This window comes from Canis aureus, chromosome 14, assembly GCF_053574225.1.
Source record: "Canis aureus isolate CA01 chromosome 14, VMU_Caureus_v.1.0, whole genome shotgun sequence".
Classification (NCBI taxonomy): Eukaryota; Metazoa; Chordata; class Mammalia; order Carnivora; family Canidae; genus Canis; species Canis aureus.
In genome coordinates this window covers 62,402,969-62,468,643 of record NC_135624.1, presented here as the reverse complement: position 1 = coordinate 62,468,643, position 65,675 = coordinate 62,402,969, and the positions used below count along the sequence as shown (strand labels likewise).

General features: G+C 39.0%; 2 protein-coding genes and 1 pseudogene across 2 annotated transcripts in view; 2 read left to right on the top strand and 1 right to left on the bottom strand.

Moving 5' to 3' along the window:
* The window catches only part of LOC144283732 (UDP-glucuronosyltransferase 2B31-like), a 14,194-nt gene extending 12,609 nt beyond the window's left edge, over positions 1-1,585 (bottom strand). Inside the window, exon 1 of the mRNA XM_077848225.1 lies at positions 685-1,585. Within this exon, the coding sequence (XP_077704351.1) occupies positions 685-1,456 (772 nt within the window). The 5' untranslated portion in view covers positions 1,457-1,585. The remainder of the gene's footprint in view (positions 1-684) is intronic.
* A 16,351-nt stretch (positions 1,586-17,936) lies between these two features.
* Positions 17,937-39,300, top strand: LOC144283730 (UDP-glucuronosyltransferase 2B31-like). Its single transcript, XM_077848223.1, has 6 exons — positions 17,937-18,719; positions 23,992-24,140; positions 31,984-32,115; positions 34,084-34,171; positions 35,021-35,240; positions 38,627-39,300. Exons 1-6 carry the CDS (start codon positions 17,948-17,950, stop codon positions 38,904-38,906), a joined length of 1,641 nt encoding a protein of 546 aa, XP_077704349.1. The 5' UTR covers positions 17,937-17,947; the 3' UTR covers positions 38,907-39,300.
* An 8,973-nt stretch (positions 39,301-48,273) lies between these two features.
* On the top strand, positions 48,274-61,053 carry LOC144282985 (UDP-glucuronosyltransferase 2B31-like; annotated as a pseudogene).
* The last annotated feature ends 4,622 nt before the right edge of the window (positions 61,054-65,675 follow it).

The following is a 65,675-nucleotide window of genomic DNA, read 5'->3' as shown; positions in this document are numbered from 1 at the left end:
GAGAAGAATTTAAAGCAGCGAAACTACTCTAAGTGGTAGATGCATATCATTATAAATTTTTAAAACTCATAAAATGTACCAAGCTGAGAGTAAACTCTTATGTAAACTATGAACTTTGGATGATAATAATGTGTCAGTGTAAGTTCATGACTTGCAACAAATGTACCACTTTGATGGGGGATGTTGATAATGGAGAAACTTACGCCTGTGGGGGGGTGAGGGTTATATAGGAAATCGTGATTCAAAATGCTGTGACTTAAAATTCTTCTAAAAAAGTAAAGCATAGCATAAGTAATATTTTCAGTGTGTATTTCATAAACAAGGAAGGATAAAATACTTTACTGAGAAAAAATTAAAAAGCAAACCACAGAAACCCCTTTAAAAAGCTATTACAAACAAACACATGGAATGGATATGTCATTGGTTCAAGAATTCCTCAGTGCTCTAATGTCAGTTATTGACTCCCTAGAGTGTGACGTACCCATAATGGACAGTGGGATTCTAACTGGCCCTGTCATATAAGTCTTTGCATGTGTTTGTGAGATTGAGAGATCATTTTATACTTTAATGTCATCATTTTACTTCTAAAAGACAAATTTCCTCCCTCTTAGTACTTCTACAAACTCTCCTCCCCAGCACTAGGAGAATTAGGACTTCATGTTACTAATGAAAAGCATGACTTACCTAGTACTTCGCTGTAAAACTGATCCCAACTCTTCTCATTTATTGTTTGGAACCAAAAGTCAAAATAAAGCACATACAGCATATTTTTTACTCTCTCCATGAATGTCATTTGATCAGTTAATTCTGACAGAATAACAGGTACGTAGGATGGAGGGAGAGGAAGTCCTCCACTGTGTTTCTCAAATGCGTAGCCTGCAGAGAAACGGAGACTGTACACTAAAGGTATTTTAAGGAGCTCAGCCAGCAGCTCACCGCAGGGTCCGACAGCGTCTGCAAGAATGACATCGAACTTTGATTCTTGTAGTTTTGTCATGAGTTTCTTGTTCAAAACTACATCTTTACAGAGCTTCTCAGCACATTCATAAAATTCCCAAAAAATTTCTTGCATTACTGAAAAATATGTCCAAAATGAATCTTTTGGCATATCATATATCCAAATGTTGAGCAGTTTTATGAACAAAGCCTCAAAATCACCTCTAGATAAATGTGCAGAATAAATCTCAAATTTAATAGCAGATAATTTGTTCGGATCAACAAGAATGGAAGCTGACGATGTCAGAACAGTCACTTCATGACCCCTCTGGACAAGTTCATCCAGGATTGTCTTTACATTGATCCAGTGGCTGTATTCCGTGGGCCACACCAGCACCTTCCCGCAACTCCCAGAGCTAAAGTAACAGCTCAGCTGTAGCAGCAGAAGCACTGAAATCCATTTCATAGACATCCTGGGGGATGCGCTGCTTCTTCTGAAATCCCTGCCTTCTTCTGCCATTGCTTGCACTTATATCCGAGGAGCATCAATCAGGAAGTTAAACTATAACTCCTACCTTTCAAAGTAAATACATTATATGAACTGTCCGAGCATTTGGATGGCAAGTGGAAAAAGCCAAAGTAGACGACTTTGTTTGTATGCAAATGTGTGTAATGTCTGTTTGATGATTTTAGTCCTATCGTCTAGCTAAGAGTCAAGGTGCAAGTCATGTGTCTTACGTAATATATTTTGGAAGAGTGTCGAGGACGGTGCTGCGAGGTGACTGCAGTCCTCTTGACACAAGAATGAAAGTTATTATACAGGAAAATTATCTTTCTGGTTATGATGACCCGAGAGATGTTTTTGTTTTGTTCATAAAAATTTGGTTGACATGTACTTCCATACCGTACAAGTGCCAGATTTAAAGTGTACGGTTCAGGGGTTCATAGTATATTCACAGAATTGTGCAACCGCTCCGGTGATCAATTTTAGAGCACTTTCATCACCCCAAATGGAAACCTTCACTCTGTAATGGAACTCTTCATTTTCTGCATTTCCCAGCCTTAGTCAGCATTTTGTCTGCTTTTTTTTGTCATATATATTGCCTGTCTTGAGCATTTCGTATAAATGAAGTGTCTTTTGTGACTGGTTATTTTAATTAGCATACTATTTTATTTTAAACATTTTTTTGACTTTATTGAGAGATCCTTGATATAACATTGTGCAGTGGTCAGGTGTACAACATGATGACTTGATTCGCTTTATATATTGTGACGAGATTACACCATTCTCATCCATCACCTCACACACTTATCTTTTTTTCTGGTGAGAACTTTATAAAAATCATTTTTATTACTTTTTTATTGAAGTACAGTTGACACACAATGTTACATTAGTTTCAGGTTACAACACAGTGATTCCACAAGTCTATCCGCTAGGGTGTGCTCACAGGCGTAAATTCCATTTGTCACTACACAATGTCACTACAATTACTGACTATGTTCCCTGCGTTTTAGGTTTTATTCTCCTGACATTTATTGCATTTATTTCATACCTGGAAGCCCGTATCTCCCATTCCCTTTCACTCATTTGGCCTTCCCTCTCCCCCTTTTTTCTAGAAGCTATCATTTCTCTATATTTGTGAGTCTTTCCGCTCTGTTTGTTTATACGTTTTGTTTAGATTCCACATATAAGTGAAATCATATGACATTTGTCTTTCTCCTTCTGACATATTTTACTTAGTGTAACAACCTCTCGGTTTGTCCATGTTATCACCAATGGCAAGATATTATTCTTTGTTTGTGGTGGAATAATATTGCATTGTCTCCATATAGTACGTCATCTTTATCCATTCATCTATTGACGGACACTTGGATTATTTCCATCAGCTGCTCTTTCAAATAATGCTGCAGTAAACATAGGGTGTGTATATCTTTTTGAATTAGTGTTTCGTTTTCTTTGGGCAAATACCCAGTTGTGGAATTACTGGAGCATATGGTATTTCTATTTTAGTTTCTTGAGAAACCTCCGTACTGCTTTCTCTAGTGGCTGCACCACCAACAGTAGACAAGGGTTGCTTTTCCTCTATCTTTGCCAATACTTGTATTTCTTGCCTTTTGATTCTAGCCATTCTGACAGGTATAAGATGAGATCTCCTTGTGGTTTTGATGTGTATTACCCTGATGATTAGGGACGTTGAGCATATTTTCATGTATCTGTAGGCCATCTATCGGTCATCATTATCTTCTCCTCCTCCTCCCCCTCCTCCTTCTCCTTCTCTTCTTCTTCTTCTTCTTCTTCTTCTTCTTCAGAAGGCTCCATGTTCAAAGTGGTGGTTGAACTCTTGACCCTGAGATCAAGAGTCATATACTTTACCAATTGAGCCAGGCAAGTGCCCCTTCATTGCTGGTCTTCTTTGGGAAAAGTCTATTCAGGTTGTCTGCCCATATTTTAATTGGATTATTTCACTTTTTTGGTGTTGGATTGTATATGTTCTTCATATATTTTGGATATTAATCCCCTACTGGGTATGCCATTTGGGAACATCTTCTCCTCTTCTGTAAGTTGCCTTTTGGTTTTGTTGATGGTTTCCTACATTGTGCAAAAACTTACTTTGGTGTAGTTCCAGTGGTTTATTTTAGTTTTGGTTTCCCTTGCCTGAGGAGGGATATCTAGAAAATTGTTGCTGCAAACAATGTCAAGGAGATTGCTGCCTATGTTTTCTTCTAGCTTTTTGATTTCATGCCTCACATTTGGTCTTTAATCCATTTTGAGCTTATTTTTGCTTATTGTGAAAGAAAGTGGTTCATTTTTATTCTTTGATGTGTAGTGGTCCAGCTTTTAAGCACCATTAATTGAAGGGGCTGTCTGTCCCCCATCATATATTCCTACCTCTTTTGTCCTAGATTAATTGGCCATAGAAGTGTGGGTTTTATGTCTGAGCTCTTTCTTCTGTTCCACTTCTCAGTATGTGTTTTTGTGTCAGCACCGCACTGTTTTGATTACCATAGCTTTGTAGTGTATCTTAAAATGTAAGATTGTGATGCCTCCAGCTTTGTTCTTCCTTCCTGAGATTGTTTGGGCATTGGGGATGTATTTTGATTCTATACAGGTTTTAGTATTATTTGTTTTGATAATGTGAAAAATGCTGTTGGTATTTTGATAGAGATTGCTTTTTTTTTTTTTATTGGCAAATTGAAAATGCAGTCACCTTTCATGTTCTTGGCTTGAAATATTTAGAATTACATCTTGTCCCATTCGTTGAACTGAAATTTACTGAACATTTTCAATGTTTAACACTGTTGTGGCCTTGTTTTTAGGAATATGGAGGGGAATGCAACAAAATTACCCCTTAGGGAACTTGAAAAGGAAATCAAAAGGGCAATACAGACTGAAAGAAAATATTTGCAAAAGATTCATTTGAAAAAGAACTTGCATCTGAAATAAAGAAATTCTTATAACTGAAAAGTAAGAGAATCCCATAAAAATACATATTCCATCAAAGAAAAGTTAAAGATGATGAATACATAAAAAACGCTGAAAATCATTATTAGGGATGTGCAAGTTAAAAAGCACAGTAAGATATCACAGTTGGGTATTGGGTAGTATGGGCATTTTAACAATTTACTCCTAGTTTGTGAGAATAGACTATTTTTCCATCTGATTGTGTCATTTTAAATGACATTCATCAATGTTTCATAGTTTTTTTTTTTTAAGATTTTATTTATTTATTCATGAGAGACCCAGAGAGAGAGAGTCAGAGACCCAGGCAGAGAGAGAAGCAGGCTCCATGCAGGGAGCCTGATGTGGGATTCGATCCGAGGACTACAGGATCAAGCACCGAGCCAAAGGCAGGTCCCAAACCACTGAGCAACCCAGGGATCCCTGTTTCATAGTTTTAAGTAGATATTTCAGCTCTTTGAGTTTATCCAAGGTTTTTTTGTTTTTGTTTTTGTTTTTTCTGGGAAACTCTTTTATCTCTCTTTCCATTCTGAATGATATCCTTTCCAGGTAAAGTATTTTGGATTGTAGCCTTCTTCCTTTTAGCACTGTGAATATGCCATGTGTTCCATGAGAGGGAAGTATATGCAAAATGACTTCCAAAGGCTAGAAGTACTGTAAGACAGAATAAAACGACTGACAAGTCTAGCTTGAAGACAAATGGTTTACTAAAGGGGACTTAGGGACAGAAGCATTTCTTGGGTGGCTCCAAGTAGATCTTTGTAAACTCACCTCCTGTTAGACCTACATTTATAGCTCTAGTGGCTGAGGAGTATATGCTGATAGACCACTGAAGAGGAGATGTTAGAGTTATAGTCATATCGCTAAGAAGATCAAGGACATTATGCCACAACGGTTTACTTTAGGGTTGGTGAAACCCAAACTGTGACCAGCTAATATAGTTTACCTATTAAAATTCAGCTTGCTCAGCAAACAAGTTTTAAGATCTTACTTCGCTATGTCCAGCAATCCAAAGTTATGTCATAACCTTTCCCAGTCCCAACCACTTCCATGTGGTATAAATTTTGAGTTCTGCAACCCAAGTACCAACTTAGGATGATCTTCCCTTGACTTCCTTCATCTCAAATCATAGTAAAACTCTGTCAAGGTGTGTTCTCCCTCTTATTATGTCAAATAAACCTAGCTTTGCTTGATCAACTTTTATTTTTTCGAATGATGTTGGAAGAGTTAGCAGTTGACTTGTGTATTCAAAAGGTCTGCCCTCCTCACAGAAACCCTTGAATAAAGTGAAAGAGAATGTGAAACTAGGCTTCTTGCATTTGTGTGTCACTCTGTGTCCAACATAGTTATTATTGAATTGACTCATATTTCCTCTTGGCGATTTTTCATGAAGTCTCTTTTGATATGTAGGCTTTCCAGATTGTGAAGGCTACATATGACAATACATCCTAATTATGAGATTACATATAATCACTTTGGGAAAAGAAGGAAAGTGCTCTTGTTAAATCATATATATGCACACAAGGAAAAGCCCTCAAATTATTAACTACAACCTTTTCTGGTTTTTAAATTCCCACTGTCCGCAGGCTCCCTAAATTGAAACTTTGTCTCAGATTCATCTATTGATCTCTTTTTCAGGTGTTATTATATGAATTGACCGAACAAGACCTAGATTTACAAACAAAATTCACCATTCCTAAGTGTTGTTTTTCAACGATTTTATTTATTCATGAGAGACACAGAGATTGAAGCAGAGCTATAGGCAGAGGGAGAAGCAGGCTTCCTGCGGGGAGCCTGATGCGAGACTCCATCCCAGGACCCCGGGATCACGACCTGAGCCAAAGGCAGGCACTGAGTCACCCGTGTGCCTTTTCTTAATGTTTTATATTATTTTTATTTTTGTCTCATGCTCTTGCAATATCTGGCATGGTATATTAATCTTACCTCACATCAAGGAAATAACTTTTCACAACTTTGTGTACTTTGTTTCTTCCTATTTTTACTCAGAGTTCTAAAGAAATTGCAACGATGTGTATTAACATTATTTTTATACAAAATGTTTAAATCATGGATAGAAATTTGATTCTATTTCTGGTCCTGGCCCAGATATTTTGAGGAAACTAAGGCCATGAATATAATGAATGTGACAAATTTTGCTTATAAACTCTTTATGTTGAGTGGATTTTACTCCTTGAGAGTGTGATTTAATGGATATGACATCCGATTAGTCTATATATAAACTAACTGGAGTCCATGACATAAAGTTATTGAAAACTTTGGTTTGCATTTCTAACTCTGTGGCTTGTTGTGTAAGTTAATATTGAACTGGATATTTCCTCCTTGATATCTTACTTATTGTATTTGTTCTCAAGCCTCACTACTGATAAGAGGCATGTTAATTGAATGAAATAAAATTACCTAATTTATCCACCATTGAATGATTTTTAATGCACTGGAACAAATAATTCCTGAGAGAGGCTTATTTCCATGAATCGTATTATCAGACTACAATGATCTGTGCTGTTTTGTGCTGTGAAATTCTTATCTCATATGTATATGTCAGGAAGGATGCTTCTGGTTTAGATTACTGGTGAGACCTCTTAAAGCTTCAAATAGATTTAAACATTTTTATCTTATATTTTGGTTTTGAAACATTGATTCTCTTATTCAAAGGGGCACTGATAAAAGGTGAAACCATAATAGCTAATATTTATTAAGCACTATGTTCTTGACACTAGGTAAAGGCCTTACATATTTAGTGAATTCTTATTATCACAGTACTCATGTTTTATAACAGAACATGTTAGCAAACACTGACTCATTCCTCCCAGGGGAAATACAGGGTTAGGGTCCTACCAGCTTCTCCTCACATTTTCATGAGTCGATACACACATAGCCCTTTTTTGTATGCTTATCTGTTTCAAGACACCTTATTTAATATGTATTATCGATTTATTGTCATTAAACTCATAGCCAATAAATAGTGCTATAACTAATGGAACTGAGTAAGCTTAGATAACAATTATGTTTTCTCCCTGAGGCACATCTCTTTGCTTCTTCTTAGGAACTCTACAAAGTACTCTGCAATGTCGTCAGGGGCCATTCTAAACAGTGAAATCACATAGAAAAAGCACAAAAATTTTTAAAAAAGTGTCATAAAATATAATGGGAAAGGGACACTTCTTTACTGTACAAGATGCAACAACAAGGTAATACTTTGCCTCAACTGAGAGAGACTGGGAGAGACTGTTTTATAGTGTCTATATCCACATTATCTTGAATTTCTTCCATAGTTTTCCCAACTGTTATGCGGCCTAGAATTTTCAGTGATAATGAGATATGAATCATTACTCTATGAGGGAATGGTGTGAAGAAATTTTATACATTGGCCCATGTCTTTTTTCATAAGATGTATGGATTGCAAGATGGAAAACTTCCAGAGAATCACGTTTTACCTTAGGCAAGGTTTTGGCAGGTTTACATTAGGGTTCTCCAATGAATTCAAAATTAGGTAAGAGAGGGTGAGGAAATTCAAAATCCCAATATTTATATCAACCACATATCAGCTTTCCCCACTGATTCACATAATGTAGTAGATTCCTGAGAAAGGATGTAGAGAAATGAAAATACATAAGTTTGTGAATTTTTATTTATTTATTCTTAGGAGATTGTAGTAATAAAATTTCAGGTCTCTGTAGGGTAAGATAATCAAAGTATGCCAGTGTTTTAAAGTTTAAGCAAACATTTCAACAATAACAAAAATGAAAAGAAAATCATGTACGTGAGAGAGTTACATAGCTAATAAAACATTCTCAAAAAAAAAAAAAACACTCTCACCTCTGCCCCTTTCTAGATTCAGATATTCAATAATTTCTCTTCTCATGCATTACAAATTGAAGGTAACTGGTACATTCTATTTCTAAGTCAGTATTTCTCTGGTGTTTATGTTTATGATTCATGCTAAATTCTAAATGACTATCATGTTTTCCATCTCCTCAGCATTAGGTTTGTATCTCTTATATTTGTGGTGTGTTTACTTCCTCCTATAGCATTTTAAGCATGTTTTATTTTCTGTTCTACCTGTTGATCCCTATGATTTGGGGAAGACAGCGTTTCACATGGGACATGGGCTTAGGTCAGAACTCATTGTCCTGCTCCCTGAAAATGAAGAAATGCCCTACCCCAAGGTCGATGTCAGTAGTTGAATAAGATATTGTTTTCTAAAGCTTATACTTCTCTTCCACATTAAATATAGATCTGCTGCATGGAGAATTTGCATTGATCACTCTTGTCTCAATCTGGTCTCCAGTTGTACTCAGCCAGCTACCACAGCACAGACAGGTTACTTGTGGGAAGGTGACTATCCTTTAGGGGTATAGTGAAAGGCAAGCAGAGAAACCTCATGGTTCAAAAGTCCTCCCTACTGATGCAAACCTCACCATGAATCAGCAACCTTTCCCTTTTATAGTGCTCAGACTCATCCTTCCTTGTATATTATATACAAGAAATATTATTACAGGACCAAATTCCTGGACTTTCTGCAATCAGTAAAGTGCATGGTAAGTGAGATGCACTAAATAAAATAGTGTCTTTCACCTTCATATCCATGTCATTTATTTTTTCTGACCAAGGAAACTTGAAGTTCTGACATGTGTTAAATATTATGGTTTAATGTAAAGGGAAGGCTGCTTGATAACTGCCTGGAAAGAATAGAAGCCTGAGAACTGTCCCATGATTCAGCTCATCAAGTGTTTCCTGGATCTAAATTTGTGTCATTGGAAAAATAATAAAATGAAAAACTGCGGATAAATATTACTAAGCATGAGGGAATGGGTAGTAAGGGAGATTCAATCACGAAATGCTGCACATCTCCTTTTGGTATATTTGTAATTTGACCAAGGGACTGATCTGCTTTGTCAGTTTCTACCCCTAGAATAAATAAGCAATGCTGATTATGCATGGATGCATGGTGGGTGCCTATTCAAGAAAGGCAAACCATTTCTGGAAAGCCAGACAATAAAACTGACTTTGTTGTAAAAAGTTTATGTGTATTGATCTCTTGTATCTCTGTCCCCTTAATTACCTAAAATGTTCCCTATGTTTCTTTCCTTTTAGTTTCGGTTTTTTTCCCACAAATTTTTGTTTAAATTCTAGTTAACTAACCTGTAGCGTAATATTAGTTTCAGGAGTAGTAGAATTTAGTGATTCATCACTCACATATAACATGCAGTGCTCATCATAACAAGTGCCCTCCTTTATACCTATCACCTATTTAACCATCCCACACCCACCTTTCTCCTTCAACCCTTCATTTCTTCTCTATGGTAAGAGTCTCTTATGGTTTGCTTTCCTTTTGTCCCCCTTCCCCTATGTTCATCTGTTTTGTTTTTTAAGTTCCACGTATGAGTGAAATCGTATGGTATTTGTCTTTCTCTGACTGACTTATTTCATGTAGCATAATACTCTCTAGCTCCATCCACGTTGCAAATGGCAGATTTCATTCTTTTTGATGGCTTTGTAATATATATGTATATATTATTAAAATAAGAATATTTTTCTTTATTCATTCCCTATGCTCTTTGTGACTGGATAATTTATTTCATCTTTTATTCCCACTGACCCACGAACCCACCCACCCATTCCACTCACTGTCCATTTTTCTACTTTGATTGTTTACATTTTGATGTCCTGTTTTCTTTTCATAATATTGTGCAAGCCTTTATATAACATCATCTAAGAGATTATTCTCTATGACTATGATTCTTGGTTAATTTTTAGCAGATTTGTCTTAGAAACTTTGGCCTTTGTATTATCTGTTTAATGTTTTTGTTTGTTTGTTTCTTCTGGTTTGTTTTTAGGTCATGGATCTGCCCGCCTTCTCACCTCATTTACTAACCAACTTTCCATTTTGGTTGTTTCTCATTTGATGCCCTGTTTTCCTTCACATTACCTTGCATGAACTTGCATGAACTCGCTATGGAATCACATCTAAGAGCTTTTATTTCTGTGATCTGTGACTCTTTAATTTTAGCGATCTTCCTTGTATTCTCTAAGTCATTGCCTCCTATAACCTCATACAAAGTATATGGTTTTTAGGTTAATGATAGGTTAATGTTTTTATAACTCAGATCTTATTTTCTCTGCAATCTTTTTTTTTAAAGATTTTATTTTTTATTCACAAGAGACACAGAGATAGGCAGAAACATAGGCAGATGGAGAAGCAGGCTCCCTACAGGGAGCCCGATGCGGGACTCAATCCCAGGACCCAGGGATCATGACCTGAGCCAAAGGCAGATGCTCAACCACTGAGCCACCCAGGTGCCCCTGTAATATTTTTTAAAAAGTCGATTTTATTTAATCTTGGGAGACAGAGAGAGAGAAAGACAGAGAGAGCAAATAAGTGAGGGAAGGGGCAGAGGGAGAGGGACAAGCAGAGTCTCCACTGAGGAGGGAGCCCCATGCAGGGCTCAATCTCGTGTCTCCATCCTAGGACCCTGAGATCATGACTTGAGCTGAGGGGCAGATGCTTAACCAACTGAGCCACCCAGACACCCCATTTTGTCTGTAATATTGATAATTCTAATGTAATCCCCAATGTTTTAAGTTTACCTCCCAGATGATGTTTAATCCAGGAAGGAAGGAAGGAAAATGCTAAACCTGCCCAGAGACAACTCATCCACAGGTAAGCAATGTTCCTCGTGGAGAGATCAGATGATTAGATTAGACATAATAGAGATAGAATGACTGAAAGATTGAATCCAGAAGACAGATATCAGAGACCCTGATTCTGAAAGTTGAAAGGAACCTTAGCTACATGCTTATAGAAATGTTTAATAGGAAAGGCAAGTAAACTTAAAGTTTACACAAAGTAGTCATACTGCTTACACATAAAGTCTATTTTTTTATAAGAAACTGGTTTTTATTAGAAAACAGTTACATTTTCCCGTGACTGACCTTCACTTGATTTCATAAATATATTTAATAATGTTTCTTGCCGTAGTATATTAAAAATGGCTATGTAGTCTCTGCAACTCATGCTATCAAGGGGTGCAGGCTATTTCTCCAACCTTGAATTGGCCTTGCTTCTTGACCTTCTTACCAATACAAATGTCAGAGTGACATAGTGCAGATTCTAACCCTAGCCCTAGCACTTCCACATGAGCTCATGTGGATTTCTCTATCACTGGAAGAGGTCCAGGCTTGCTCATGGGAGAGGCATAGGAAGTGATCATCAAAGTGTCCTGCTAACCCAGCAAACCCAAGCCATGTGAGTGACGCTTTCCTGGACCATTTGTCCTTAGCCAAGCTGATAGCTAACTGCATCATAACGAGTGAGCCCAGGAAAGCCCCCAAGAGGAAACATTTCCCTGAGCCCAGCCCAAATTGCTGGTCCACAGGATCACGAGCAAATGCTTCTTGCTGGTTTAACCCTAAGCTGTGAGATGGTGGGTTATACAGCAGGAAATAACACAGACATTAGGATTTATGAAAAACACAGTCTGTATGGTGCTTTTTAAAGAAACAAGCTCTAAGAATTTAAATAGAGTGGATCAATGTGTAAATAAGGGAGGTATAAACTATTAGAAGATACTTTGCACAAGTGGTCTACAATGGTTAAATTTCATTTTTCTAACTTTTAAAGTTTTATATTTATTTCATTTTTATATTCAATTTTAAAATTTTAAAATATTATATTTTATATTATATTTTAATTTTTATTCTATTTTTAAAATTATTATTTTCTAATATTTGTTTAATTTAATATATAACATGTTTTATTTATATGACTATATATTATATACACAACACATAAATAGACAACATATATAAGATATGTTATATATTACAAAACATGTCACATGGAACATGTCACATACATGTCACATAGCATACATTTTATATGTTACATATGTTCTATGATATTGTATACATAACATATATTTATTGATAATGGAGGGGATAAAATGGAATAAACATTGCCTAAGAGGTTACTTAAAATGGAGCAAGATAAAATAAATAAATAAAATAAAATATAAAATAAAATAAAAAAATAATAAAAAAATAAAATAAAATAAAATAAAATAAAATAATAAAATAATAAAATAAAATAAAATAAAATAAAATAAAATAAAATAAAATAAAAAAATAAAATAAAATCGAGCCAGGAAAGCCTGGTGGTTCAGCGATTGAATATCTGCCTTCAGCTCAGGGCGTGATCCCCGGGTCCCAGATTGAGTCCCATATCGGGCTCCCTGCAAGGAGCCTGCTTCTCCCTCTACTTGTGTCTCTGCCTCTCTCTCTGTGTTTCTCATGAATAAATGAATAAAATCTTTTAATATAAAAAGTAGATAAATAAATAAATAAATAAATAAATAAATAAATAAAAAGTAAATAAATAAAATGGAGCCTGAAGGACATGGAAGAAGTTGGGCTCATGCACATCTTCTATCTCTAATTCTCAGAATTGTTGCAGAACTCAGCTGAAAGCCAACATATCTGCTTCATGTTAGAACAGACATAAGTGGACTTTCTGGCAGCAACCAATCGCATATAGATTACAGTGTAACCGTACCTATACCAGCACTAATCAGATTTCATTCAAAACAACCTATTCTCCTTCCTGTTTTAAAACCCTAATCTCCTTTCTCTCTCCAAAACACACTATCAACTTGAATCAACTCTATGTTTCCCAGATTGCAATTCCTAAGATCCCCAATAAATGCACACATTTTCTTTTGCGGCTTGTAATCTTGCTGTTCACTGCTTGATACCATTAAAAGGAAGACAGTGATTTGTAGGTCTTCTCAGGAGTTAAAGAAGTCCTAGCATATTACATTGTTGTCAGAGATGAAACGCTGAACCATGAGATACCATATTGATGTCCACCGGAGAACATCCAGCACAGCAGAGATTCTAAACAATAAAAAGGCAAAATGAGTCAGCTAGTTGACATCAGTAAACTTCTATCATCAACCATCATAGTGCTGGCTGCAGGAGCAAATTAGCAAGGTGACTGTGGTAACTCTCTGAAAAGGTCCATGGTATTTTGATAGGGATTGCATTGAACGTGTACATTGCCCTGGGGAACATTGACATTTTCACAATATTAATTCTTCCAATCCACGAGCATGGAATATTTTTCCATCTCTTTGTGTCTTCCTCCATTTCTTTCAGAAGTGTTCTATAGTTTTGAGGGTATAGATCCTTTACCTCTTTGGTTAGGTTTATTCCTAGGCATCTTATGCTTTTGGGTGCAGTTGTAAATGGGACTGAATCCTTAATATGTCTTTTTTCAGTCTCATTGTTAGTGTATAGAAATGCCACGGATTTCTGGGCATTGATTTTGTATCCTGCCGCACATCAGGATACAAACGCAACAGACAATAGAGCCATAGCAGATAATATGGTTAAACCGTGAATACGGGTTTAATTAATTATCCTCAAATCTATCCTGTAACACACCTGACACGTTAAAGGTCGGTCAGTATTGAAAAGCCAGAAACGTTACAAACCAGAAAAAAAAAACCAACAAACCCAAAACCCAGTAGATGACACGAAACGGAGGATGCGAACAGGCAATTCCCAGGAGCAAACAAGCAAGCAAGCAAACGAAACCCAGTAACAGCAGGAACAACAGGTGTGAGTGCACAGGGAACCGCACCTGAAGCCCGGCCGCTGTGTCCGCAGGTGTGAGGAGCAGGGGACTCCGGAGAGGGGGAGGCGGCGGGGCTCCCGGGGAGGAGGTGCCCCTCGCGGTGCAGGGCCCTCGGGAGGAGCGCCTGGGCTCCCCGCGGCAGAGGCTGGGCCGGAGGCTGACGGCCGGTTCGCCGCCTCGCTGGCAGGGCTGCGGGGGAGGGGACCTTCCGCGCCCGCGCCCCGCCGAGCGCCGCACCTGCCCGCAGCGCCGCTTGGAGGCCACGTCCCCGCCTGGCGGCCGGGACCCGCTTCCTGCCGTGGCCACCCGCCGCCCCCAGGGCTGGCCCCTGCTCCCCGGCGCGGCCCCTGCAGCCTCAGCCCGGCCGAGCCCCCGGGGACAGGGCTGCTGCCTACACCGAGCGCGCAGCTGCACCCCGGAGCCGGGCGCCGCTGGGACGGGCTGAGGGCGCGGCTCCTGTGGGCGGCTGCGGGGCCTCCCCTGGGGCCCCCGCAGCTTCCTCTTCCCCGGCCCCCTCCCGCCGGGATGGTGACCAGCCTGCAGATGGATGTCGGGTGCTGGGGTCCCCTGGGGTCCTCAGCCTCTGCAGACTCTCCGAGTGCCGGGGACCCCGAGGCCTGGGCCTCTCTCCAGGGAGCAGCCGGGCCGGCCCGTGGCCCTGGGAGCCTCCCCTGGCTCCTGGCCTGGAGCAGTGACAGACGCTGAAGGGCAGCGGCTTCGCTCCACGAACACGTTTTGACTTTTATTTCCGTTTCAAGTGGTAGACGAAGTCCTACAGAAGTAAGCGCTTAGAACGGGAATTGTTTTAGTTCTCCGGGAAGTGGTCCTTCTAGTGAATATTTTGAATTAATGCCAAAGCGAGATAAGGGAACCGCGTCAACATTCTGTAGCTTCTCTCTAAACGGCTGATGGTTTTCCTTCAGGTTAGCTTCAGGGTCCACTGTATGTTGTACACATGCAACATTTTCTAAACTTTCCACTAGGTTTGGCTTGCTTTGCAAGTTTCCAGTCCAAGTCCCGACCTTCTGCCTCCCAGGGACCTGTTCTCCTAACACAATCTGTGGCCTTTATTTTGGCTTTCCTGTATGCTCAGAACCCCACATGCAATTTTGAGCTGAAGTGCAATTGTCACCACTCTTGTCTCCTTCCCAATCTCAGGTGAAAAACTTTGACTATTTCACCAATATTGCCTGTTATTGCCTCACGATAGATAAATACGCTTTAGCAAATTAAGAAATTTCCTTCTGCTAAAAGAGGGGGAGAAAGAATCTGAGAACACTATTTTTATGAAGTACAATGTAGTATGATGCTTTCTGATAAGATTTAAACACGCTATTTAACCCTGCAATTCCACATCTAGGAATCAGCCATCTAGAAATGCACACATACACATTGATGTACAGCATATTCCCTAAGTACCTAAATATATACCAAAAACACATTCGATGAGAGATGTAATGTATACAGTAATTACGGCGAAGATATGGTGACAGGCATCATTTTTGCATGATCTCCATGTCACATTGCTACATGAACAAGTTCCAGGAAAAATATATAAGCACGATACTCTCTTTTGGAAATAAAATAAAATATATGTAAATTTCTATAAACACAAAACAGACAGGATTTCATATTATGGTAATTTAAACATTTACATATGTCTTCATTTCTTGACATTTCACAACATGATTTTCATATGCCTATTATGTGGAATAATAAATTTGTTAACAAAATAAACATATTGATGCAAGATGTCAAGTTCCAACACTTTGATATTGTGCTATCGGTTCAGTAGTGTCGTTCAGAATATTTAATTGACCAAAATCTGATGGACCATCTTCTATTACAAATTTGGGCCCTTCTTCCTTCTTTCCTGTTTAAGAAATCTTTCCTCTAAAAAAACTAGTAATAAATATATGAGAGTATTTATTAAAAGTTTCAATACATGTGAAGATCTAAGTTCAACAACTCTTAACTGTTTTAAGAAGACCAACAATGAAGGGGCACTTGCCTGGCTCAATTGGTAGAGCATAACACTTGATCTCAGGGTCATGAGTTCAACCACCAATTGAGCATGGAGCCTCAAGAAGAAGAAGAAGAAGAAGAAGAAGAAGAAGAAGAAGAGGAGGGGGAGGAGGAGGAGGAGGAGGAGAAGGAGGGGTAGGAGAAGGAGGAGGAGAAAAAATGATGACAAATAGATGGAACACAGACACATGAAAATATGCTCAACGTCACTAATCACCAGGGTAATACACATCAAAACCACAAGGAGATCTCATCTTACACCTGTCAGAATGGCTAGAATCAAAAGGCAAGAAATACAAGTATTGGCAAAGATGGAGGAAAAGCAACCCTTGTCTACTGTTGGTGGTGCAGCCACTATAGAAAACAGTACGGAGGTTTCTCAAGAAACTAAAAATAGAAATACCATATGCTCCAGTAATTCCATGATTGGGTATTTACCCAAAGAAAACGAAACACTAATTCAAAAAGATATACACACCCTATGTTTACTGCAGCATTATTTGAAAGAGCAGCTGATGGAAATACCAAGGGTCCATCAATAGAGGAATGGATAAAGATGACGTACTATATGGAGACAATGCAATATTATTCCACCACAAACAAAGAATGATATCTTGCCATTGGTGATAACATGGAAAAACTGAGAGGTTGTTACACTAAGTAAAATATGTCAGAAGGAGAAAGACAAATGTCATATGATTTCACTTATATGTGGAATCTAAACAAAACAAATGAATAAACAGTGGAAATATTCACAAATATAGAGAAATGATAGCTTCTAGAAAAAACGGGGAGAGGGAAGGCCAAATGAGTGAAAGGGAATGGGAGATACAGGCTTCCAGGTATGAAATAAATGGAATAAATATCAGGAGAATAAAACATAAAACGCAGGGAACATAGTCAGTAATTGTAGTGACATTGTGTAGTGACAAATGGAATTTACGCCTGTGAGCACACCCTAGCGGATAGACTTGTGGAATCACTATGTTGTAACCGGAAGCTAATTAACATTGTGTGTCACTGTACTTCAATAAAAAGTAATAAAAATGATTTTTATAAAGTTCTCACCAGAAAAAAAGATAAGTGAGTGAGGTGATGGATGAGAATGGTGTAATCTCGTCACAATATATAAAGCGAATCAAGTCATCATGTTGTACACCTGACCACTGCACAATGTTATATCAAGGATATCTCAATAGAGTCAAAAAAATGTTTAAAATAAAATAGTATGCTAATTAAAATAACCAGTCACAAAAGACACTTCATTTATACGAAATGCTCAAGACAGGCAATATATATGACAAAAAAAGCAGACAAAATGCTGACTAAGGCTGGGAAATGCAGAAAATGAAGAGTTCCATTACAGAGTGAAGGTTTCCATTTGGGGTGATGAAAGTGCTCTAAAATTGATCACCGGAGCGGTTGCACAATTCTGTGAATATACTATGAACCCCTGAACCGTACACTTTAAATCTGGCACTTGTACGGTATGGAAGTACATGTCAACCAAATTTTTGTGAACAAAACAAAAACATCTCTCAGGTCATCATAACCAGAAAGATAATTTTCCTGTATAATAACTTTCATTCTTGTGTCAAGAGGACTGCAGTCACCTCGCAGCAGCGTCCTCGACACTCTTCCAAAATATATTACGTAAGACACATGACTTGCACCTTGACTCTTAGCTAGATGATAGGACTAAAATCATCAAACAGACATTACACACATTTGCATACAAACAAAGTCGTCTACTTTGGCTTTTTCCACTTGCCATCCAAATGCTCGGACAGTTCATATAATGTATTTACTTTGAAAGGTAGGAGTTATAGTTTAACTTCCTGATTGATGCTCCTCGGATATAAGTGCAAGCAATGGTAGAAGAAGGCAGGGATTTCAGAAGAAGCAGCGCATCCCCCAGGATGTCTATGAAATGGATTTCAGTGCTTCTGCTGCTACAGCTGAGCTGTTACTTTAGCTCTGGGAGTTGCGGGAAGGTGCTGGTGTGGCCCACGGAATACAGCCACTGGATCAATGTAAAGACAATCCTGGATGAACTTGTCCAGAGGGGTCATGAAGTGACTGTTCTGACATCGTCAGCTTCCATTCTTGTTGATCCGAACAAATTATCTGCTATTAAATTTGAGATTTACTCTGCACATTTATCTAGAGGTGATTTTGAGGCTTTGTTCACTAAAATGCTCAAGATGTGGACATATGATATGCCAAAAGATTCATTTTGGGCGTATTTTTCAGTAATGCAAGAAATTCTTTGGGAATATTATGAGTGTGTTGAGAAGCTCTGTAAAGATGTAGTTTTGAACAAGAAACTCATGACAAAACTACAAGAATCAAAGTTCGATGTCATTCTTGCAGACGCTGTCGGACCCTGCGGTGAGCTGCTGGCTGAGCTCCTTAAAATACCTTTAGTGTACAGTCTCCGTTTCTCTCCAGGCTACGCATTTGAGAAACACCGTGGAGGACTTCCTCTCCCTCCATCCTACGTACCTGTTATTCTGTCAGAATTAACTGATCAAATGACATTCATGGAGAGAGTAAAAAATATGCTGTATGTGCTTTATTTTGACTTTTGGTTCCAAACAATAAATGAGAAGAGTTGGGATCAGTTTTACAGCGAAGTACTAGGTAAGTCATGCTTTTCATTAGTAACATGAAGTCCTAACTCTCCTAGTGCTGGGGAGGAGAGTTTGTAGAAGTACTAAGAGGGAGGAAATTTGTCTTTTAGAAGTAAAATGATGACACGAAAGTATAAAATGATCTCTCAATCTCACAAACACATGCAAAGACTTATATGACAGGGCCAGTTAGAATCCCACTGTCCATTATGGGTACATCACACTCTAGGGAGTCAATAACTGACATTAGAGCACTGAGGAATTCTTGAACCAATGACATATCCATTCCATGTGTTTGTTTGTAATAGCTTTTTTTTTTAATATTTTTTATTTATTTATGGTAGTCACAGAGAGAAAGAGAGAGAGAGAGAGGCAGAGACATAGGCAGAGGGACAAGCAGGCTCCATGCACCAGGAGCCCGACGTGGGATTCGATCCCGGGTCTCCAGAATCACGCCCTGGGCCAAAGGCAGGCGCCAAACCGCTGCGCCACCCAGGGATCCCTGTTTGTAATAGCTTTAAAAAGGGGTTTCTTTGGGTTGCTTTTTAATTTTTTTCTCGGTATTTTATCCTTCCTTGTTGTTTATCAAATACAGGGTGAAAATATTACTTATGCTTGCGTTACTTTTTAGAAGAATTTTAAGTCACAGCATTTTGAATCACGATTTCCTATATAACCCGCACCCCCCCCACAGGCGTAAGTTTCTCCATTATCAACATCCCCCATCAAAGTGGTACATTTGTTGCAACTCATGAACCTACACTGACACATTATTATCATCCAAAGTTCATAGTTTACGTAAGCGTTTACTCTCAGCTTGGTACATTTTATGAGTTTTAAAAATTTATAATGATATGCATCTACCACTATTAGAGTAGTTTCGCTGCTTTAAATTCTTCTCTACTATACTTATTTTCTATATATCCATTTTATTCTACTTTTTCCATCTTAAAAAAAACGGCATTAGAAATTTCACTATCTTGATGAAAGCAGACATGTCAACTGAGGAGTCATATATTTCTAGTACAACTGTCTATAGTATTGAGGATATTATTCCCACTTGTTTCTTCAGTTTCCTTAGTTAAGAATTAAAGTGTTGGGATGCCTGGTGGCTCAGCGGTTAAGCGTCTGCCTTTGGCTCAGGGTGTGATCCCGGGGTCCCGGGACAGAGTCCCACATCAGGCTCCCTGCATGGAGCCTGCTTCACCCTAAGCCTGTGACTCTGCCTCGCTCTCTGTCTCTCATGAATAAATAAATAAATCAAATCTTTTTTAAAAAAGAGAATTAAAGTGATTACATATTACCTGAAAGATTTTTTCATAATTTCCAAGAAAACCTCAGAGTTTTCTTGAAAAATTGAGGATCAAGGGAATAACTTGCTAAATTGTAGAAATTACACTGAGAACTCTAGGGAAAAGTGTTTCCGTTAGTTAATTGACAGGGGAGCTCAAATAATTGTTTACATTTGCATCTGTCACTTTCGCAGCATTTCAGAATAAACAAATGCATGTTTAATTTGACAGTGGCTTAGGTTTAATAATGTTTTATGACTGTGAATACCTCCTTCATAATTCCTTCACCCCAGCCAATTAGAAGGCTATGAGATACAATGGCTATGTTAGACTCAGGAATCTATAGTATGAAGTTTCTAATGATTACATATTCTTTCTTTCACCAGGGCTTATAAATCCTGTTTTAAAGGTCTAAATATTAATGAGGGGAGCACACACACGTTATCAAGTTCACATTAAAAAAAAAAAAAAAAACTGTTACTGCCCTAAAGACAAAATGTGCCACGATTAAGAGTGCACGTATTTATTTCCATACTTGTGGAAAATATTCCAGCTGTTACTTGCAAATATTGTTAATGCATAGATATTATTAAGCCCTTAATATTAACTAATTACAATAGTAAATACAAACCATACCCCCAAAAACTCACAGTTTTCTTGGAAAATCTCAGATCAAGGGAATAACTTGCTAAATTGTAGAAATTACACTGAGTACACGCGGAAAAGGTGTTTCCATTGGTTAATTGATGGGGGGGGGGGCTCAATTGTTTACATTTGCATCTGTTGCTTTTGCAGAATTCAAGAATAAATAAATGCATGGTTAATTTTCATAGTGGCTTAGGTTAACAAATTGGTTGTGAACGTATTACTGTGATGTGAGAATTGAGTCTCTTACACTTTGTCTTTCATATATACATATGATCAACATATATATATGCAAATGTATATATTTGCATCAATACATGTTTGTATCATATATGTGTTCTGCTAGCAAACTACAAATACTTTTAAGCCTTTTTGCTAACTAGTCAAAACTCTTTTCAGAAGGTTCCATAGTATATTAATATTCCATTACTCTCATTTTTTCTACCTGTTGCTTGTTATGAGATTTTTTTACTTTTTTATTTACTCTTATTTTTCTACCAAGTTTTACTTTTTAATTCCAGGATAGTTAACAGAGTGTTATAATACATTCAGGTGTACAATATAGTGATTCAACACTTCCATACATCACTCAGTGCTCATCACAATGAGTTCACTTCTTAATCCCCATCACCAGTGTTACCCATCCCCCACATTCACCTCCCCTCTGATAACCATCAGTCTATTCCCTACATTTAGGGTCTATTTCTTGGTTTCTCTCACTCTTTTTGTATTTTGCTTGTTTGGTTGGTTCATTAAATTCCACATACGAGTGAAATCATATGGTACTCGATTTTCTCTGACTTATTTTGATTAACATTATAGTATTCTCTAGCTCCATCTGCGTCACTGCAAACCTGAAGACTTCATCCTTTTTTTTTTTTTTCTAAGATTTTTTTTTAATTTATTTGAGAGGGAGAGAGAAAATGAAGCAGACTCCATACTGATTGCAGAGCTCCACTCAGGGCAGGATCCCAGGACCACAAGTTCATGACCAGAGCCAAGACCAAGAGTTGGATGCCTAACCAACTGAGCCATCCAGACACCCCAAGATTTCATTCTTTTTATGGATTAGTAATATTCATTGTCTAAATATATCATTTCTTCTTTAGCCATTCTTCAGCTGATGGACACTTGGGCTGTTTCCATAATTTGGCTATTGTAGACAATGCTGCTGTAAACGACCAGGAGCATATGCCCTTTTGAATGAGTATTTTTATAATCTTTGGGTAAATACCTTGTAGTGTAATTCCTAGATCATAAGGTAGTTCACCTTTAACTTTTTGAGAAACCTCCACACTTGTTTTCGTGGCTTTAATTTGAGCCATTTTGCAAGATGTGAGGTGATACCTCATTGTGGTTTTGATTTGCATTTCCCTGATGATGAATGATGATGAACATCTTTGCAAGTGTCTGTTAGCCATCTGGATGTCTTCCTTGGAAAAATAACTATTCGGGGCAGCCTGGGTGGCTCAGTGCTTTAGCACCACCTTCAGCCCAGGCCTGATCCAGGAGATCAGGGATCGAGTCCCACATCAGGTTCCCTTCATGGAGCTTGCTTCTCCCTCTGCCTGTGACTCTGCCTCTCTCTCTCTCTCTCTCTCTCTCTCTCTCTTTCTCTCAGTGTCTCTTATGATTAGATTAATAAAATATTTTTTAAAAATGCATGTTCATGTCTTCTGCCCATTTCTTAACTGCGTTATTTGTTTCCTGGGTGTGGGTGTTGAGTTTGAGAAGTTCTTTATAAATGTTGGATACCATCTCTTTACTGAAAATGTCATTTGCAAATACCTTCTCCCATTCTGTAGGTTGCCTTTTAGTTTTGTTGGTTATTTCCTTGGATGTACAGAAGATTTCTATCTTGATGAAGTCCCAATAGTTCATTTTTGTTTTTGTTTCCTTTGCTACCATCAACATGTCTAGTAAGAAACTGCTCTTGCCGAGGTCAAAGAGATCACTGCGTGTTTTCTTCCCAGGATTTTGATGGTTTCCTGTCTCACGCTTAGGTCTTTCATTCTACCTTGAATTTATTTTTGTGTATACTCTAAGAAAGTGGTCAAGGCAGCCCAGGTGGCTTAGCGGTTTAGCGCTGCCTTCACCCCAGGGCATGACTCTGGAGACCCTCCCAACTCAGACTCCCTGGGTGGAGACTGCTTCTCCCTCTGCCTGTGTCTCTGCCTCTCTCTGTGTCTCTCTCTCTCATGAATAAAAAAATAAAATAAAATAAAATAAAATACAGAATATTTAAAAAGAAGAAAAATAGTGGTCCAGTTTCATTCTTTTGCATGTTGCTGTCCAATTTTCCCGACAACAAGAAACTGTCATTTTCCCATTGGATATTCTTTCCTGCTTTGTCAAAGATTAATTGCCCATATAATTGTGTGTTCATTTCTGGGTTTTCTATGCTCTTCCATTGATCTATGTGTCTATTTTTGTGCCACGACCATACTGTTTTGATCACTATAGCTTTAGTATAACTTGAAGTCTTGAATTGTTATACCTCCAGTTTTTTTTTTTTTTTTTTTTTTTTTTTTCTTTTTCAAGGTTGCATTGGTTATTTGGGAACTTTTGTAGTTCCAACAAGTCTTTGGATTGTTTGTTCCAGTTCTGTGAAAAATGCTGTTGGTATTTTGATAGGGATCGCATTAAATCTAAAGATTGCCTTGGGCAATATAAACAGTTCAATACTATTCTTCCAAGTTTTGTACATGGAATGCTTTTAATCCTCAATTTCTTTCATCAGTATTTTATAGTTTTCAGAGTACAGGTCTTTCACCTCTTTGGTTAAGTTTTATTATTTTTGGTGCAATGGCAAACAGGATTGTTTTCTTAATGTCTCTCTTCTGCTGCATTATTAGTACATAGAAATATAACAGATTTCTGTACACTGATTTGTATCCTGTGACTTTACTGAATTAGTTTATCAGTTCTAGGACTTTTCTGCTTAAGTCCTCAGGGTTTTCTATACAGAGTATCATGCCATCTGCAAATAGTGACAGTTTTATTTCTTCCTGACCAATTTGGATGGTTTTATTTCTTTTCATTGTCTCATTGCTGTAGCCAGGACTTCTAGTCCTATGTTGAATACAAGTGGTAAGGGTGGACATCCTTGTCTTGTGCCTGACCTTAGAGGAGAAGCTCTCAGTTGTTTCCCATTGAGTATGATGTTCACTGTGGGTTTTCCATTTAAGCCTTTATTTTTGAGGTATGTTCCCTCGAAACCAATGTTGCTGAGGGTTTTTATCTCCTTATACATTGTCAAATGCCTTTTCTGCATATGTGGAAATGATCATATACCTTTTATCCTTTTTCTTATTGATGTGATCTGTTTGTTTTTTCCCCCTTCAGGAAGACCCACTACACTATATGAGTTAATGAGGAAAGCTGATATATGGCTCATTCGAACCTACTGGGATTTGGAATTTCCTCGCCCACTCCTACCACATTTTGACTTTGTTGGAGGCTTACACTGCAAACCTGCCAAACCCCTGCCTAAGGTAACTGATTCCTGTTTCTTTTGCTTTGTTTCCTCTGGGCCATTTCATCAGTATTGTAGCTTAAAAAGGTCATTCCTCAACAATATTCATGTGCCCCAACAATATCTGCAGGCAAATCTAATGTTTCCTTGCTATCATTCCAACTTTTACACAATTCCTCATTTGAGATCCGAAAGTTTGATGACTTAGAGCATTAACAGGTTTAATTAATCTATGAGAACATATGTTTTCCGCCACACACCAAGGCCAGACAAAGTCTCAGTAAACCTGAGCACAGAGAAAGCTACACTGTGTATATAATGAGGACCATAAATTCTGTATATTTAATAAAGACCAAATAATTTCTACCACTTATATCTGAAAAAATCTGTAGTATAAAATTGCAATAGTAAACTCTTAGCATATAAGGTAATAATCTTTGAAAAAAGCAATGATGTAATAAATTTTAAGTTGATATTGACCCTTCAAGACATAATTGATAAGCAAGCATCCCTTACTGAATTCCTTGATGGTCTCTTCATCATGCTGTATGTCTATCAGGAAAGAGCCCCTGTGATTACATCAGCCCTTGCCCGATTCCACAAAAGTTTAGGTAAATAACCTTACTCATATATAACTAGCTAATGAGTCTGTTAAACTCAGAAAAGGGTCTAATTACTCTGAAACTAAGATCTTATTCAATGGTTAACCTAATATCGATTTTGATTGCAAAATATTTGGGGGTATATGGTAACTCTCTCAAGGTCTAAATCCTGACGTAAAACTAGCAAAAGTTCTATTCAGTCTAACACAAGTGTCCACCAACAGATAAATCCATAAACAAAATGTATTTACACACAACGGAATATTTGGCCTAAAGTAGAAGAAAATTCTAACACGTACTCCAAGGTGGCAAATCTTCGGGATATTATGCAAAGTGAAAGTGGGCAATCATAAAAAGACAAATACTGTATGATTCCCCTGATATAAGGTATCCAGATCACTCAAATTCACAGAAATAGAAAGTATAATGATGTTTGCTAATGATGGTCAAGGAGGGGGGATTCCTAGGTGGCTTAGCGGTTTAGCACCTACCTTTGGCCCAGTGATCCTGGAGTCCCGGGATTGAGTCCCATTGGGCTCCCTGCATGGAGCCTGCTTCTCCCTCTGCCTGTGTCTCTGCCTCTCTCTCTCTCTCTGTGTCTGCCATGAATAAAAAAATAAAATCTTAAAAAAATAAATATAAAAAATAATACAGATGTTCAAGGAGGGAATGGGTAATTGTTATATAATGGGTATTGAGATCCAGTTTAGCAAGATGAAAAAGTTCTGGTGATTAGTTGACCAACAGTATAAAATATACACACTATTGGACTGCATACTCAGGTATACTTAAAATGATAATTTTTATGTGTAGTTTATCACAATAAGGATAAATACAGGCATTACTCTAATAATTCTTGATAATAATTCTTGATAATACTCTAATAATTCTTGATAATATCTTGTATCTATCTTTAGCTGTTTGTACAAAAATTTTTAAAGATTTATTTATTGGAGGCAGGGCAAGAAGGTGGAAGAGTAGGGTCCCCAGGTCACCTGTCCCCACCGACTTACCTAGGTAACTTTCAAATCATCCTGAAAACCTACAAATTCGGCCTGAGATTTAAAGAGAGAATAGCTGGAATGCTACATTGAGAAGAGTTTGTGCTTCTATCAAGGTAGGAAGATGGAAAAAAAATAAAGAAATATAAAGCATCCAAGGGGGAGGGGCCCCGCGAGGAGCCGGGCTGAGGCCCTGGCGAGAGCTCCCAGGACAAGAGAGCCCGGGCCCAGAGAAGCAGGAGCTGCACCAACCTTCCCTGAGGGAACTGCGCTGGCAGGGAGCTCGGGAAGGCTCCCAGGGGCACTAACAGCACCTGCACCCCGGGGAGAGCACGCAACACCCCGCGGCCGAGCTCCCTAAAGGGCTGGAGTGCGCCCAGCGGGGGCCCAGAAGCAGCTCAGGCGGTGGTTCCATGCAGAGGGGGCTGCGCGGGCCACAGGAGCTTGATTCCTGCGGTGCAGGCCCTGCAGCCCAGGACGTCCAGGGGGCACAGCCCAGGATCCTGCACTCCCCCCGGGACAGGCAGAGGCCGGGAGGGTACAGGACAGCCAGGACGCTCCTGCCCCCGGGTGGCCCCGAGCTGTACAGATTGGCGTCCCCTGCCCCCCGGAGCATCCAGGTCCCTGCGTACTAGGAGCTGCGGTAGTTACTGCAATAGTTACTCCAGAGCTGGAGAGCTGGATGCTGCCACTGTTGTTGTTTCTCCTGGTGTCAACTTGTACCTGGGACGCAGCAGGGCTGACAGGGAGCAGGGGCCTCACAGGATAAACAGCTCCCACTGAGCCGTGCACCTGTCAGGGGGTGGGGCAGCTCCCGCAGGTGCACACACCTGAGAATCAGCACAGCAGGCCCGTCCCCAAGAAGACCAGCTGGAAGGACAGGGGAAGACCATGTTCTCGACCAAGCAGTGCTGGAAAGTTCCAGGGGAATCTGCAACTTACAGTATATAGAATCAGAGGATACTACTCCTTGTTTTTTGTTTCTTGTTTGTCCCCCCCCCCCCATTTTTCTCTTTTTCTTCTTTTTCCAGTACAACTTGTTTTAGCCACTCTGCACTGAGCAAAATGATTAGAAGGAAGAACTCACCACAAAAGAAAGAAACAGAAACAATACTCTGCCACAGTGTTTCGGAATTTGGTTTATAATTCTATGTCACCCAATTCAGAAGCACAATTATAAAGCTACTAGTGGCTCTGGAAGAAATCAAAAGGATTCAAGAGACTTCATGACTGCAGAATTTAGATCTAATCAGGCTGACATTAAAAATCAACTAAATGAGATGCAATCCAAACTGGAGGTCCTAATGATGAGGGTTAATGAGGTGGAAGAAAGAATAAGTGACACAGAGGACAACTTGATGGCAAGGAAGGAAGCTGAGGAAAAAAGAGAAAAACAATTAAAATATCATGAGGATAGGCTAAGGGAAATAAATAACAGCCTCAGAAAGAAAAATCTACATTTAATTGGGATTCCAGAGGGCGCCTAAAGGGCCAGAGGGACAGAAAGTGTATTTCAACAAATCATAGCTGAAAACTTCCCTAACTTGGGAAGGGAAACAGGCATTCAGATCCAGGAGATTGAGAGATTCCCCCCCCTAAAATCAATAAAAACCTCTCAACCCCCAACATTTAATAATGAAACTTGCCATTCCAAACATAAAGAGAAGATCCTTAAAGAAGCAAGAGACAAGAGATCCCTAATGTTTATGGGGAGAAATATTAGGTTAACCACAGCAACCTGGCAGGCCAGAAAGGGCTGGCAGGATATATCCAGGGTCCTAAATGAGAAGAACATGCAACCAAGAATACTTTATCCAGCAAGGCTCTCATTCAGAATAGAAGGAGAGATAAAGAGCTTCCAAGATAGGCAGAAACTGAAAGAATATGGGACCACCAAAAGAGCTCTGCAAGAAATATTAAGGGGGACTCTGTAAAAGAAAAAGGAAGCCCCAGGAAACAATGCACAAAAACAGGGACTGAATAGGTATCATGATGACACTAGGTTCATATCTTTCAATAGTAACTCTGAACATGAATGGGGCACAGGGTTTCAGACTGAATAAAAAAGCAAGACCCATCTATTTGCTGTCTAAAAGAGACTCATTTTAGACAGAAGGACACCTACAGTCTGAAAATAAAAGGTTGGAGAACCATTTACCATTCAAATGGTCCCCCAAAGAAAGCAGGGGTAGCCATCCTCATATCAGATAAATTAAAGTTTATCCCAAAGACTATAGTAAGAGATGAAGAGGGACACTATATCATACTTAAAGGATCTATCCAAGAAGAGGACCTAACAATCATGAATATTTATGCCATGAATGCGGGAGCTGCCAAGTATATCAATCAATTAATAACCAAAGTTAAGACATAGTTAGATAATAATACACTTATACCTGGAGACGTGAACACAGCGCTTTCTACAATTGAGAGATCTTCTAAGCAAACATCCCCAAAGAAACAAGAGCTTTAAATGATACACTGGACCAGATGGATTTCACAGATATCTACAGAACTTTACATCCAAACTCAACTGAATACACATTCTTCCCAGGTGCACATGGAACTTTCTCCAGAATAGACCACATACTGGGTCACAAATCAGGTCTTAACTGATACCAAAAGATTGGGATTATCCCCTGCATATTCTCAGACCACTTGGAAACTTAAACTGATCACAAGAAGTTTGGAAGGATTTCAAACACGTGGAGGTTAAGGACCATCCTGCTAAAAGATGAAAAGGTCAACCAGGAAATTAGAGAAAAATTAAAAAGATTCATGGAAACTAATGAGAATGAAGATACAACCACACAAAATCTTTGGAATACAGCAAAAGCAGTCCTCAGGGGGAAATACATCGCAATACAAGCATCCATCCAAAAACTGGAATGAACTCAAATACAAAAGCTATCCTTGCACCTAAAGGAGCTGGGAGAAGGAACAGCAAATAGATCCTACACCCAGCAGAAGAAGAGAGTTAATAAAGATTCGAGCAGAACTCAACAAAATCGAGACCAGAACTGTGGATTAACCAAACCAGGAGTTGGTTCTTTGAAAGAATTAATGAGATAGATAAATCATTAGCCAGCCTTATTAAAAAGAAGAGAGAGAAGACTCAAATTAATAAAATCATGAATGAGAAAGGAGAGACACCACCACTACCAAGGAAATACAAACGATTTAAAAAACTTATTATGAACAGCTTTATGCCAATAAATTAGGCAATCTAGAAGAAATGGACACATTTCTGGAAAACCACAAACTACCAAAACTGGAACAGGAAGAAATAGAAAACCTAAACAGGCCAATAACCAGGGAGGAAATTGAAGCAGTCATCAAAAGCCTCCCAAGACATAAAAGTCCAAGGCCAGATGGCTTCCCAGGGGAATTCCATTAAACGTTTAAAGAAGAAACCATACCTATTCTCCTAAAGCTGTTTGGAAAGGTAGAAAGAGATGGAGTACTTCCAAACTCATTCTATGAGGCCGTCATCATCTTAATTCCAAAACCAGACAAAGACCCTACCAAAAAGAAAAATTATAGACCAATATTCCTGGTGAACACGGATGCAAAAACTCTCAACAAGCCAATAGGATCCAACAGTACATTAGGAATATTATTCACCATGACCAAGTGGGATTTATCCCTGGGATGCAAGGCTGGATCAACACTCATAAAGCAATCAATGTGATTGATCATTTCAACCAGGGAAAAAACAAGAACCATATGATCCTCTCAAAAGATGCAGAGAAAGCATTTGACAAAATACAGCATCCATTCCTGATCAAAAGTCTTCAGAGTGTAGGGATAGAGGGAACATTCCTCCGCATCTTAAAAGCCATCTAAAAAGCCCACAGCAAATATCATTCTCAATGGGGAAACACTGGGAGCCTTTCCCCTAAGATCAGGAACACGACAGGGATGTCCACTCTCACCACTGTTATTCAACATAGCACTGGAAGTCCTAGCCTCAGCAATCAGACAACAAAAAGAAATAAAAAGCATTCACATTGGCAAAGAAGAAGTCAAACTCTCCCTCTTCACAGATGACATGATACTGTACGCAGAAAACCCAAGACTCCACCCCAAGATTGCTAGAACTCATACAGCAATTCGGCAGTGTGGCAGGATACAAAATCAATGCCCAGAAATCAGTGTCATTTCTATACACAACAAGGAGACTGGAGAAAGAGAAATTAAGGAGTCAATGTCATTTACAATTGCACCTAAAAACATAAGATACTTAGGAATAAACCTAACCAAAGAGGTAAAGGATTGATACCCTAAAAACTACAGAACACTTCTGAAAGAAATTGAGGAAGACACAAAGAGATGGAAAAATATTCCATGCTCATGGATTGGCAGAATTAATATTGTGAAAATGTCAATATTACCCAGGGTAATTTACACGTTTAATGCAATCCCTATCAAAATACCATGGGCTTTCTTCAGAGAGTTGGAACAAATCATCTTAAGATTTGTGTGGAATCAGCAAAGACCCCGAATAGCCAGGGGAATATTAAAAAAGAAAACCATAGCTGGGGGCATCACAATGCCAGATTTCAGGTTGTACTACAAAGCTGTGGTCATCAAGACAGTGTGGTACTGGCACAAAAACAGACACAGAGATCAATGGAACAGAACAGAGAACCCAGAAGTGGACCCTGAACTTTATGGTCAACTAATATTCGATAAAGGAGGAAAGACTATCCACTGGAAGAAAGACAGTCTCTTCAATAGATGGTGCTGGGACAATTGGACATCCACATGCAGGAGAATGAAACTAGACCACTCTCTTGCACCAGACACAAAGATAAACTCAAAATGGATGAAAGATCTAAATGTGAGACAAGATTCCATCAAAATCCTAGAGGAGAACACAGGCAACATCCTTTTTGAACTTGGCCACAGCAACGTCTTGCAAGATACATTCATGAAGGCAAGAGAAGCAAAAGCAAAAATATGAACTATTGGGACTTCATCAAGATAAGAAGCTTCTGCACAGTAATAGACACAGTCAACAAAACTAAAAGACAACCTACAGAATGGGAGAGGCTATTTGCAAATGACGTATCAGATAAAGGGCTAGTTTCCAAGATCTACAAAGAACTTATTAAACTCAACAGCAAAGAAACAAACAATCCAATCATGAAATGGGCAAAAGACATGAAGAGAAATCTCACAGAGGAAGACATAGACATGGCCAACACGCACATGAGAAAAATACTCCGCATCACTTGCCATCAGGGAAATACAAATCAAAACCACAATAAGATACCACCTCACACCAGTGAGAATAGGGAAAATTAACAAGGCAGGAAACAACAAATGTTGGAGAGGATGTGGAGAAAGGGGAACCCTCTTGCACTGTTGGTGGGAATGTGAACTGGTGCAGCCACTCTGGAAAACAATGTCGAGGTTCCTCAGAGTTAAAAATAAATCTACCCTATAACCCAGCACTGCTGGGGATTTACCCCAAAGATACAGATGCAATGAAACGCCGGGACACCTGCACCCCGATGTTTCTAGCAGCAATGTCCACAATAGCTAAACTGTGGAAGGAGCCTCGGTGTCCATCGAAAGATGATGGATAAAGAAGCTGTGGTTTATGTATACAATGGAATATTCCTCAACCATTAGAACGACAAATACCCACCATTTGCTTCAACGTGGATGGAACTGGAGGGTATTATGCTAAGTGAAATACGTCAATCAGAGAAGGACAAAGATTATATGGTCTCATTCATTTGAGAAATATAAAAATTAGTGAAAGGGAATAAAGGGAAAGGAGAGAAAATGAGTGGAAATATCAGTGAGGGTGACAAAACGTGAAAGACATCTAACTGGGAGAGAACAAGGGGTAGTGGAAAGGGAGGTGGGTGGGATGTTGGGGTGACTGGGTGATGGGCACTGAGTGGGGCATTGGCGGAAAGAGCACTGGGTGTTATGGTATATGTTGGCAAATTGACTCCAATAAAAAATTTTTTTAAAGATATACTTATTAATTTATATGAGAGAGAGAGAGAGACTGCACATGGGGTGGGGAGCAGAAGGAGAGAGAGAACACCCAGGAAAGTCCCCACTGGGCACAGAGCTAGACCCAGGGCTCAATCTCACAATCCCGCAATCATAACCTGAGCCCAAATCAAGAGTCGGATGCTGAAACGACTGAGCCTCCCACGCAACCTCATAGAAATTCATTCAGTGGTGTTTGCTATGCTGTTTCTCCTTTTTGATGGAGTTAACTTTTTCTTCACAGGAAATGGAAGAGTTTGTCCAGAGCTCTGGAGAAAACGGTATTGTGGTGTTTTCTCTAGGGTCAATGGTCAATAACATGCCAGAGGAAAGAGCCAATGTGATCGCATCAGCCCTTGCCCAGATTCCACAAAAGGTTAGATAGAGTATCTTAATTGTATACAACTACTTAATGAGGCTGTTAAACTCTGTAAAGGGCCGGATTACCCTTTCCTTCATGACATGAACATCATTATGATAGCTCCAATTTACCTCAAACATGAGGAAAATATAAATGGCAGATGCTAAAGTACTACAGAAGCTGTTTTGACAATAACTTTGGCATTAACATTGAGATTGGAAAGAAATATATTTAGGACATTGAGATTGGAAAGAAATATATTTAGGACATTGAGATTGGAAAGAAATATATTTAGGACGTGCAGAGTAAAGCTTGGTATTGTAATGTGTCCTGGGCAGGTATAGCAATGACCAAATTCTGTCTGTCATTCTTTCCTTTTCCTTACAAGATGTGCATTCCTTTCAAGATTTCCAAGGGCACTGCCTACCTCATAGCTGTTGTCAGAAAGGAGTTAAATTTCAACAGTTATGTTAAAGAGGAACTGATAAAAGTCTGAAAAGCACCCTGCAGTTTACCCTTATCAGATAATCCAGGTTTCTCTTCCTTCCCCTAAATTTTGAGATAAGCCTCCTCAGTGTGCTGTTCAGAAAAACAATCACCAAACTATGTCTAGGCTTTCCTCCAGCCAAGATGACTTAGAGAAAGAGAAAAATTGACATGACTGATGAAATGGGCCCTATTACGAGTGAAAGAGTAAGATCAATGAAAAGGGAGAAGATGGGTCCACTCCTCAAGGTGACCAAGTGCTTATTAATATCTGGTTCCAAAGGACTCTAACTTATCAGAATAATAACTGCTCCCGATTAAGGAAGGAAAAAGAAACATATTAAGGAGTCAACCGGAAAGAAAGCCTAGCATGGGAAAGTTTCATATGCCTCTTTCTACATAAACTACAGTAGTAAATTCTTTTCCAATACATAGAATGCACCTGGCATATTTGGGTATTTGTGAACTACTTTTCGGTCACTGTAATAGTTTCTCCTTATGCTAATTTTTGCTTACCATCGCAAGTTACTTTAACATGCATATAGCAAATATATGCTACCCAATGTAAACTATAATCCAGTTATGAGGATTGCTGGGAAATTCTAAAATCAGAGTCTATTTAGTACTGGCAATGGAAATTGCTTGGGCATAGATTTCATATCAATCAATGCTGTCAGTGCTTTGTAGTGCATCACTGAAATGTCAAGAACCAGTTCAATAAAACTTAGCACCACTACACTTTGGAGTTTTTTTGACACGTACACTGTTATTTCTGAAGTGCCAACAGGCTTTTCTTCCCACATGTAAAGAACTGCCAAACCAAGAAATACTAATAATATTCTGCATTCATGTAAAAAAATTACCTTTTTCTTGGAAGTAGTGCCTAATCATTAGTAATGTGAAAGAAGTTAAACGTACTAAGGAGAAATTATTGATATTAATGAATTACTATAAGCAGAATTACTGTTTCCAAAGCAGCAGATTACACATTTAGCTTTTTTGGGTATCAAAACATGTAAAACTCAAATAAAATAGCTTATGGAACAAGTGGCTATGAACAAGTGGATATAAGGGAACGTCCTTCTGTATCACTTAAAAAGATGTAAATAGGTTGGTATTACATTGGAAGATGAAAGCAATGATAACAGACAAAGGTGTGGATCTTAGTAATTTCCTACTCGTTTGCACTAGAATTATAGTAACTGCCTAAAAATTTCTTAAATGCTTCTTTTGTCCTTTATAATCTCATCTGTCTAATACTCATGAGTGAAATATTATGATTACATTCATATTTACTTGAATATAAAAATAAGTAACAAAATGGCGGTATTCTTACTATATTAGTGTCTTAGTAGTCTCATTTTTAATATCTTTTGTCCTTGTTATTTATCAGTCAATGAAAGGATTCTAACTAGATCATCTCTTAATTTCTTTAAAATGTTCACAAGCTATAACTTCAAAGTTCAACTCATGAGATAAGGTATTTTTCTTTCTAAGGTTCTATGGAGATTTGATGGCAAGAAACCAGACACCTTAGGGCCAAATACTCGGCTGTATAAGTGGATTCCCCAGAATGACCTTCTTGGTAAGAATCTGGAAAATATTGAACTGAAAGGAACTCTAAACAAAATGATAACAGTTCACCAAAAAGCAATCTGACTGAGCATTTACTACTCAAACACTCAAAACTAAAACTTAACTTTCTTATATTTGTTTTGCAGACCTAGAGGGAAAAAGATAAGCTGCAACAGTTGGCATGTTGTTATACACAGTCCCATTCCTTAGGGCCAGAATCAAAGTACCTGTATTTCAGCTGTAATTACTGCTCCCACATAATTTGTTACTAACTACCTAGAACATCGCTCTGTCTCCGAATTTTCCCACCTTATTCCTATCCTTTCTCCTTCTGCATGGGTATTCAGTGCCAATGAAAAATAATAGCCTCTCTTTTATTACCAGTGACCCTACATTTTCTCTAGAAAAATACCATAATCTTTTCCATGAAGTCACAACACATTTCATGATAAAGTGCTATCTTTCCTTCCCCTGATTTGAGCCACCAGCATCACACTTCCTGCTGCCTTGACACCCTACATGTGAAACTCAGTGACTTTACTGTGCCTTTAAGAGAATATGTTCTAACATGCCACCTGCCTTTCTTTTTTTTGCACCCTTTCCCTTTTTTTGGTGATAACCAGAATGTTATCGTTCAATTTGTCTGTCCAGCAATCTTGTATTCATTTTTCAAGTTACAAGCACCACACCAATCTTCATTTACCTCTCCAGCACATTTATGTGCTTCTTGCGCTGAGAGCCAAAAGACATTTGAATGCTGTTTCATGTTTATATAATAACATATGTCTTATGTTGCCCAATTCTCATTTGATTTCTAAGACTTACAGTTAATAATGTGCTGAGATTCATCCAATCCTAGGTCATCCGAAAACCAAAGCCTTTATAACCCATGGTGGAACCAACGGCATCTATGAGGCGATCTACCACGGGATCCCCATGGTGGGCATTCCCTTGTTTGCCGATCAAGCTGATAACATTGTTCACATGAAAGCTAAGGGAGCAGCTATCAGACTGGACTTCAGCACAATGTCTAGTGCAGACTTGCTCGATGCATTGAGGACGGTCATTAATGACCCTTCGTGAGTATTACTTTTTTTTTTCAATAGATGGAATTTATTGATAGATTCTTCAGTCAACGGTGGCTGTGAGTTTCCTCCCATTCTTAAGAGGCTAATTTGGAAAGAAGCCAAGTGATAGAACGGATCTTAAATCTACTTTTATTTTCAACCAGACATTTATTTCACAGTTGCATTTAAATCCCTTTGACTTAATGGGCAACCAATTACTGCAACAATTTTCTACATACACAAATGCAAACTATTATAGAGTAACTGTAAGAACATTTCAAAGTTCCTATGATAGAAACCATAGAATGAAAGAATGAAGAACTTGAAGTCATGTAAACTGACTTTCAATTCAGTACCAAAATTTCCAAAGCTATAAATCTCTTTTTGCTCAAACATTGATTTTGATTCTCATTGTTAATATATTTTATAATATGTAATTTGTGTACCATAAAACTAAAAGTATAAAACTCAAATACGTGTAGTGTATTATGGAATTATGAAACCATCACCATAATCTAAGTTTGGGACACTTTCATTAGCCCAAGAAGAAATCACATACGACTGACTTAGAAGTCTTTGCCCATTTCTCTTGCCTCAAGTAAACATTAATCTACTTCTGTCTCTACAAATTGCTGTATTCTGGGTGTTTCATACAAGTGGAATCATACCACTTATGGGCTTTGCATGTGGCTTCTTTCATTTGGCATGTTTTTGAGTTTCATTCGTGTGGTAGTTTTGTATTGCTGAATGATAAATATCCTATGGTATGGATATGCTACAATCTATCCATGTATCAGTTCGTGAACATTTGGGTTATTTCCACATTTAGGTATTATAAATATTGCTACACATTTATTGTGTGAACAAAATTTTTCACTTCTTTTGGGTAGACATCTAGGAGTAGAATTTTGGGTAGACTTCTAAGCCACAGATTATCTCTATAGGAGCTGCCAAATTGATGTCCAAATAAGTTGCACTATTTTACATTTCCACCAGCTAAGTATGGGAGATTCAAGTTCTCCACATCACTTTCAACACTTGCTATCATCTTTTTTATTACAGCCATCCTAGTGGGTCTCTCCTTGTGGTCTTCATTTTCATTTCTCTTACAGCCAAAGTTACAAAACATCTTTTCATGTACTTATTGTCATTCACATATCAGAAATACTGAAAAATGTATTATGGGGAGAAAATGGTAGAGTAATTGCATAATAAAAATACCTTAAAACAAGAGAGAAAGGTAAAGAAATATAAGGCAGGTTGGCCAAATAGAAAACAAAACAGACTAAGACAGTAGATGAAAATATAAATATGCCAAGACATTAAATCTAAACAGACTAAATAATTTAAAGACAAAGATTGTCAGAACACATTTTTTATACTATACGCCAGTTATAAGACATGTTCAAATAGAAATGCGCAAAAGATTGTAAGTACGAGAAGGTAGGAAATGATCTATTCTAGCAGTAACCGCAGAAAGATGTTGGGCCCATGCTAATATCAGACACACTAGTCCAGAGTCACCAACAAAAATAAAGAGAAGTATTTCATAATGATGAATAGATTGATCTTTCAAAACAGTACAAATTACCAATTAGTGGCGCCTACTACAAAAAAACATCAAAATGCAGTAGAAGGGGGCCAAAGAACAAACATTCAAATTTACAGTCATAATATTGAATTTTTAAACATCTTTCTCAGAAACATAGAAAAATAAGATCAAAACAAGGGAAAAACGATAACAAGATAATGGAAGGGAGAAATACCTAAGTGTTTTGAAGGACACAATTTAAAAATGCAACCCATTGACATATATATATATATATATCAACAGAGAATACCCATTTTTCAAGAATGGAATAGATACTGGAATTAACCGTACGTGGGCCATAAACCAAAAGGAATTTTGAAAAATATAAATCATCAAGAGCACACTGTTCAGCTCTACTGGGATTCACTTAGAATCATCAAAAAGAAAGACAACTAAAACCTCTCTACATTTTGGAAATTCAGCAATATACTTCTACATAACTCAGCCAATAAAGAAATCCTACTCATAAATACACCTCTTCTCCGCAATTCCACTTCTACATATATACAAACACATGTACAAACATGTAAACCAAAAGATACAAGATTTTTATGGCAGCATTGGTAGTAATGGCCAAACGGTTAGTAACACAAATGGCTATTGACCGTTAAATGATGAAATCACCTGCGGTATTGCCAAACAATGGAATACCATACAGTGCGAGAAGTAACCAACGACTCTTACACAAAAGACAAAAGGAAATGAGTGCTCACTTCATATTCTAACACATAAATAATAAAAACTAATGTATGATGACTGAAAGGATCAGGGCAGACGGGGTGCTTCTGGGTAGCTTGTGACACCCCATACCAACATCTTAGTAGTAGGTACATTATTACATCCACTTCACAATAATATTCTAGCTGATTTTGAATGTATGGGTATTCCGTGAAGACTATGTGCATATTTCTTATGTAATACGCCTAAAGGTCATTTTGGAAAATAAATCATGTTTTCAAGTTCTGGGTTGCAAATAGCAAAACACATACACACAGACACAAACAGAACAAATGTGTGTAGGTGCTAGGATAGTGTGGCCCAGAAAAGTCTCTCTGAGACGGGACACAAAGCTGGGTCATCCATCCAGAGGTAGAAGCAGCCTTGGGGTTTGGCAGGGAAGTGTCCAGCAGGGACCGAGGAACCAGAAAGTGCAAAGGTGCTGGCTGAGGTGGGATACGTCTGGCAACTTCAGTGACCTGCAAGCAAGCCTGCGGCAGAGTGTACGTGGGACAAAGGGACAGGAAACGAAGTTGCCGGGTGTCTGTATTTGCAAGATCCTAGAGTCCAACATCCATACTTGAATTTTACTGTAGGTAGTGAGAAGCCAGTTGGAAATTTTTAGTAGGGAAGTGTCACAATCTGATGTCTGTTTTCAAAAATCAGAATGGCTACATGATGGAAAATAAAGAGTAGAGGATAGAAGAATGGAAGGACGAGCCCCGGTGAGACGGCATTTTACTCACCATGACGCAGGTCCCTCTCCTGCTTCAGGAGGATCATTCTCTAAGTGCGTTTCCACCATCTCTTTTGTAGCTGATACAAGGGCTCCTATCCTTTTCTCTGTTACAAAAGATCAAACTACCCTAACTTCCATTTCTACTTTTCAAAACATTTGGCACTCAGAAAATTCCAATTTAAAAGCAAAAAATCCTATGAGGACCCAAATAAAAAACACACGACTTCTGTAACTCTATGGCACCTGTTTTGAATCATTTGTATGGCACTTTTGAAAGACCTCTCATGGGAATTCTTTGGTTTGGCAAATTAACTTCCTTTCAATGTCGGCATCTTTACGTCTCTCCCTTAGGTACAAAGAGAATGCTATGAAGTTATCAGGAATTCACCACGATCAGCCTATAAAGCCCTTGGACCGGGCAGTCTTCTGGATCGAGTATGTCATGCGCCACCAAGGAGCCAAGCACCTGCGGCCAGCCTCCCATGACCTCACCTGGTTCCAGTACCACTCCTTGGATGTGATTGGGTTTCTGCTGGCCTGTGTGGCAACTGCTATATTTGTTACCACACAATGTTGTCTGTTTTGTTGTCGGAAGGTCGCAAAAACTGGGAAGAAGATAAAAAAGGAGTAGTCGTATCTGAGGCCTCCAGCTGGTCGGCCTCCTAGACGGGCTCCTCCGGCTTCTGCCAGCAAGGAGTTATGATGCAAAGTTCCCCTCCCTGTGAAGAAACAACTCCTCAACTTAGCTTCTGAGATCAACATCTGCTCTCAAGGGATTTATTGCCTGTTTAAGAGTCAGAAATATGTCATGCCAACAGAAAAACTGGCAAATTAAAATTAAATTTAAATAAAACTCTACGGGAATTTACAGAAACTTATTATTCTAAGTGGAAAGTCATCCCCCTCCAAAACTTACTGAGCTTACCTGTGTTTCCAACATTGGGCATGAATATAAGAACATTAAGTAGGCTATTCACAATATCACTGTTACTGTGCAAATAAATACTCAGAATATTTTCACTTCATTTTGGTGCAAAATTTGTCGTTTTGTCCTTTGCTAGAGAAACTACAGATAGTTAAAGTTGTATAAAATGACTTACCCATCCATTTTGTTTTGGGTGACCACTAATTCTCCTGGGCTTTTATGGTGTACCCAGCCTGAGCATCACTCCTTACCCTAGGACATGGCAAGTTGATGGCCTTCGACCACCTTGTCAGTATCCTGTGCAATGTCGGTGAATTTAGAAATATAGCAGCTGTTTCCTATTATAAAACTGAGCTATTGGGCACCTCAGTCCATTAAGCTACTCACTCTCGGTTTGAGCAGAGGTCATGGTCTCAGAGTTGTGGGATCAAGCCCAGCACGCCTCTGGCAGGCCTGCCACAGCTTCCTCTTCCCCGATCCCCTCCCACCGGGATGGTGACCAGCCTGCAGATGGATGTCGGGTGCTGGGGTCCCCTGGGGTCCTCAGCCTCTGCAGACTGTCCAAGTACCGGGGACCCCGGGGCCTGGGCCTCCCTCCAGGGAGCAGCCGGGCCGGCCCGTGGCCCTGGGAGCCTCCCCTGGCTCCTGGCCTGGAGCAGTGACAGACGCTGAAGGGCAGCGGCTTCGCTCCACGAACACGTTTTGACTTTTATTTCCGTTTCAAGTGGTAGACGAAGTCCTACAGAAGTAAGCGCTTAGAACGGGAATTGTTTTAGTTCTCCGGGAAGTGGTCCTTCTAGTGAATATTTTGAATTAATGCCAAAGCGAGATAAGGGAACCGCGTCAACATTCTGTAGCTTCTCTCTAAACGGCTGATGGTTTTCCTTCAGGTTAGCTTCAGGGTCCACTGTGTGTTGTACACATGCAACATTTTCTAAACTCTCCACTAGGTTTGGCTTGCTTTGCAAGTTTCCAGTCCAAGTCCCGACCTTCTGCCTCCCAGGGACCTGTTCTCCTTACACAATGTGGCTTTTATTTTGGCTTTCCTGTATGCTCAGAACCCCACATGCAATTTTGAGCTGAAGTGCAATTGTCACCACTCTTGTCTCCTTCCCAATCTCAGGTGAAAAACTTTGACTATGTCACTCCATAAAGTGTAATAATGTGCATAATGTAGGAGTCCCAGAAAAAAGAGATAGAAAAAGAGGCAGAGGTTTATCTGAGCAAATTATAGCTGAAAACTCCCCTAATATGGGAAAAGATGCAGACACCCAAATCCAGGAGACACAGAGAACTCCCATCTAAATCAGCAAAAGCGGGGAAACACTAAGGCATATTGTAATACAATTTGCAAAACACAAAAATAAAGAAAGAATCTTGAAAGCACCAAGGGAAAAGAAATCCCTAAACCTCTAACGGAAGAGGAAACTGGTTAGCAACCGATTTCTCCACAGAAATTTAGCAGGTCAGAGAAGAGTGGCATGGTATATTCAACGTGCTGAATGAGAAAAATATGTAGCCAAGAATACTCTATCCAGCAAAGCCTCCATTCAGAATAGAAGGAGAAATGAAAAGTTTCCAGGACAAAAAAACAAAACAAACAAACAAAAAACCTAGAGGAGTTCATGACCACTAAACCAGTCCCACAATAAATATTAAATGGGACTCTTTTCAGTGGGAAAAAAATTCTAAAACTGTCAAAGACTAGCAACAAACAGAGAGAATCTCAGGAATCAGTGAAAAAAAAAAAAACAAGCAAAAAAAATAGCACTAAGTACATATCTATCAATAATTACTCTGAATGTAAATGAACTAAATTGTAAAAAAAAAAAAAAAAAAAAAAAGACCCAACTGTAGACTGACTACAAGAGACTCATTTTAGGCTTAACATCACCTGAAGATTGAAAGTGAGGCGTTGGAGGAACATTTAACATGCAAATGAATATTTCAAAAAATAAAAGCCAGAGTAGCAATACTTCCATCAGACAAACAAGATCTTAAAGACTGTAAAAAGAGATAAAGAAGGGCAGTATATCATAATAAAGGAGACTACCCAACATGAAGATCTAACAATTGTATATATTTATGCCCCCAACTTGGGAGCACCCAAATATATAAAACAATTAATAACAACCATAAAGGAACTCAGTGATAACAAAGCAATAACAATAGGGGACTTTAACATCACATTCCGAGCAATGGACAGATCACCTAACACAGAACATCAACAAGGAAATAATGGCCTCGAATGACACACTAGCCGAGATGGACTTCACAAATATCCTCAGATCGTTTCACCCTAAAGCAGCAGAGTACACATTTTTTGCAAGTGCACATGGGACCTTCTCCAGAATAGATCACATACTGGGTGGGAGAGGAATGGGTAAATAGGTGATGGTTATGAAGAGAGCACTTGCTGTGACGGTCTCTGGGTGTTGTGTTTAAGTACTGAATCACTAAATCGTACACCTAAAAATAATATCACAATGTATGTTAACTAGGATTTAAATAAAACTAGAAAAGAAAAGAAAATGAATTATTGAATCCCTATATAGCACACCTGAAGCTAATATACATTAATTATACCGGAATTTAACATTTTTAAATGAATTTTACCATAAAAAGTAAAGTCTCTAGGAATTCTTGTAAGAACCTACAGCAAATAAAGAAATATTTATACTATTTGCTAATACATGGTAATAAAACAGTGAGAATGGGATTCAAAGAGCTGAAAACCAAGAAACAGACACTATAAAAAAAAAAGGGAGAAAGGGGTGGGAGGGAGGGCGGAGGGGCAGAGAAAGGAAAAGAGAGAGAGAACCTTCAGCAGGCTCCATGCTAGCTTCAAGCCCGACACAGGGCTTGATCTCAAGAGTCTGAGATCATGACCTGAGCTGAAATCAGAAGGTGGATGCTTAAATATCTGAGCTACGCAGGGTTCCCTCACCCCCCTATCCCCCGCCAAGAAAAACACTCATAGCCATAGAGAACCAACTGATGGTTACCAGAGGGGAAGTGGCTGAGGAATGGGTTAAATGGGAGCTGTTAAATGGCCTCCTGATGTGATGAGCACCAGATGTTCTATGGAATTGTGGAATCACTAAATTCTATACCTGAAACTAATATTACACTGTATGTTACCTAACTGGAATTTCAATAAAAACTTAGAAAGGAAAAAAGATCAACAAGAACCTATAACATTTGAAATATGAGCCACTTTTTTGTCACCCACTCAACTCATTGCAACAGAAACTCCAATGCTAGTAGGTGCAGAAAATATGAACTATTGAGTAGACTCAAGATGAAAAAGAAAATCTGCATAGGTAAGTAGAAGACCTGTTTCATCTGATCCTAGGAATTCAGCTAGATAGCTATCAAATCATTCTGAACACCTGATAACTCATCTGGTGATCTAAGAAAATAGCTGCAACTCTACAAAAGTGACAACTTTCTGCAACGCCGAAGGTGCAGAGAGGTGAATCTGAGGTGATACATGAGAAGATAAACCCCAGGGATAGGCAGCTTCTGGCAGCCAGCTGCTGAAAAGTGGTAGGGTAGCAGAGCACAAAATCAGAACTTTTTGAAGTCTGCTCTGGGGAGGGATCTCCTGGCCTGAGAGCTGCTCAGGTGGTGAAGCAGGGGCGGAATCCTAGGTGGGGTCATAGGCTCCTTGGGGGTCACAGGGAGACCGGGGGTGCTGTAGTGTGAAGGAGTTCCGGGGCATAGGTGTGGGGGATACTGGGCAGAATCAGCAAGTCCAGGAGTGGGCCGGCAGCTCAGGGTGGCCATAAACCACGAACCCTGCACAGAATGCATGCCCAATCTCCAAGCAGGGGCCCAACAAGTAGCAGAACCAGTGAGATGCCCTTCCCTCCCCCAGGAGGAGTAGCATGTATGGGAGCGCCATGGGAGTCTGCGTGGTTTGGAGACTCAAAACAGGGGTCATGTGCCTGAGATAGAAACAGTCACAGTCTGGGTGAACACGGAGTGTGGACAGGGACCAGGGAGACAGGAGTGAGTGTATGCTTTTCCCTGAGGGCACACTGAACAGTGGGCTCATGAGCTCTTGGCTCCAGGGCTGGAGACTGGGAGGCCACCATTTGCACGCCCATCCCCTGAAGCTGTGCAGAGAGCCTTCAGGGAACAAAAGCCACCTAGAGCAATCCTGAGCACATGACTTAGCCTGGCCCCCTGGCAAGGGTTCTGGGCCAAAGACACCTGAGAATCAGTGCAACCAACCCCTCCCCCCAGAAGTTCAGCAGGAACATCCAGCCAAGACCAAGTCTACCAAACACTGAGACCTGCAAAACTCAGGCACTAGGGGAATATAGCATATAGAATGCACGGGTGTATTTTTATCTCCCCCCTACAAATATTTAGTCTTTCAATTTTATTTTTCCTCTATTTTTCTCAACCAATTTGTTACTTTATCAACTTTTTAAAAATCTTTTTTTAATTTTCATTTTTACGGTTAGTTCCATTCTACCCTTTCATTGTATTTAATTTTATCCTATATATATATATATATATATATATATATATATATATATACACACGTATATACGTATACATATATATCCTTTGTGTGTGTGTGTGCGTATATATGTGTGTATATATATATATATATATATATATATATATATACACAGGATTTTTTTTCCTTTCTTTAAAATTTTGGGATGCACTTTCTTCTAATATACAGAAATACACCCAGAAACTAGTGTATGGCTCTATTCTCTTCACCTGTCTGATCATATTCACTCTTTTTGTTTTGTTTTGTTATTCTTCTATTTTATTTTTTCTGTTTAGTTAAAGTCTTCCTTAAATTTCATTTTTACACTTACATGTTCAAGAGATTTAACTTTATTTTTGTATATATTTTTCATTCCAATGAGAATAGAGACCCTGAGGAAAAGAGAGATAAACAAGTACTGGATCAGCAGGGGAGAGTTCGAGAGATAAGTGATGCCACAAAGCAAAACAGTATTAGAGACACTGGAATCCCAGAAGAGCCGGAAAGAGAGAGGAGCAAAAGGTACATTGGAGAAAATTATAGCAGAGAACCTTCCATAATGTGGAGAAAGAATGAGGTATCTATGTTCAAGAGTCATAGAGAATCCCCTCAAAATCAATAAAAATAGGACAACAGCCTGACCTATAATAGAGAAACTTACAAATCTCAGAGACCAAGAGAAAACCCTGAAAGCAGCTCAGGACAAGAGGTCTGTAACTTGCAAAGGTAGAAACATTAGACTGGCAACAGACCTATGCACAGAGACCTGTGAGGCCAGAAAGAACTGGCATGATATATTCAAGGTGTGAGATGAGAAAAATATGCAGCAGCTAGGATCTCGATCAAAATAAAAGGAGAGAGGAAAAGTTTCCAGAAACTAAAAGTTTTTGTGATCACCAAACTTGCCCTACAAGAAGTATTTTAAAAGATCCTTTAAGCAAAGAACAAGCCCAAAAGTCACGTAGGCCAAAAGGGAACAGAAACCATATACAGAAACAGTAACGTTACAAGTAACACTATGGCACTAATTTCATATCTTTCAACAGTTGCCCTGAATGTGAAGGGACTAAATGCCCCAATCAAAAGAAACAGGTATCAGACTGGACAAAAGAGCAAGCCTCATTGATATGCTGTCTACAAGAGCCTCATTTTAGACCTAAAAATACCTCCGGATTGAAATTGAGGGTGTGGAGAACTATTTATCATGCTAATGGACATCAAAAGAAAACCAAGGTAGCAATCTTTATAGCTGACAAATTAGATTTTAAACCAAAGATGTTAATAAGAGATGAGAAAGGACAGGAATATCCTAATTTTTTACACCACATCATGATTAAAAAGTCTATGCAATAAGATCTAACAATTGTAATTTTGATATCCCTAACATGGCAGCAGCCAGTTGCACAAGCCAATTAATAGCAAAGTTAAGGAAACACAACACCTATAATCACAATAATAGTAGAGGACTTTAACACCCCCCTCACTGCAACAAACAGATGGATCATCTAAGCAGAAGACCAACAAGGAAACAAGGGCTTTAAACGACACGTTGGACCAGATGGACTTAACAGATCTATTTAGAACATTTCATCCTAAAGCAACAGAATACATTCTTCTCAAGTGCACATGAAACATTCTCCAAAATAGATCACATAAAGGGTCACAAACGAGGTCTCAACCAGTACCAAAAGATTGGGATCATTCCCTAGATATTTTCACAACACAATGCTTTGAAACTGGAACTCAGTCACAAGAGGAAACTTGAACTCAAATACGTGGAGGCTAAAGAGCATCCTACTAAAATAATGATTGGGCCAATCAGGAAATTAGAGATTAAAAAAAACTCCGTGGAAATAAACGCAAAAGAAAACACAACTGTTCAAAGCCTGTGAGATATGGCAAGGGCGGCTCTTAGAGGGAAGTATAGAGCAATACAAGCCTTTCTTAAGAAACTAGAGGTTTCAAATACACAACCTATTCTTACACTGAAAGGGGAAATAACACAAATCAAACCTAAACCAAGCAGAAGAAGAATAACAAAGATTAGAGCAGAAATCAATGAACTAGAAACCTAAGAACAGTAGAACAGATCAACAGAACCAAGGTGGTTCTTCGAATGAACTAATCAGATCAATAAACCCCTGGCCAGACTTATCCAAAAGAAAAGAGAATGGACCCAAATGAAAAAAAAAAAAAAAAAAAGAAAGAAAAAAACGAGAATGAAAGTGGAGGGATCACAACCAACACCAAAGAAACACACACAATTATAACAGCATATTATGAGGAACTATATGCCAAAAATTGGGCAATCTGGAAGAAATGGATGCATCCCTGGAGAAGTATAAACTACCAAAACTGAAAAAGGAAGAAATAGAAAAACTGAATAGAGCCATAACCACAAAGGAAATAAAAAACCTCCCAACAATCAAGAGTCCAGGGCCAGATGGCTTCCCAGAGGAATTGTACCAAACATTTAAAGAAAAATTAATATATATTCTTCTGAAGCTATTTCCAAAAATAGAAATGGAAGGAAAACTTCTAAACTCTTTCTATGAGGGCAGCAATACCCTGATCCCAAAACCAGACAAAGACCACACCAAAAAGGAGAATTCTAGAACAATATCCCTGATGGAACATGGATGCCAAAATCTCACCAAGATACTAGGATCCAATAGTACATTAGAAGGATCATTCCCCACGACCAAGTGGGATTTATTCCTCGCCTACAGGGATGGCTCAACATCTGCAAATCAATCAAAGTGATACACCACATTAATAAAAGAAAGAACAAGAATCATATGATCCTCTCAATAGATGCAGAAAAAGCATTTGACAAAGTACAGTCCTCCTTCTGATTAGACTCTTCACAGTGTAGGGATGGAGGGAACAGACCTCAGTATTATAAAAGCCATGTATAAAACCCAAAGGCAACCATCATTCTCCATGGGGAAGAACCGAGAACTTTTTCCCTAAGGTCAGGAACACGGCAGGGATGCCCGCTATCACCCCTGCTGTTCAACATAGTACTAGAAGTCCTAGCCTCAGCAATCAGACAACAAAAAGAAATATAAGGCATCCAAATCAGCAAGGAAAATGTCAAAGTTTCAGTCTTTGCAGACAACATGATACTGTATGTGGAAAGCCCAAAAGACCCCACCCCAACATTGCTAGAACTCATACAGGAATTGGGCAAAGTGGCAGGATATAATACCAATGCACAGAAATCAGTTGCATTTTTAGACACTAACAATGAGACAGCAAAAAAGAGGATTTAAGGAGTCAATCCCATTTGTAATTGCACTCGAAATCATGAGATGCCTCGGAATAAACCTAGCCAAAGAGGCAAAAGACCTGTACTCAGAGGACTAGAGAACTCCCATGAAAGAAACTGAGGAAGACAGAGAAATGGAAAAAGGTTCCACGCTCATAGGCTGGAAGAACAAATATTGTTAAAATGTCTATGCTACCTAGAGTAATCTATACATTCCATGCAGTCCCTATCAAAATACCATCCGCTTTTTTCACAGAGCTGGGACCAATAATCCTAAAATTTGGACGGAACCAGCAAAGACCCCAAATAGCCAAACGACTCTTGAAAAGGAAAACCAAAGCTGGGGCCATCACAATTTCAGACTTTAAGCTCTGTTACAGAGCTGTAATCATCAAGACAATATGGTGATCAGACACAGAGATCAAAAGAACAGAATAGAGAACCCAGAAATGGACCCTTGACTCTATGGTTAACTAATCTTTGACAGAGCAGGAAAGGATATCCAATGGTAACAGTCTCTTCAACAAGTGGTTTTGAGAATATTGGACAGCCACATGCAAAAGAATGAAACTGGACCATTTTCTTACACCACACACACAAATAGAAAGACCTAAATGCGAGACAGGAAACCATCAAAATCCTGGAGGAAAAATGCATGCAGAAATCTCTTTGACCGTGGCTGCAGCTCTGGCCAGAGCCCGCTCTCCAAGGGCAAGGGAAACAAAGGCAAAAATGAACTATTGGGACTTCATCAAGATAGAAACAAACAAACAAAACTTTTGCACAGCTATCTATCGCTATCACAATCCCAGCGGACCCTTTTACAATGGATTGACAAGCCAGTCTCAAATTTGTATAGATATTTCAAGGGACCTAAAAGTAGTCCAACAACCTTTATATAACTTTGAATAAAAATGGAGGAATTACACTGATTGATTTTAAAAATAACTACACTGCACCGGGTGTTGTCTGTAAGTGATGAGTCACTACGTCCTACACGTGAAAGTAATATTACACTGTATGTTGACTAACTGGAATTTAAATAAAAAGCCGGAAGAGGAAAACTAATGATAAATTACAGTAATCACGAGAGCGTGACACAGGCACAGAGATAAGCATATGGAGCCACAGAATAGATTTTAGAACCCAGGAATATTCTCACACACTGATGGCTGATTCATTTTTTTTTAATTTTTTATTTATTTATGATAGTCACAGAGAGAGAGAGAGAGAGGCAGAGACACAGGCAGAGGGAGAAGCAGGCTCCATGCAGGGAGCCCGACGTGGGATTCGATCCCGGGTCTCCAGGATCGCGCCCTGGGCCAAAGGCAGGCGCCAAACCACTGTGCCACCCAGGGATCCCTGATTCATTTTTGACAAGGAAATGAACACTCTTTTTAATCTCTCAAGCCATATGCAAAAACTACTCAAAATGGACCAAACATCTAAATGAAGAAGGAAGGCACAAGTAATGACAACAGGGAACAGCAATTTGAAAAGACGCAAAACGTCTGTGAAACGGGTTTCAGTTTTGCTGCTGCTCCAGCTGAGCTGTTCCTTCAGCTCCGGGAGTCGTCCCGGAAAGGTGCTGCTGTGGCCACGGAATACAGCCACGGGATCAGTATAAAGGCCTTCCTGGATGAACTTGTCCAGAGGGGTCGTGAAGTGACTGCTCTGACATCTTCAGCTTCCATTCTTCTTGGTCCCGACAAACAACCTGCTAGTAAGTTGGAGACATACCCTACATCTTTGGCGACAAAGGATACTGAGGTTACTATGACGCAACTGGCCAATAGATGGACACGTGATCTCCCCAAACATACATTTTGGCCCCTTTTTGCACTAATGCCAGAAACCCTTTGGAAATGTGCTGGTTGTCTTGATAAACTGTACAGATGCGTCTTTAAACGAGAACCTCATGACAAAACGACAAGGATCAGAGTTCAAGGTCATTCCTGCCGACGCTGTCGGACCCTGCGTGAGCTGTGGCTGAGCTCCTGAGAATACCTCTAGTGTACAGGCTCCGGTTCTCTGCAGGCTACGCGTTTGAGAAACACCGTGGAGGACTTCCTCTCCCTCCCTCCTAGTAGCTCTTATTCGGTCAGAATTAACTGATCAAATGACATTCATGGAGAGAGTGAAAATACGTGCTCTACGTGCTTTATTTTGACTTTTGTTTCCAAACATTTAATGAGAGGAGTTGGGATCAACCGAAGACAGTGAAGTCTTAGGGAAGTCATGGTTTTTATTCTTTTTCTATTTAAATATTTTACTTATTTATTTGAGAGAGAGAGAGAGAGAGAGCGCCCAAGCATGGGGAGCAGCAGGCCAAGGGAGAGGGAGAAGCAGGCTCCCTGCTGAGCAAGGAGCCCGATGCTGGACTCAATCCCAGGAGCCTGGGATTATGACCTGAGCCAAAGGCAGACGCTTAACCCATTGAGCCACCCAGGCTCTCCTCAGTCATGTCTTTAATTGGTAGCATGAAATCTTAATTCTCCCTGTGCCTAGGAAGGTGACTTTGTACAACCTCAACGGAAATTGTCTTTTATAAGTCAAATGATGGAATGAAAATATGAAGTGATCTCTCAAGCTCACAAATACTATGGAATGCTTAAATTATAAGGTCAGGTAGAATCCTGTGGTCCGTTGCTAATACAAAACGCTCCCAAGAAGTATAACCTACAAACGGAAGCACTGAGGAGTCTTTGAGCAATCGCACATGCATTCTTGTTTCTTTGTGTGTGACAGGCTGCACTGTAAGGAGGAGTTTTAGGTCCACAGCAATATTAAGTAGAGCTTCACCTTATATGCCCTGGCGCCTCGCGTGCATTGCTCCTGTATTATCCACATCCCGCAGCAGAGGAATACAGAGTGTGTTACAGCTGAGGAAACCGTATCGACAGATCATTATGCTCCAAAGTCCATAGTTCATGTGAAGGTTCATTCTTGGGGTTGTACATTTGATGAGTCTGGAAATAGTTGTAATATTATGTATCCACCACTCTATTTTACAGAGTAGTTTCAGTGCCCTAAACATTCTCTGTGCCCTTCCTAGTCATTCTACATATAAATTCTATTATCCTTTTTTCATCTTCAATAGAAAGCATTAGGGATTTCATGAACTACCGTTATCAAAGAAGACCTGTAGACTTAGGATGTACATATTTCTAGCACAACTGTCTATGGAGCATTGAAGCAAATTGTGTCCTCCTTGTTTTAGTTTCACTTAAAAATTAAACTGAGTTGCCAAATTATCTGAAGGACTCCTCCACAATTGAAAGTCTGGACTCCCAGACTCAGGAGCCTATAAGTTGAAGTTTCTAATGACTACATACATATTCCTTAAGTAAGTACTTAAATTTTGTTCAAGTATGGACACACATGTTATTAGTCTATATTTTTTTCCAAAATTATGGCTTTCCATTAAAGAAAAAAAATGAGCTAAGATTAAGGGTGAACATGCCTATTTCCAGACATTATGATAATTTCCAGCCACCTTTTTAAAAAAGATTTTATTTATTTATTCATGAGAGACACAGAAAGAGAGGCAGGGACCTAGTCCGAGGGAGAAGCAGGCTCCTCGAGTTCCCAGCTGCTTTGATAAATATTTTTATTTAATGCACAAATATTATTAAGCTCTTAACATGAACCAAATAGAGTGATGGCCATACCCTCAAAACCTCACAATATACTTGGAAAATCTAGAATCAAATAGCTTGCTAAATTATAGACAGTAGACTAGAGTACTCGAGGGAAAAGTGTTTCCATGAGTGTGGGTAGGGCTCATTGATTGAGGAGTTGAAATCAGTTTTTACATTTGCATTTGTTACTTTAACAGCTTCACGGAATACATAAATGCATGTTAAATATTTTAGCGGCTTAGGTTTAATGAGTCTGTTGCACTTTTTCTTTGTGTATATGTTTATAAACAATATACATATTTACATATTTTTATTTTCAAACCACAGACACTTTTAAACACTTTTGGCTAAGTCATTTCAAGCTCCTTTCAGAAAATTACCTGGTATATTCACATACAATATTCCTGTTTCCTCTACCTTTCGCTTGCTCTTTTTCCCGTCAGGAAGACCCACTACAATATCGGAGATAATGAGGAAAGCTGATACATACTGGGATTTGGAATTTCCTCGCCCACTCCTCCACATTTGTCGGAGGCCTCCACTGCAAACCTCCCAAACCCCTGCTGACGGTAACCTGTATCTGTTTGTTTTGCTTTGTTTACTTTTTACTTTGCATTGTCAGTAGAAATGATTCTGTACCCTTTATTCAGAATGTCTGATTACAGTGAGAAAGATATGGGAAGCTGGGTAAAATGACCTGATGATTAGAAATGTAAATATTTCAATATCATTACAATAATGTGAATTTCATTATTATTGCAAAATAACATTATACCTGGAGACCTTGGGAATAGGGTTCGGTTAAGTTAAGGCCTTCATTATCCTACACACAAGAAAGTATCAATCATTCATTCAGAGAATATTCTTAAAGTGACTAGCATAGTTCAGACGTAAGTGCTGGATATTCAGAGAACAGTGTAGACACAAATTTCCACCCATATGCACCTGACATTCTACTGGAAAGAATTTAAGCATGTGATTAAAACTATGTGAGAAGTGTTATAATAAGGAGAAACCACAATACTGAAGAACACCTAGCAGGGATCATAGAAAGTACCTCATACCATTGCTACCTGACATCTGAAGGATGTGCAGTTGTAAGAGATGGGGAGAGAGGAAGACTCCAAAAAATAAATCAGGTAGAGTAATAATGACATTTGCTGAGAAGTCTGAGTTCTGTCTGGTAGAAAGAGGCTGAATAAAGAGGCAGATGATGCTAGAGAAGTATGTGAGAGGCAAAGAATTACGAGGATTTTGAAGTATCTACTAAGGGCATTAGGGAGCTAAGGAAAAGGAGAAAAGGGGTGTGAAAAGGGAAAGATACGATCAGATTTGCTTTTTCAAAAGGCTCTCAAGACGCGATCACTGGATTGGACAGCAGAGGGGCAAGAGTGAAAAAGAACCAGTTAGGAGGTCGTTCCAAGAGTTCAGGTGACATGACAGAAGAACAGGACATTAAAGATATGACTATGCCTCCTCTTTACAATGCCAGATAGCCTCATATTTCTATCCAATGAGATAACTACTTAACATTTACAAAATTTTTGAAATTTCTCTGGCACGTATCGATACAGAAGGAATATTAAGTGCCGTCATGATTTTGTTACTATTATGTTATTAATAACCCAAACTGTCAGACTAATTTGATATGATTACTCATTAAATAAGAACTGGTTTCCAGGGATCCCTGGGTGGCGCAGCGGTTTAGCGCCTGCCTTTGGCCCAGGGCCCGATCCTGGAGACCCGGGATCGAATCCCACGTCGGGCTCCCGGTGCATGGAGCCGGCTTCTCCCTCTGCCTGTGTGTGTGTATCTCTCTCTCTCTCTGTGACTATCATAAATAAATAAAAATTAAAAAAAAAAAAAAGAACTGGTTTCCAAAAGATAAAGATGGCATTTTCTAGCATAGCCATAGAGAATAGATATTCTGTGCAGTACTTAAGAGTAAATGTGTAGTTTGGCAACCAGATGAGGGCATTGAAACGCTCAGAGTATTCGGTAAGAGTTAAGGCTCTTAACCAGTATTCTAGCTTACAGGGAAGACCATTCCCCAATAATATTGCATGTGCCCTAAGAAAATTGGCAGCCAAACCCAAAATTACTTGGCTTCTTTACAGCCTTTAAATAATTCCTCATCTGTGATCCCAGACTTTGACATTTAGAGCATAAAATGGATTAGCTTTTATAGGAGTAAGTCCGTATACCATATACCAAACCTGTATGAAAGATCCCATAGGGAACACCGTTCTAGATATCATAGCTTCCTGTCAGTCAGCATGATCAAAGAGAAAATGGGCATTGCGTGTATAATAAGGATTATACATTCTGCACACTTGTTACATTTCTACACTTCTCTCTGAAAACTCCCTAGAGACTAAAATTACAAAGTGATGCTGTTAGTACATAGAATGATATTCCTTATGAGAGAAAGAGTCTATATGTTTTAAACTGATGGCATATCTTTAAGATACTAATAGACAATAAGCATCCTTTACTCAACTCTTAATACCTATTAAGAGATCCTTTTTGTCTACCATTTGATTGGCAACAACATAAAACTGAAATCTTGTTCAAGGGTTAATGCAATTTCTCTTGATTACAAATTATTTAGGCCACCTGTGGAAACTTTCACAAGGGTAAAGGCCGAGGTAAGATTAGGGAAAGTTCTATTCAATCTATACCTATTCTTGAGACATGTCCCCTTCACACTAAGATAAGGTGACAACATCAGTAGGAGTGGAAAAAGAGGAAGAAGAAGAGGACAAGGAGAAGGATGAATAGATGTATAATCATAATGATTAGTACCAGTAGCTGCTGTTATTAAGTTGCAAAATAAGATCTGATTCCAAGTCAATGATTGTGAAGCCTGTCTAATTTTCTTTATTATATAAAATAAATTCTTCTTCCAAACGACTTGCTTTCCATTAATTATTAGGATCCCAGGATATTTCCATACTCTCCATTTAAGAAATAAGACATTTGGAAAATTCCTATAAGAATCTTTAAATGTGCTTATGCACTTTGGGGTGCCTGGGTGGCTCAGTCAGTTAAGCAACCACCTCTTGATTGTGGCTCAGTCTGTGATCTCAGCATCATGAGGTGCTGAGTGTGGAACCTGCTTAGGATTCTCTCTCTCCCTCTCCCTCACCACCTCCCACCACTCATGTGCATGCTTGCTCTCTCTCTCTCTCTCTCTCTCAAAAAAAAAAAAAAGTCTATACATTTTGGCTTCATAATATGCACATATAAAACTATACAGAGGGATCCCTGGGTGGCGCAGCGGTTTGGCGCCTGCCTTTGGCCCAGGGCGCGATCCTGGAGACCGGGGATCGAGTCCCACATCGGGCTCCCGGTGCATGGAGCCTGCTTCTCCCTCTGCCTGTGTCTCTGCGCCTCTCTCTCTCTCTCTGTGACTAACATAAATAAATAAAAATTAAAAAGATAAAAAAAATAAAACTATACAGAGAAAAATAATCAAAATGTGCAAAAATGTATATATTTTTCACCCCAAGGATAAACGTGGATGGAGACTAGGGAGTGAACCTTACTTCCTTTTTTATTCTCTTTCAAGCTTTTCCAAATGTTCTTTCAATAAACCTATGTTATTTATTTTTAGAAGAATGTTATAGAATGAGAACGACTAGTCTAAGTCAGTGATGAACCGAAGGAAAGATTATAGGGAGCTATAGAGAAGCATCTTCTACAGCATGGTTGAAGAAGGCTATCAGCAGGGAGCTAATGAGACAAAACATTGAACATAGGTAACTATCAATGTTGCTACAGGTTACTGACTCCCAGAGATCACGAGGATGCCAAATGTTAGTCATAGGAGAGTAGAGTGACCATATGTGAAACTAATATCATTAGGGTGGAATTATACTTTTTTAAAGATTGTATGTATGTATGTATGTTTGTATTTAAGCAGGGGGTGGGCAGAGACAGAGGGAGAGAGAGAATCCCAAGCAGACTTCCTGCTGAGGGCAGGATCCTATGGGGGGGGGGTGACCTCACGACACTGAGATCATGACCTGTGCTGAAATCAGGACTGGAACACTTAAATGACTGAACCACCCAGGCACCCCTGGGTAGAATTCTACCTTTGAAGAAGTCTCTGGACACCATATAGTCTACAAGGTCAACGTTTGAAACTTTTTTTTATTCTATTTTTTTAAAAAAAGCTTTTAGAGAAGCTATACAACAATGAGAAAGAATGAGAAAGCATACTCTTTGTATTAGAAGGATTAATCATTATTTTCCAGAGAGAAAATAAGAAATAATGAATTTAAAACAGAGAGACCAAAAGGAAACAAAACGAAACCAAAAAGGTAAGTGTAGTATTGACAAGATATCCAGGAAATTTTGGCTCCTTTCCATTTGTGTCTCTTCTTTCTTTATTTCTTCTTTCCTTTTTTTTTCTTTTTTTTGGTAGGAGAGTGCATTGAGCAATGAGGAATTATTCTAGCATACAAAGTAGTAAATATTCTTAAATTGGCAAGGATCCGGGACTACAAGCCAGAATAATTACAAAACAATTCCAGTAGAACACGGCTTTGCCAAGAGCTTTATATAGTCTGAATTGAGCTACTCAGGAGGGTGACCACATCTCTGCTAAGCCCTGCTGTACCTCTGCCACTGTGGTGCAAGTGCTACCCTGGGCACTCACTGTGGGGATGACCAGGGCCCCTCCCCTCACTGCCAGTAATGCATAGCACATTCTAATGAGACACCAATTACACAAAATGATTTCAGGGCAAAAGATGTCATACCTAAGGAAGACAAAAATATGGTCATTGAAGTAAGTTACTATATATTTCTGGAGTGTCAATAGGAATCACAGGACTACTTTATGCAAATTCCAAAAAGAGAACCCAATTCGTGAATGACAGCACGTCTTAGCCTCCTATCCTTAAAGAGCGTTTTGAGAGGAGAGCTTGGGAAATGCTGGCAAAGTTTAAGGTTAGGTATAGATGATGAAGCTAAGAGAAAAAGGATATAACGTCATCTCAATCACAATATGATTTTTTTTAGTGCTCACAGTGAAAGAAATAAAATACCAATGACTAAAGAAAAGCAACTTTTCAGAAAACCTGCCTAGACTAAACACAAGTAGTTTAATAGGACTATAATAATAAAGAAGTAAAGGTGAGTTCATATCCTGCTGTGTGGCCTCCTTTCAGGAATCTGTGTTAGTCATGATAACATTATAAAGAATCCAGGTATAATCCAACACATCTAAGAGCATTTCCTCCTTGACACTGCATACTGGCTCTCCTTTGTTTCTTGCTTGTACATACAAACACACACATCCACATAGAAACGCACACTCATTTGTACAAATATACTGATAAAGGAAATCAATCTCATATCAATTGTATACTCCAAAAGGAAATGAGGGATTAGATCTATTATAAATATCCACTGACGAAAAGGGGATGGAGGCTCCTGAAAAGGTAAAAATAGAATTACCATTTGGTCCAGCAATAAGACTTATGTATGGGTCCATATCCAAAAAGAATTGAAATTAGGACACCCATCTTCCTGACATCGCTATTCACAAGAGCCACAAGGTAGAAACAACCCAAGTGTCCACTGATGAAGGGATCAGTCGATGAAATGCCGTATATGCACACAATGGAATAATACTCAGAAGAAAATTTTAACATGTGCCATCACGAATGAACCTTAGGACTTTTTTATGATTTATTAAAAATTTATTTCATGTAATAAATTATATAATCCACTTTTATTTTTAAACAGTCTACACCAAAATATATTTTTTTTGAAATATCTTTTTCTTTTGGTAAAAGGTACAGGGTAGCAGGCTGACATGAGCTTCAATTCTAGTAGGTAAAGTCCCCTCACAATTGTTATGGTGAAATGGGGCCATTTACAAAAAGACAAATACTGTATGACACCAGTTCTAGAGGAATCTAGACTGGTCAGATTCATAAAAATAGAAAGGAGAATGATGGTTGCCAGGGAATGGTGAAGGGAGATATGGGGCATTATGCTATAATAGGTTTAAAGTTCCAGTTTTGCCAGAAAAGAAAGTTCTACAAAGTGAACATAGTTAACACTACTGATCTATATACTTAAGAATGCTTAAAATGGTAAATTTTATGTTATACCTATTTTACCACAATAAAAAATCCATTACTTTAATAACTCCTGCTAATACATGATTCAGTTGTTCGTAGCAATCTTTTCATGAGTAGTTTCCACGCTGTTATTCTTTTATGATGGAGCAAATCTTTCCCCACAGGAAATGGAAGAATTTGCCAGAGTTCTGGAGAAAATGGGATTGTGGTGTTTACTCTGGGGTCAGTGGTCAGTAACATGACAGAAGAAAGGGTCAATGTGATTGCATCAGCCCTGCCCAGAGTCCACAAAAGGTTACATAAAGTACCTTATAGTGGACAACCACGGTAAAGGTTCCGGGGCGCCTGGGTGGCTCAGTGGTTGGGCGTCTGCCTTTGGCTCAGGGCCTGACCCAGGGTCTGGGGATCGAGTCCCGCATCACGCTCTCTGTGAGGAGCCCGCTTCTCCCTCTGTCTGTGTCTCTCATGAATAAATAAATAAATTTTTTTTTAAAAAAAAACCTCTGTAAAGGTTCTGATCATTCAAATTTCATGCATGAAAATGAAAGGTAAACTATTATGATAGCTCCAATTTATCTCAGGTATCAGTTTAAAAACCAAAATAGATAAAGCAGGTGCTAAAGTGGGTGATTTGATTGACAATAATTTTGGCATTAATATTGTAATCAAAAGAAATAGTGTCTAAGAGGTACAGTGTGAATTTTGGTATTATAATAGTATCATTGGCAAGTACAGAAATCATGAAATTTTGTTCTGTCATTCGTCCATTTTCCTTACAGGATTTCTGAGGGCTCTGTATACACCACCCATGTTCTCAGAAGGAAGGTAATTTTAATAGTAGTGTTAAGCAGGAAATCATGAAATCTGAAAGGCATCGGTCATGCAGTTTGGGCTTCCCAAGTAATCCAGGTCTCTCTTACTTCCCCTAAATTTTGGAATAGGCCTATTCAGTGTGTTTTTCAGGGTGCTGTTCAGAGAAAGGATGGCCATGGCTCACCAAACTACGTCTAGGTATGCATCCAGCCAGGATGATTTAGAAAAAAGAGAAAAAACGGCCTTAGGTACTGGGCCCTGCTAAGGCCTGAAGAGGTGGGGGGGAGCCCTTAGAGAGACCCTGTGCTTTAATCCATCAGGAGGACTCTGCTTCTAGGTCCCATATTCTTTCAGTTCCTGCCTGTCTTGGAAGCTCTTTATCTCTCCTTCTATTCTGAATGAGAGCCTTGCTGGATACAGTATTCTTGGCTGCATGTTCTTCTCATTTAGGACCCTGGATATATCCTGCCAGCCCTTTGTGGCCTGCCAGGTCTCTGTGGAGAGGTCTGCTGTTACCCTAATATTTCTCCCCATAAAAGTTGTCTCTACCTGCTTTAAGGATCTTCTCTTTTTCTTTGGAATTTGCAAGCTTTACTATTAAATGTCGAGGTGTTGAGCGGTTTTTATTGATTTTAGGGGAGGATCTCTCTATTTCCTGGATCTGAATGCCTGTTTCCCTTCCCAGATTAGGAAAGTTTTCAGCTATGATTTGTTCAAATACATATTCTGGCCCTCTGGCCCTTTCGGCGCCCTCGGGAACCCCAAATAAACATAGATTTTTCTTTCTGAGGCTGTCATTTATTTCCCTTAACCTATCCTCATGATCTTTTAATTGTTTGTCTCTTTTTTCCTCAGTTTCCCTCCTTGCCATCAACTTGTCTTCTATGTCACTCACTCGTTCTTCTACCTCTTAACCCTCATTGTTAGGACCTCTAGTTGGGATGGCATCTCATTTAATTGATTTTTAATTTCTGCCTGATTAGATCTAAATCCTGCAGTCATGAAGTCTCTTGAAGGACTCTGCTTCTAGGGACGCCCGGGTGGCTCAGTGGTTGAGCTTCTGCCTTGGCTCAGGGCATGATCCCGGGGTCCTGGGATACAGTCCCATTCAGGCTCCCCACAAGGAGTCTGCTTCTCCCTCTACCTGTGTCTCTGCCCCTCTCTGTGTGTCTCTCATGAATAAACAAATAAAATCTTGTTTAAAAAAAGGAATCTGCTTCTAGTCCATAAGAATATTATCTTCCCCAGATTGAAGAAGAAGAGCATGTAAAAAGGAATCAACCAGAAGCAAGCCTAGCATGGGAAAGTTTCAGATGCCTCTTCCCTATAAGATAAAATTATAAGTTGTGTCTAATATATAGAGAATACACATGGAGTTTCTGGTTTTTGTGAACTAATTTTTAGTTTTCTTACTGGGATAGTTTTCTCCTTATCACCCTAATTTGCTGAGAACCTGTAGTTACTTTAATATGTTAACCACTTATAAATTAGAATCCAGCTGATGAGGATTGCTGAGAATTCCAAAATCTATACCTAATTTATGGCACTGTACTTGGAAAGCACTTGGCTATAGGAAAACACATTAATCAATGCTGTCAAAACACTGTAACATATCCTTGAAACATTAGGAGTCAGTTAAAGAAAAGCATCCATTTCAACAGCTAGACGGCTATTTATAAAGTGACAAAATGCTCTTCATTTCTACATTTAAAGAATCTTCAAATCCAGCCATTTTGGTGACACTGGATCCATTTTCAAAATTACTGCTTGAAATTTTTCTTGGAAGTGGTCACTAATAATTAGTAATCTAAAAGAAGCTAAGCATACTTATGAAGCAGAAATGTATTAGTAATAAATTGTTAAATATCAGTTTTCATTCTAACAAATAACCGTGCTGATTTGGTAAATCAAAAGATGTAAAACTCTAATAAAATAATTTGTGGACCAAGTAGATATAAATAAGCTACTTCCCCCATCATTCGAAAAAGAATTAAATAGGAGAGAACTAGTATAATAGTTAAATGACACATCATTAGTAGTTTGCTACCTTTTCTGACTAGAATTATAAGGACTAAAATGTTTTATATTCTTTAAGTCGTCATTGATAGTCTCATTTGCCTAACCCTTGAGTATGAAACATTATGATTGCATTTATACTTGATTGAATATAAAAATAAGTACATGTAGTATGCCTCTTCCTATTACATGAGTATTTCATTGGTTTTCCTTATATAACATCTCTTGTCCTCGTTTCCTTATCTGTCATATGTCAGGCCTTTTTACTAGATGTCTCTCCATCTATTTAGATTCTAACATGCTATCACTTCAAAGTTTGACTCATGAAATAAGGGATTTTCTTTACCTTATAGGTTCTATGGTGATTTGATGGTAAGAAACCAGATACCTTAGGGCCAAATACTTGACTGTGCAAGTGAATCCCGCTGAATGACCTTCTTGGTAAGACTCTGGAAGAAAAATGCTGAAATAAGTAACAACCAACCAGACAATGATAGTTCCCCAGGAAAGAAAGACACTGAACGTTTCCTTTCTCATCAAAAGCTTCAAAAATTAAAAAAAAAAAAATTTAACAGCCTTATATATATTTCCCAGTCCTTGGGAGAAAGGATAAGATACAACAGTGGTATTTTATATCATTGTTAGCATTTTATTATACACAGTCACATTCCTGTGTAAAGAAGGAAGCTTCCTCTTACAGAGCATTTTCCAACACCTTTCTGGGTGGTGTCTCTGTCTCCTAATTCTCTGCTTATACCAACTCTTTTCCCCACTGTGGGGGTGTGTCAGGGGCCCCTGAAAATTAGCATCTCCTTTTTTATTACCAGTGACTCTTTTCTATAGGAAAAAAAAAAAAAACCCAGTCTTCCATAAAGTGATAACATATTTCATGATAAAGGACAGCCTTTCCTTCCTCTGATTCCTATGCCACTACCATCATACTTCCTGCTGCCTTGACGCAGTACTGGTCAGATTCAGCGGCTTCACTACTTAATTAAGAGAATATATTCCAACATGCCTCCAGATTAATACACACTCTTGTATATTTTTCAAGTCACAAGAAATGCACCGGTCTTCTCTGGAGCCTTCACTTACCTTTCCAGCCGACTTAGTACCTCTTCTTTTAAAGAATGTCTGAAAGACATTCTAAGGCAGTTTGAAGTGTATACAAATCTGTTGTATAAATACACTGCCTCTTTCAAAGCCTTAGATTGTCCTACTCTGGTTGTATTTCTAAGACTTATAATCAACAATTTGCTGAAATTCACCCAATCCTAGGTCATCCAAAAACCAAAGCCTTTATAACTCATGGTGGAACCAACAGCATCCATGAGGCATCTGCCCCGGGATGCCCATGGTGGGCAGCCTTTGTTTGCTGATTCAACCTGATAACATTGTTCACAGGGGGGTTAAGGGAGCAGCTGTCAGACTGGACTTCAACACAATGTCTAGTGCAGAATTGCCCAATGCATTCAGGATGGTCATTAGTGACCTTTCCTGAGTATTGTAATTTTTTTCAATAGATAGAATTTATAGATAGGTTCTTCTGTCAATAGTGACTAGGAGTTTCATCCCATTCTTAAGGGGCTAATTTTGAAATTAGTAAAGTGAAATAACTGATCTTAAATCTACTTTTCTTTTCTTTTTTTTTTTTTACTTTTATTTTCAACCATTTATTTCAAAGCTGTACTTTAACCTCATTGGTTTAATAGGCAACTACTCCCAAAGTGTAAAATAGTACAAGTAATTGTAAAAACGACACTTCTTTAAAAATATGATAGAACCCACAGAAAGTGAGAATGATGAATTGGAAGAAATACCATAGATTATATCAATTCAGAATCTAGAATTTCTGAAATTATAAAACTTTTTTACTGGAGGCGGGGCCAGAAGGCAGAAGAGTAGGGTCTGCGGGTCACCTGTCCCCTCCAAATTACCTACATAACTTCAAATCATCATGAAAACTTACGAATTTGGCCTGAGATTTAAAGAGAGAACAGCTGGAATGCTATAGTGAGAAGTTTGCGCTCTGATCAAGGTAGGAAGATGAAAAAAGAAAAGAAAAGAAAGAAAGAAAAAAGCATCCAAGAGGGAGGGGCCCCGCGAGGAGCCGGGCTGAGGCCGGGGCGAGTGTCCCCAGGACAGGAGAGCCCCGTCCCGGAGGAGCAGGAGCTGCACCGACCTTCCCGGGGGAAAGGGGCTCGCGGGGAGTTGGAGCAGGACCCAGGAGGGCGGGGATGCCCTCGGGCTCCCGGGGACACTAACAGAGACACCTGCGCCCCGGGGAGAGCCCCACACCCGCGGCCGAGCTCCCTAAGGGCTGCAGCGCGCACGGCGGGGCCAGAGCAGCTCGGAGGGGCTCGGGGGCGGGAGCGCGATGCCAGCGGCGCAGGCCGGGATCCCAGAGGCCGGGGACACAGCCCAGGATCCAGCGCTCGCCCGGGACAGGCGGAGGCCAGGAGGCCCGAGGACAGCAAGGAGCTCCTGCCCGGGCAGCCCGGGCTGTGCAGGTCAGCGCCCCCTGCCCCGGAGCATCCAGGCCCCTGCAGACTGGGAGCTGCGGTAGTTACTGCGGGAGCTGACTCCAGGGCTGGAGAGCTGGCCGCTGACGCCGCTGTTGTTCCTCCTGGGGCCTCACAGGATAAACAACCCCCCACTGAGCCTCACAAGATAAACAGAATAAACAGCTCTCTCACAGGAATTATTTGTTCTGGTGCATTAAAACTCATTCAATGGTGGATAAATTCGATAACTTTATTTGATTCAATTAACATGCCTCCTATCACTAGCGAGGCTTGAGAACAAATACAATAAGTAAGATATCAAGGACGAAATATCCAGTTTAATATTAACCTACACAACAGGCCACAGAGTTAGAAATATCCAAAGTTTTCAATAACTTTATGTCATGGACTCCAGTTAGTTTACATATATATTAATCGGATGTCTTGTCTGTTAAATCACACACTCAAGGGAGTAAAATCCATTCAACATAAAGAGTTTATGAGCAAAATCTGTCACATTCATTATAATCATGGCATTAGTTCCCTCAAATTATCTGGGCCAGGATCAGAAATAGAATCAAATTTACATCCAAGATTTAATCATTTTATACAAAAATAATGTTAATACACATCATTGCGATTTCTTTAGAACTCTGAGTAAAAATAGGAAGAAACAAAGTACAGAAAGTTGTGAAAAGTTATTTCCTTAATGTGAGATAAGATTAATATACCATGCCAGATATTGCAAGAGCATGAGAGAAAAAAAAAAAAAAAATATATATATATATATATAAAACTTTAAGAAAAGGCACATGGGTGACTCAGTGTCTGCCTTTGGCTCAGGTCATGATCCCGGGATCCTGGGATCGAGTCTCGCATCAGGCTCCCTGCAGAAGTTCTGCTTCTCTGTCTGTGTCTCTCATGAATAAATAAATTCTTTAAAAAAAAAAAAAAACACTTGAGAAATGGTGAATTATTTGTAAATCTTGGTCTTGTTCAGTCAATTAATACAATAACACCTGAAAAAAAGATCAATAGATAAATCTTAGACAAAGTTTCAATTTAGAGAGCCTGTTGACAGTAGGAATTTAAAAACTAGAAAAGGTTGTGGTTAATAAATTTAGGGCTTTTCCTTATGTGCATATAAATTATTTAACAAGAGCACTTTCCTTCTTTTCCCAAAGTGATTGTATGTAATCTCATAATTAGGATGTATTGTCATATGTAGCCTTCACAATCTGGAAAGCCTACATATCAAAAGAGACTTTATGAAAAAATCACCAAGAGGAAATATGAGTCAATTCAATAATAACTATGTTGGACACAGAGTGACACACAAATGCATGAAGCCTAGTTTCACATTCTCTTTCACTTTATTCAAGGATTTCTGTGAGGAGGGCAGATCTTTCTGAATACACAAGTCAACTGCTAACTCTTCCAAAAGCATACAAAAAAATAAAAAGTTGATCAAGCAAACTTAGGTTAATTTGACATAACAAGAAGGGAGAAGACCACCTTGACAGAGTTTTACTATGATTTGAGATGAAGGAAATCATGGGAAGATTATCCTAAGTTGTTGGTACTTGGGTTGGAGAACCCAAGAAAAACTTTATACCACATGGAAGTGGTTGGGACTGGGCAAAGTTTAGGACATAACTTTGGATTGCTGGACATAGCGAAGTAAGATCTTGAAACCTGTCTTGCTGAGAAAACTGTATTTTAATAAGTAAACTATATTAGCTGGTCACAGTTTGGGTTTAACCAACCCTAAAGCAAACCCTTGGGGGGCATAATGTCCCTGATCTTAGAGATATGACTATAACACTAACATCTCCTCCTCAGTGGTCTATCAGCATACACTCCTCAGTCACTAGAGCTAAAAATGTAGGTCTAACAGGAGGTGAGTTTACAAAGATCTACTTTCAGCCACCCAAGAAATGCTTCTGTCCCTAAGTCCCTTTAGTAAACCATTTGTCTTCAAGCTGGACTTGTCAGCCTTTTTATTCTGTCTTCCAGTACTTCCAGCCTTTGGAAGTCATTTTGCATATACCTCCCTCTCATGGAGCACATGGCATATTCACAGTGCTGAAAGGAAGAAGCCTATAATCCAAAATACTTTACCTCGGCAGGAGATCATTCAGAATGGAACAAGAGATAAAAGAATTTCCCAGAAAAACAAAAACAAACAAACAAACAAAAAAAAAAAAAACCTTGGATAAACTTAAGAGCTGAAACATCTACTCAAAACTATGAAACATTGATGAAAATCATTTAAAATGACACAATCAGATGTAAAAATAGACTATGCTCACTAACTACAAGAAGTAATATTGTTAAAATGCCCATACTACCCAAAGCCATCTATAGATTCAAAGCAATCTCTATCAAAATACCAATAGCATTTTTCACATTATCAAAACAAATAATACTAAAACCTGTATGGAATCAAAAATGACCCCAAATAGCCAAAACAATCTCAGGAAGGAAGAACAAAGCTGGAGGCATCACAATCTCACATTTTAAGATACACTACAAAGCTATAGTAATCAAAACAGCACGGTGCTGACACAAAAACAAATATACTGAGAAGTGGAACAGAAGAGAGAGCCCAGGCATAAACCTACACTTCTATGGCCAATTAATCTAGGACAAAAGAGGTAGGAATATATGATGGGGGACAGACAGCCCCTTCAATTAATGGTGCTGGAAAAGCTGGACCACTACACATCAAAGAATAAAACTGAACCACTTTCTTGCACCATATGCAAAAATAAGCTCAAAATGGATTAAAGACCAAATGTGAGGCATGAAATCAAAAAGTTAGAAGAAAACATAGGCAGCAATCTCCTTGACATTGTTTGCAGCAACATTTTTCTAGATATCCCTCCTCAGGCAAGGGAAACCAAAACTAAAATAAACCATTGGAACTACACCAAAGTAAGTAGGAATGTAGGAAGCACAATGTAGGAAGCCATCAACAAAACGAAAAGGCAACTTACAGAAGAGGAGAAGACATTTCCAAATGGTATATCCAGTAGGGGATTAATATCCAAAATATATGAAGAACATATACAATCCAACACCAAAAAAAGTGAAATAATCCAATTAAAATATGGGCAGACAACCTGAATAGACTTTTCCCAAAGAAGACCAGCAATGAAGGGGCACTTGCCTGGCTCAGTTGGTAAAGTATATGACTCTTGATCTCAGGGTCATGAGTTCAACCACCACTTTGAACATGGAGCCTTCTGAAGAAGAAGAAGAAGAAGAAGAAGAAGAAGAAGAAGAGAAGGAGAAGGAGGAGGAGGGGGAGGAGGAGGAGAAGATAATGATGACCGATAAATGGCCTACAGATACATGAAAATATGCTCAACGTCACTAATCATCAGGGTAATACACATCAAAACCACAAGGAGATCTCATCTTACACCTGTCAGAATGGCTAGAATCAAAAAAACAAGAAATACAAGTATTGGCAAAGACGGAGGAAAAGGAACCCTTGTCTACTGTAGGTGGTGCAGCCACTAGAGAAAGCAGTACGGAGGTTTCTCAAGAAACTAAAATAGAAATACCATATGCTCCAGTAATTCCACAACTGGGTATTTGCCCAAAGAAAACG

Coding starts and splice junctions, on each gene's coding strand:
- LOC144283730 (XM_077848223.1), top strand. CDS start 17,948: ATGGTAGAAGAAGGCAGGGATTTCAGAAGAAGCAGCGCATCCCCCAGG. Junction 32,116..34,083: donor TTGCCCAGATTCCACAAAAG/GTTAGATAGAGT, acceptor TTTCTTTCTAAG/GTTCTATGGAGATTTGATGG. Junction 35,241..38,626: donor ACGGTCATTAATGACCCTTC/GTGAGTATTACT, acceptor TCTCTCCCTTAG/GTACAAAGAGAATGCTATGA.